Source organism: Dipteris shenzhenensis, chromosome 18 (assembly GCF_047967505.1).
Source record: "Dipteris shenzhenensis isolate YYH24624 ecotype China chromosome 18, Dip_SZ_1.0, whole genome shotgun sequence".
NCBI lineage: Eukaryota > Viridiplantae > Streptophyta > Polypodiopsida > Gleicheniales > Dipteridaceae > Dipteris > Dipteris shenzhenensis.
The window spans coordinates 54,661,399-54,733,487 of record NC_141613.1 but is presented as its reverse complement, the minus strand read 5'-3'; the positions used below and the strand labels follow the sequence as shown (position 1 = coordinate 54,733,487).

Here is a 72,089-nt window from a genome sequence, read left to right as displayed (position 1 = left end):
TCATGGCCCTCTCCTCATCTGATTTGGGACTATCTGCCTGACTCAGTTTCACATATGGAGGCAATGGAGTACTTACTTCCTTTCCCCCCTCCATATTGAAACACTGCAACACTTTTGTAACATACTCCTTCTATGAAAGCCAAAGGAGTTTCCTACTCCAATCACTCGTGATGCGCATACCAAGTATATGACATGCAGCTTGCAGGTCCCAAATCCTTCATGTCAAAGGCCTCATGCAACTTGGCCTTCAATGCATCAAGCTCATAAGTGTTCTTGCTAGCCAATAACATATCATCCACATAAAGTGCTAGGAGTATCAGGCTATTATCCTTAGCCATTTTAGTGTAGAGGCAGTTATCAATCTCACTTCTTCTGAAACCCTGGCATCAAATGAAAGCATCAAACTTGTGATACCATTCTCTAGGTGCTTGTTTAAGGCCAAAGAGACTCTTTTTCAGCTTGCATACCAAATGCTCTTTGCCCTTTTCTTCAAAGCCTTCTGGCTATACCATGTAAATTTCCTCATGCAAATCTCCATGCAAGAAAGTTGTCTCGATATCCATCTGCATAAGCTCCATATCCTCTGTTGCCAAAAGTCCAAGTACACATCTAAGTGTGGTCATCTTCACAACTGGAGAGAATATCTCATCAAAGTCCACACCCTTCTCTTGCTTGAACCCTTTAACAACCAAACGGGCCTTGTACTTAGGCACATCATCACTTGTGACCATCTTGTAGACTCATTTACATGGCAATGCTTTCTTTCCATGTGGCAAAGAAACCAAGTCCCAAGTCTTATTCTTTAAGAGTGAACTCACCTCTGATTGTATAGCATACTCCCACTTGCACTGATCCTCTCGCATCATAGCCTCTCTATAGCAAGAAAGCTCCCCGCAATCAGTAAGCATCACATAGTCTACCCCTGGAACAAATCTCTCAGGCAATCTAGACACTCTAGATGTTCTTCTCAAGGGCATTTTAGCTTGTTGTCTTGCCTGCATATCAGCCACATTTGGCTCATCATTGCCACCGATAGATGATCCTTCATTTGCCCTTGACCTGTGGGAGTACCTGGTGGCACCATTTTTTGCACATTCGTCAGTGCATGGATAGCTTGTTGTCTATCAACATATGCGGGTGGATTCACATCCCGGAAAGTGATTCTCTTCATTTCCACATCCCTCATGGGTGTCTTATGCATCTTCTTCTCATTGAAGACCACATCCTGGAACTTCCAAAGGTTTCTATAAGGTCTCTGCACATCAAGATGTAGTTAAAGACACCAAACGGAGCTTCTCCTTCCTCCCACAGAGCTATAGCAGCAGACTTTGGGCTCCAAGCTCGCACCCGCAGCTATCTGTAGTGAACAAAGCTATAGTAAACTAATAGCTGATCTAATCATAAAATCATCAACCAGAGGGATCGCTCGCCCGTGAAAAGCGTCGATTTTGAGCAAAAAAAATAGACTTCTTATTCTCCCTATGCTACTATGCTTGGCCACTAACCCACTAGAAGGATTTTGAAACTGAGATGCCCTTAGCTCGAAAGTAGCTAATCCGGCCTGAAGACTTCGTTCGCGGCTTCCTCACTATACGGTGTGGTTGTTTCAGTTTTATCCGTCTATTCGGGGGCCTTCATTTTTTGTGAAAAATTCTGAAATTTATTTTTCAAAAAGTTTCGGGCTCAGCTAGAACAGAGATCTCAACAACGGAAGCGGAACGGAAGAGGGTGAGAGAAAGGGAGAGCCAAAAGAGAGAGCCACACAAGACTTGGTGGGTGCAAAACACCCTAATCTTCTATGTCATCCATATAGAGTCCATATATATATGTGTTTGAGTATTGTACATAACTGGGGTTAAGGTACAGTGGCCTTTAACCCCCAAACTTTGCGGGTAAGACAATCCAAAATGAAGGCATAAACGCCTCTCTCACACAGTCAAAACTAACATTTTTTCAATGCTATCACTCAACATCAAAGGCTATGATGTGACCAAAACTATTTATGGTAAAGTAGTCGGTGGGCTTAAGCTCTAGAAGCATTGAACGGACACGTACAATGTTGTCATCATAGAGTGCTACGAATGGAACTTCTAGGCATAACACATCATCAACATGCGATCCTCTAATTTGTACTACAATATGCAAGCCATCTTCCATAAGAATTCCACCCTTCAAAGATGTTGTGCATACAACTGCATGTGGCGAATTACATGTGAGGCAAAAAGGCCTGGCTGGATCTCTGCTGATGTGACTTCCAGAGCATACAAAGCAAATGTAATCTACTAGTTGACCATTTAAAGCAGTGAAATGTAAAATACCATGCACCTGTCAAGAAAGTAATATGGATTAAGGTGTGAAGCAAAAGAATACAATGGCATTCACAAAAACAAATCAAATATTATCCTTCGACCATATCCTAGTCCAGAGACTTGGTTGATGAAGACTTTCTGTAGTTCCTCCCTTTAATTGCCTTCGGGAACATCTCCCAAGATTGTGAAGTCAAAGACACACAATGAATCACGAGCATGCATATATGAGATGTTTCTGAGTGTGCATGGCTATGCTATTGTCATGGAATTCTTGAATAAGCTGTGCTTGTACATTCCTACGCTCGTTCACAAGGGTTAACTACTCAAAGAAAATATATTAGCAAAGCAAAATGGCATTAATTTCTTTACGGGAGGAACATAGTAAGAAAGAACACACAAGTGCCAATGAAAAACTAGAAGTAGTTCAATGAACGTACGACTGCTCTATCTTCGTTCCAAGGTCCATCCGCAATAATAATTTGATCATTGGAGCCACCCTTTGAGTCAACCTTGATCACGACAAAGGCAATCGTCCCAACAACACTAGAAATATTACCTAAACCAGACTTTATAGTCGATGAAGCAGGCAAGGGAAATATAATGCAATAATTGTCTCTAGAAGAAATGCACTAGTACCCTCAAAAGGCTCCCCACGGATCACTGCAGTGGTGGCATTGATGTGTAGGGAGTAGCTTGTTGTCCCACCCTCCCTAATGGCCTTTGGTAGCATAGTCGCTCCCTCAATGCAATAGAAATAGTCAAGCTCTAAGTACTCTCTATATTGTTCCACAAATACATGAGGAACAACAAGAGTTATGGTATCACAGTTGTGGCGAGATCAGTTAGATCGGCACAAATGCATATGGGGTAATTTGGATTTTGTGCTCTAAATGTGCCATACTTAGCTAATATCTTGCACTCAAAAGCAAAATGATGTCGTATGAACTCAAATAGTAGGTCTATAAATAGTGTGGGAAGTGAGTTTCCTTCACCAACAAAGTTTTCACCCAAAGGCACAATGGGACCAACACTATATTGGCTACTATGTAGAGGAGGTGTATTGGATTAAAGCTAATGATACAATCAAGGTATCAATTGAAACTGAGAAAGTAGTGGACTTTGTAAAGTTCAACATTGGAAGCATTGTTACATTCATTGGTCGTCATAACAAAGGAAGACTGGGTGTCATCAAGCATCATGAGGAGCATAAGTGAAGTTTTGAATTAATTTTTGTACAAAAGGTAGGTGGAGAAGTGGGATCCATGAGGTCATACAAGTAGACCATCTACAATCTCCTCATCTACACAATACATATGCATCGTCTTTTTGTGGAATGCTATGTTGTGGGATGAATTGTTGGATTTTTCCAACATGCGAAAAGTTGGGTGAAGACAATTCTTGGGAGTACTATGGTAGATATATACAGTAAATGATAAGCCCTTTTTCTTGCAGCTACTACTAGTGGCACTACCCTAGCTCCATTGCCCCTCCATTGGGCCATATAAACTAGCCCATATGCCTCCCCATAGAGGTTATGTGCAGCCCCATTTGTTGGCAGCATCATCATAGTCCCCACATGGGTAGATCTGCACTAAAGGGTGTGTTTATATGTTTGCTACAAGAGCAATCACATAGTCAAGCTCCAAACAATGTGTTGCTCTTTCCTCTAAAAATGGCAAGTACATTGGAGCATGTCACACCACCAAAGACAACATACATGGCTTCAAAATTTGATGCTAATTCATTATCTTGAGAATGCAAGTTGCAAGCAGTAATGGGCATACCTATGTATTGAGGTTGGTAGGGAGTGTTGATATACTTATTGGCATTGCATACATTGTCTACTCAAATTCAGTTAAAACATTGTATTATTTGTTACTTGATATCTTCCTGATTGATACTTTTTGGGGTTATGTGGTAGTCGGCCACAATTTTAAAAAAATAAGAGAAGCATTTATTTCGACAGGGGGGATGATGCAGATGGATGCACAAAGATTGGTTTGCTAGGAGAGGTTGCAAGCTAAGATTTCTTTCCCTTTTTATATTCTTTATTATACGCATGTGTGTGTGTGTGTCTTTGTGTGTGTGTATAACTCATTTCTATTGAAGTACATTTTCTATTAAAATTGGAAACAAAGTACAATGAAGTCCTTAAATCAGCTAGCTCTCCCTGTGTAAGAGTTGTAACTCTTCTCTTTTTATGGAATGCTATGTTGTGGGATGAATTGTTGGATATATTTCCAATATGCAGAAAGTCGGGTGTGAAGACAATTCTTGGGAGTACTATGGTAGATATATACAGTAAATGGTAAGGCCTTTCTCTTGCAGCTACTGCTAGGTTCTACCCCAACTCCATTGCCCCTCCATTGGGCCACATAAACCAGTCCATATGCCTCCCCATAGAGGTTATGTGCAGCCCCATTTGTTGGCAACATCATCATAATCCCCACATGGCAAATGTTCCCTAAAGGGTGTGTTTATCTATTTGCTACAAGAGAAATCACATAGTCAAGCTCCAAATAATGTCTTGCTCTTTCCCCTAAAAATGGCAAGTACATTGGAGCATGTCACACCACCAAAGACAACATACATGGCTTCAAAATTTGCTACTAATTCATTATCTTGAAAGTGTTTAGTAGCATATACAAAGCTGACTATGCTAAACACAGTTTTGGTCAAACATAGGGTCTTTGGGTAAAGATACTTCATGTATGTGAGGACACTGGAGGATGGGAGAGTAGAGGGAGAGGTCGAATTCAAAGATGAAGAGGAGGAAACTCAGCAGAAAAAGCTTTTGCAAGTCAAAAGGCAATCTATTGTTGCCTCCATGCTCTACTCTTCTCTACCCCTCCTACTTCTAAGAAATGTTATTTGCTCTTGCCCCTCCAAGCCATGAACTTTTAGCTCCCCATGAGGTCCTCAAATATTCCTATGCCCCCAACTAGCCTCCTAGACCTATTCATCGGAACCCTTGATCATGTTCTCAGTGACTTTGCCTTTGATGTTGAAAACCTTTAATATAACAAATTCCAAAGGTTTAGGGTGTTTAGAGAAGGAATGTGAGGACCTTACTAAGGTTGAGGAGGGAATGAAGGTAGATAATATAGCATTCATGGGTCTATACAAGGTAGCAGTACTTATGTGCTAAGAAAATTAATCCACTCTATGTTTATTATTTTGTAGTACAGATTGTGAGTATGTTAGTTGCACAATTTAGAAATTGTAACACTTGCAAGATAGGGAAATTACATTGCCATTTAATCATCCACTGCAAGATAGGGAAATGAAATTGCCATTTACTCATCCACTATAGGGATGCATATTCGGTGTATTTTTTAGCATCTAATCATTAAATTCATATGTGTCCTTCAATTTGATATGCAATCAAACAATCGATTCAACACATATATTGGAGTACATCTCTATGCTGTGAGTTTAGTGCATTCTCTCTCTCTCTCTCTAGAGTTTTCAAACTATATCATAGTTGAGTTGTCTCAATTTCTAAATCCTCGAGTCTGATCCAATTAGACAATTGAGTGAATACATCCCTGAAAAGGATTTTGTATTTTGTTTTGGATGCAGTTGCAGAGATGACTTCTATCACTATTCCAAATGTTGAAGAGGCAACTTTTTAGTGTTAGGGAGTCATCCTTCCGTGAATGGCGAAGCCTTCGTGCATTGAAGCGAATTGCAAGGGCTCATACTTCTGTAGTTTTTGACATTGTGTTATTGACCTTTCGTGAGCCGCAAATCCTTCATGCGACAAAAGCAGTGAGGGCAGAGACTTCCACCCATGGAGCAAATCAAGCACCCAAGTTGCCTTCAAGACAAAATGCTATTGCTATTGCAAGGCATTTTAATCCCAACCGTGCGCATCGCTCTATTGTTATAACGAAACTACTTGGAAGGGGGGACCCGACTTCAAGCCTTGTGACCGAACGTGCAAGTAGGAGGTTATCAACTTTGAGGCAATACGATCTCTCTACTGAACATCGTTTGAAATCAATTCAAGACGTGTGAGAGTAATAAAGATCTAAGTGCCATGAACATGAGATACTTGACCTCTTTATGGACAAAAGTCCATTTGGATGGTGGTGCAGTAGCAGGAGACATGGGGGGATCCTCTGGAACCCTCATTGCAAGGATTGCTAAAATTGAGAGCAGTGTGAAGGATACCAATCAGTGCATGCAACAACTTCTGGGGAGATGTGGAGAAGGGTTAGTTGTGTGAGTAGACTACAAGTTAATAAGCTGAAAGAACAAGTTCATTGACTATCTACTGAGGTGTTAGCATTTAAAGTGGGTTTAAATAGGTTAACCACTTTGATGACCAGAATGAGTCGTAGACTAGAGCAGGTTGCAAGCCATGAAAATTGAGATACTTTGTATTGCTTTTTGTATAGGTTAACCACTTTGATGACCAAAATGAGTCGTAGACTAGAGTAGGTTGCAAGCCATGAAAATTGAGATACTCTGTATTGCTTTTTAAATAGGTTAACCACTTTGCAAGCTATGAAAATTGAGATACTCTGTATTGCTTTTTGTAAAGGATCCCAAAATCCTTCTATGAGGTTCTCATACTTTGGTCAATTTAAAGTTATTTAGCAAGGGAAGTTCATTTGTGTCCATGTTGCAAATGTCTTTATTTAGTTTTTGTTTGTTTGAATGATAATTTTAAGCTTCTCGGTGTCGTTTAAAGTAGATTTATGGTGTTGAAAGTTAGATTAATTTCATATTTGAATTATGGAGATGGATTGTTCCTTGCTATTTTTGTTTTGTTTACGAGTGGCCTGATCCATCTACGATGGGTTAGAGACCCGCTCTGCTGGGTCTCAATGTGGGATGTTAAAATGCCTTTGATTTGAAGACCCCCTCCACCATAGATATAGATGTGTGTGTGTGCATACATACAAAGAATGGGAGATAGAAATATGTATATAAACTCCATGGTATTCATATATGAAAACTATAGGTAGCTAATTATATTTTCTAAGAATTTCAAATTTTTATAGTGCTCCAAAAAATCTTTTAAAAACTCTTTTTGCCTCCTAAAAATCATCCTTTCGCCATGCGATACTCTTCTTTTCTTGGGACATGGAACTACCCTTTCCCCGACACATGGCAGGTTTAAAATAAGAAAAGATGTAAGATAGAAGAAAACTAAGAACATGCCCTAGAACTATTGAATGGTTTTCAATCCACGCAATGAAGTCTTATCCTTCAAACATCCTCATATAAGGAATGAGGATTTTATATAAGGAATGACAATTTAATTATTGTGAGAATATCATGCAACATTTTTAATATGTTTTTAAAAAAAGTGTTTTTTGACATATTTTACATAATTATATTTTTAATATTCTTGGATAATAATATTTTAAAAATGTTTTCAATGTGGAGAGAGAGAAAGAGAGAGAGAGAGAGAGAGAGAGAGAGAGAGAGAGATAGAGAGAGAGAGAGAGAGAGAGATTTAAGATGTTTTTAAGATTATAATTTTACATACTTTTCGATAGTCATTTTTACATATTTTAGTTAAATACTCATCATGCATGGAGGTGGGTTAATGGGTCATGCATTAGAGATTTAAGTAAAAGAGAGCATGGTCTTCTTATAGGTTATTCTTGAAACTCAACAAAAGGGATATTGAAGTTTTGGATTAACACGACAAACTTTCAACAATAAACTTTCAAGCACAAACTTTTCCTTGGTAGGGAGTTTAAGTTTTTGGCCCTCCCTATTTTGTTACATTTTTCACAGCAAAGTAGCATTTCTAACCCAATATTCGATTGTGTGTTTGTATGCATTCCAAGGAGCAATGTAGGGTCAAAGGAACAATAGAATTGAGATTAGGGAGAATGAATTTTTCTTTTACATTTGCACAATGTTTGGGTGGTGGTTAATGTACACGTTTGTAGGGTTAGATGATGGTGATTAGAGAAAAACCTATTATGCTAGGAAGAGAGAGAGGGAATGCTATTTCAAAGTACGTGTGTGGTAATGTTAGAACATTCACTTGGTTTAAGTACACAATTTAGGAAATTACACTTCCATTTATAAAAGCAATTAGAGAGCTTGAGACATTTTATGAAAAAGGAAGCACTTGAACTCTAGACATTGTATAAAGACTCACTCCTATCATACTTAAATAATAATAATTGGAGAGAATTTCTTTGATGGAGGGGGGGGGGGGAGAGAGAGAGAGAGAGAGAGAGAGAGAGAGAGAGAGAGAGAGAGAGAGATGAATATTTGCCATGACTCATTGCACAAAATAATTCATGTCTCCAATACATGATTCGTTGCATGCATGCTTTAAACTAATGCATATACAGTTCGATGGATTTTTCTTTTTTTGGTAGGTGCCCCATCCAGTAGTTGTTAGCTCACGAGGTGTGTAGACCACCACCACCTCCCGTGCGTTACTTTTGTTCACTCAGGTAGGTGATACTTTTTCCTTGCCATTTGGAAATTCTTTGATTCTTTTGCATATGGTCCAATGTATTTATGTTTCAACACAAAAAATAAAATAAAATCGTTCTCTTTTAAAATTTAACGGAGAATTGAATTCTTTTCTTTTCTGGGGCACATTGTGTAAAGCCGCAGAGGATGCCACATGTCGACACATCAAGTGACGTGTCAGGTGTGGGGGTCCCACTCTCTGTCCTATAGCCATGCTATAGCCTCTCTCTCTCCCAAGGAGTCCCAATAGGGATGGGAGAGAGGGGTTCAACCACCTTATTGTATGCAGGACCCATCAATCCCCCACATTGCCTATGGGATTAGTAAGCCACTATACATGTGTCACAAGCACCTCCATGAGCCCATATGTCATATTCTTACCATTAGCCACAAACCACAAAAGGGGGCACCAAAGGAGATTAGCCCATTTCCAACACTCCCCATGGGCTAAGCACCTTGAAAGGTGAGCCAACCAAACCAAAGGGCAACCCAACCACAAATCGTGGTACACAAAGCTGCACAGGGTAGGACAAATCAAAGTCCTCCCAAAGTGCCAAACACGTGTCACCACCAAATGTAGCCAGCCAGCCCCGTAAGTGCATGTGAGTTGCCACTGCCAAAATCATCGCACTGAAAATTGCACCGTGAATCAACTCTCCATGGAGACATCACTCTCAATGCCCATCATGTAGATCACGACCCTCTACACAACACTAGTCTACTAAATATTCCACCATGGGTCACCACTTCTCGAGGCGTGCACAGCCGTGAAGATCTGAAGCTACATCAATCACGTGAGAGCGGCCAAGCTACTTTGATACCATGTAAAGATGTAGATGATGCCATGTATCCACCAAGGGGAGCGTTGGGTGTGGAGGTCCCACTCCTCATTCGATACCCATGCTATAGCCTCTCTCTCTCCCAAAAAGTCTCGGGAGGGATGAGAGAGAGGGGTTCAACCACCTTATTATATGCAGGGCCCATCTAAGGGGTTCAACCACCTAAGGGGGTCCAATTTTTCATAGGATTGAATTACAACAAAGCAACCTCCACAATAATCTAGCCTATGAAGAATGAGCTTAGAATTGTGGCTTCCTAGGGGATAATTCCACAGTATAGGGTTAGGTTAAATCATATAATTTCATGAATTTTATTTGTTTATGTATCTCATAAACTAAGATTGATTATGTTGTCACTGGCGTTATCAAACATGTTAGGTAGATAAACTTGCATAAGACAACCAAAAGCATATTGCATATGTGATGTAGAGAGAGAGAGAGATAGAGAGAGAGAGAGATGGAGAATGAGATATATATAGTTGTGTTTGTAAACAAAAGATGGCAAAAGAAATAGAAGAGAGGTTACATTCACTAAGGTCTCATAGGAGAAGATTATTGGATTCAATGCGGATGGCCCATCATGTTCATGGTAGACAAAGAACACTGTTGAAAACACAAGGTACTAGGGTCATGTGGATTATCGAGGAATCTATGGGTGTAGAAGTTGGTTAATCCAAACTACAGAATTAGATGCATGGACATAGTGGTCTAGCATGCAATGTAGGAAATTCAAGGGGCCTCCATACAATAAATTTATTGCATTCAGCACATGAGGCACGTCGTAGAGTTGTTAGACAAAAAAAAATGTCTAGAAATCAGGGTGTTAGAAACATGAGAGTAACTATGGAGTACATGAGTACAGGGTTTAGGGATAGGGATAGGGATCATAACCAAGTTAGGAACACAATAGTGAAGAACAAAACATTATGGTCACTACAATTGGTAGCGTGGGAGAGTAGCTACATGCAAGAAGGGATTCTTTCCATTTGGGATTAGGAGAATATACATCCCTCCCTGATGTTCCATTGAATGTGCATCAATATGATTGTGGAAGAAATGTAATGGATACCTTAGCAATATGTAATGTGCATCAACATTCTGTCGGTCAAATAAATGTAATAGATACTCCAGTAATAAGTACACCTGCTCAAATAGCTCCAACCAGGGCCCCTAATCATTTGAGAGCACAAGAACATCTTGTTGGCAATAGGGATGTGGTTTTAGGTGTGGGGGGGAAGCCTCTCAATCTTGCATCGATTTCCATTAAGGAATGACATAGAGCACCCATCTTTATATTCACTGGTTTTCAGTGCTCCTGCTATTCATTCACTTGGATCCATGAATCATACATGCAATCTTTGCCATGCTCAACTGTGGAAACAAGAGACATGATTAAATATGCATCGGATTGTGGGGGAAGCATTGTTGCAAAGTTGGTCGTGTGTCGTTGTTGCCATTTGAAGGACCGCCCGAGATTTTGAAAGTTCTTCTACATGGAAATGATGCCAATAACAAACTATCTAAGAAGTCAATTAGGGCATATAACAATTTGATGGAATTTGTTTTATTGGGAGCCCTGGTTCGCTAGTAATGGGGGTATACCAAACTTTCATGTCCATGGCAGTGTGTACCACTAGGTTGGGAATTTGTTGCTTGATGAGGCTAGGCAAGAGATGCCATGTTTTGCACAATTGTATGTTTATGATACAGATCATGAACTGCAAAACCATTGAATGGGATGCTTGGTTTGGATCCAGGCGTTTTGGAGTTGCTGCAAAGGATGATGCATGAGTGCAATCCATATGCCCGTGCATTGATAATTGTGGGACAAGTGCTGAGAACAAATCCACATGCAAACTTGAGGATGGTCATTTGTGAGAGCCGTTCAGCCTCAAGGCAATACTTGGCTCCTACAGCTAGCGAGGTTGCTGCCATCATGCTAGGACAAGGGGATGACTTTGATGTCGGGCACTGGGACATTCAGATTTCAAGCCGTGATGGGGTTGTCACTAGAATATCTAATTTGCATCGATCATATATGCCACCCATGTATGTTCTTTTGTTTCCTCGAGGTGAGGATGGTTGGCATCTATACAGTGATGTTCCTAATCACATACCATTGCATGAGATACAGGGACAAAGATGTGTCACCTAGAGAGAGTACTACGCATACCGTTACGCATACCGTTTGCAAGTGAGATCTGATACAAATGCATGTCTTCTACATGGGGGGAGATTACTACAGCAATACATTGTTGATGCATGTAGTATCATAGAAGATTCCAAGATGGTATGGATACACAACAATCAAGCCTCTTTGTGTGCATAAGTCTATCAAGGATTGATGGACATGGTAAATGCGCAAGCACTATACTAGGTAATGTTGCAGGGTGTAGAGTTGTGCTCCCATCTTCTTTTATGAGAGGGTCTCGATATATGTGTCAGCTCTACTTGGATGCAATGGCGATTGTGAGAAAAAAGGGAATATCAGATTTATTTATCACATTCACCTGCAATCCAAAATGATCAAAAATATCTGAAGGGTTGTTGCTAGGACAAACTGCACAAGATCAGCTAGATTTGACAACTCGTGTTTTTTATGAAAAACATAAGGATATTATGCAATCGATCAAAAAGATAATTTGTTTGGGAAGGTATCTGGATACATATGTGTGATTGAGTTCCAAAAGAGAGGTCTTCCGCACTCCATATACTATTAATTTTAGAAGGTGCCTTTAAACCTGTGGAGATCAGTCACTATGATCGCTTGGTGTGTGCAGAGTTACCAGATAAAACATTGCTCCTAGAGTTGCATAAGATTATTGGACAATGCAATCTCCATGGCCCATGTGTTGCAATAAATATCTCTGCAGATTGCATGGTTGAAAGCAAATGCATTCGTCGCTATCCACATGCATTCTCTCAGTCTACTGTGGTTGGCAATGATGGGTATCCTATTTACATGCGTCACAATGATGGTAGGAAGATACGGGTGAAAGGGGTGCAGTAGATAATCGTTGGATCGTGCCATTTAATCCTTTAATGTCCCCTAAGTACAAGGCACACGTAAATGTGGAAATTTGCTCCACTATTACTGCAGTTAAGTATTTATACAAGTATGTATACAAGGGCCATGATAGGTCAATCATTAGGATGCAGCTAAATCATGTGGAAGGACAAGGGCAATTGCACGACCTAGTCAATGCTGGCATTAATGAGATCAGTAGTTACCTAGATGCACATTATGTGTCAGCATCAGAAGCATGTTGGCGGATTTATGAGTATGCCATGCATGATGAAAAAACAAACATGCAAAGGTTGCAGGTCCATCTTCCAATGTGCAATAACATCATATTTCGAGATGATGATGATTTGCAAAATGTAGTTGATTGAGAACAAAGTCAGAAGACTACTCTAACATAATGGTTCACTTACAATCAATTACAAAATGATGCAAGTGACTTGTTGTATGGTGACTTGCCATGCGAGTTGGTCTCGAACAAGAGTAGTAAGCAGTGGATTAGAAGAAAGAGAGGCAATAGCATTGGCCGAATGTACAATATTTCTTCATCAGCTGTTGTTGAGCTCTACTTCATGCATATGTTGCTTAATGTGTGTAGAGGTTGCAAGTGTTTTGATGACCTTCGTACTTTTGATAGGCAAGTCTATCCTACTTTCAAGGCAACATGCATAACTAGGGGTTTGTTGGAAAGTGATGACGAATGGTTTGTGTGTATGTAAGAGGCCGTGCTCTATCAAAATAGCGTCCAGTTGAGACACTTGTTTGCCACAATTTTTGTTTTCTGCAAGCCAATGTCTCCTAGTGTTTTGTGGGATAGATTTGCTGCTGATGAGTTTTCAGATGATTTTTTCCACGCATTGGAATTAAGTATGGGGAATTTAATTGGTCATCGTGCCTTGGCAAGAAAGAAGGCTATATTGCAGTTAGAGCTGCAGTTAGAGCACATTCTTCAACAACATGGGTGAAGGTTATTAGAGTTTGATGGAATGCCTATTGTTGATAGATCATCTCTATCAGAAGCTACAAATGGCTTATTCCAAGAAGAAAGAATGTTTGATGTTGTGAAAGAAGCACAAACTGGAAGTCAAATCATACAAATTCCTATTCCAAAAGAGTTTTAGTTTTATTTAAGTGAATTTAACCTAAAGTAGAATGGGTTCAACTTCCTTTCGACATGTGGAGAAGGCAATTTCCTATTTGATTGGCATTCAACATGACAATCAACAAGACACAAGGCCAAACATTGTCTGCTCCTGGCCCACGGTGGTGCCTCGGGCTCTCGAGTGGAGACGTGTGGCACTCCCGATGACGCCAGGCGCACCCATGCCTCCAACCCGATGCCGCTACACCCCCGTCCCACGATGATGCCCCGGGCTCCCGGGTCGGTGCTTCCCATCGCAAATGGAGGCTGCGGGTGCGCCCCAGTCGGATGCGATGCTACCGCATCCCCGACCATGCCCTGTGCACCCACACCTCCAACCCGACACCGTTGCGCCCCCATCCCACGGTGGTGCCTTGAGCTCCCGGGTCGGGTTGGGACACGTGGTGCTCCTCGACGACGCCAGGCGCACCCACGCCTCCAACCCGACGCCGCCACGCCCCCATCCCAGGATGGTGCCCTAGGCTCCCGGGTCGAGTCGGGATGCATGGCGCCCTTGAGCACCTGCGTCGCGCCCCGAACGCTGTCACACGTCACAGGTTCCCACGGTGGCACCTCGGGCTCTCGAGTTGGGTCAGGACACGTGGTGCCCCGAATGCTGCCACGCCCCTACACACCCACGCCTCCAACCTGACGCTGCCGCATCCCCGACCACACCCTACGCACCCACACCTCCAACCTAACGCCGTCGCACCCCCGTCCCACAGTGGTGCCTCGGGCTCCCGGGTCAGGACGCGTGGTGCTCCCCGATGACGCCAAGCGCACCCACGCCTCCAACCCGACGCCGCCGTGTCCCCATCCCATGGTGGCACCCTGGGCTCCCAGGTCGAGTCGGGTGGTGCCCCCGGGCACCCGCATCGTACCCCGAACGTTGTCGCACGCTCGGCCACGCACCGCGTCTCCAACCCGATGCTGTCATGCCCCCGACGTCCCCCCGTGCACCCACGCCTCCAACCCGATGTCGCCGCACCCCTGTCCCATGCCCACGCCTCCAATCAGTGGCGCCCCAAGCTCCCGGGTCGGGTCGGGATTGGCAAGAAAGAAGGCTATATTGCAGTTAGAGCACATTCTTCAAAAACATGGGTGAAGGTTATTAGAGTTTGATGGAATGCCTGTTGAGGTTTCCTTGCCTGTTTTCCAAATTGACAGGCTTCACATACCTTATGCATTTCTGCAACCTTGAACTTAGATCACTGTCTACTGGTTTGGTTACCATGCATGTGTGAGATTATAGCCTTTCTATCGAGGGCAAAATGGGGGCTATACGTACACCTTTGTCTGCATTATTCACAGCCCTTTGCGTCAGAGTAAGTACTCTAACGAATGAGTTAGGTTTTATCAACATATAGTTATAAAAGTTTCATGGCTCAATAACTATAGTCGTTAAATTTTCTTTTTGTTTGCAGATCCGATTGTTCGTAGTCCATGGTACTTTCATCGCCGACATGGATGTGGCGGACATGGAGCACATGGCTGCATGCTTTTTTTGTTCAGTTATGACTTTGTTCGCAGATGTGTATTTGGACATATTACATCCGAAAGTGGAGTCACATGTTCTAACATGAAATATCCACTAAGTGGGCAAACATGCTATTGTTTTCTTTTAGGTATGTTCTTGATTCAAGGTTGGTAATGAACCTTCACATCAATCGTCATTTGGGGGGATGAGAACACTTGGGATATTACGATGTCCTTGCTCATTGGCTGCATGGAGATGATGGACCGCAGACCATCACTATCTACTGGTTTGTGTTGAGAGTTCATGCTCAACATCATGTGATCATGTGTGCATAGCACCATCACGTGATCATATGTGCATAGCACTAACCTTATAGAGTGCTATAAAGGAAAGGGTTAGATCCCCTAACCCTAACCCTAAAAGGGTTTGTATATATTCTATTTTTTCAACTAAATCTAGTGTACAGTTAGTCATTTGTGGTGTGCTCTCTAGTTGTGCCCTCTCTCCTCATCTCCACTCTTCTCCTCTCCCCTCTTCATATTTTGTCATGGTATCAGAGCTCCCTTGCCTTCCGTTGAGACATTGAGATTCTTGAGAGTGTGAGAGAGATTGTGAGATTGAGAGCTTCTCGAGTGTTCTTGTGAGAGTTCACTTCCGTAGAGAAAAGTTTCCATTCATTGCATTGAGAGAAAATTTCCGTCAAACAATTCCGTCCATGTGAGAGAGAGAGATATGCTCCTTCATTTCATTGAGAGATTCATTTGACTCTCTATTCCGTTCATTCTTCCGTGAGAGTGAGTGGTTCTTCATATTGTGAGAGATCTTCGATTCACTTCTTGAGAGATCTTTTCTTTTCATTCTTTTCTGCACAGAGAGAGAGAGGTGTATTCTTCTTTACAGAAATCTGAGAGAAAGAGATTGACACTCAGTCTTCTTTTCTTTTGAGAGAATTCTCTCTATGAGAGAATAGAGAGAGCTCTCACTCGACTGCATCAATCCATGCAATAGCACCAACATGCTCCTTCTGCATCAATCGATGCTCACTTGCCTCCAAGGCTCCATAATTTGCAAGTGGCTTGCAGCAAAGACAGCAGCAATGGCTGCAACTTCATCTCCAAGCCAAGCTCTCCTACACACAGGCTTTTGCGCCTCTACAAGTGATAATGACGCATAGCCAGCTCCTTCGCCAATGAAGGCTCATATAGAAGCAGCCTATCTACTAGCTGACTCCTGCTTGCAAGCCCGGGCTCCAAGGCCCTACTCAGCATCTACGACCTCTATGAATCTCTAAGGCGAACCTCCAAGGCTTTCAAAGCTACGCAACCACCTCTGTTGTTTTGCATTACGATGCGCCATTTGGACCTGCAACCATCTCCAAAAGGAAAGCGCTCCTCAGCAACAGCGGGACCTCTCAAAACGGTGCAGACTCTTGTTGGTGCTAGCAACCACAACAGACAGCCCCACCATAGCATCTACAGCAACTCAATGCTCACGACCACACAGCAAGGCATCCGAAAATGAAGGTCTAGCCATCTGCCAATGTCAGCGACCCTCTACACCAAGCTTTCCTCCATTCCGAGCTCTTGAACAATCACCGCCATTAACAAGGCTCCAACTGCTCTTTAACACAGCACACAGCCAACGGGCTCGACGGAAGCCTCCATCGACAGCAACACGCCAGCGGTTCACCAAGAGACCCAACAGACTGCACGGCCGACCTCCTACGAACCTCCAACGAATTCACAACCTCCAAAGCCTTCAAGCTCTCGACACCAGACGGGCAGCTCCATCATCTCCTAGCAACGAACCAATGGAGAAGACAACAGAATCTTCCAGATTCTATCGGAATCTCAAAAGATTCTAGCTGCCAGTGCAATGACATGTGGCAAATAGGCCTTGACTTCGATTAGGTCAGTGGAACCTAGGTTTAGTCAGTGGTTAAATTTTTGACACGTGGCAATACCTTAACACTTGGGATTGCTCAAGGTCACCACACCCTAGAGCTTGGTCAAGGACCAGCCACATGGTAGACCTTATCTGCCACGTCACCAGTGCCAGCTCAGTAGGACACATCATCACTGATGCTTGCCACATCATCAATGCCACGTAAGCAGGCCACATCATCCTGACACATCACCATCGACTGCCACATCAGCACAGACACGTCATCCTACCACATCATCAGCCACGTATTCCGTGACACATCATCAGCCACGTCACCTATGCCACATCATCAAGGACACATCATCAGCCACATCACCTGTGCCACATCATCAGGGACACGTCATCAGTGCCACGTCAGCATTGCCACATCACCTTGCTGACATCATCTGTGCCACCTCAGCATTGCCACCTTAGCAGTCCAGTCAGCACTGACCCCTGCAGGCACAGTCCCTTGCCAAGCACACTGTGCACACACTGCATGTGCACACTCTTGCCACCTCAGCACAGAGCTTCACTGGCACACCTCTTGCTAGGCACAGTGCCACATCATCACTGCATGTGACTCATAGTGACACCATCATTGAGCACATTTGCACTCCTTTTGCCCCTCCACCTAGATCAAGTCATATCTCTTGATCCAGGAAGATTTTGAGGGCGCTCCAAAAAGGAAAGTCGCTCAGTTTTTCGTGCTCTACGCGCTCGTCACATCACACGCACATTTCGGCACAAGTTACACTCACATTTGAGCCTCGCCGACAAAACCACTTCCTTCATGCACATTTGCCTCTACATCGACGCATCTGACCCAGCACTTAAAAAGAACAAAAGAAAAGAAATTATTTGCTGTTCTTTCATCGATCGACGGTTGGTTTAGATCTAGATCAGAGTAGGCTAGATCGCCATAAAGGGGATGCTTTGAATTTCCCCAAGTTGCCAATCTAAGCCATGCCCGAAATTCCCGACTAGTACCTACTCGGAGTCAGTCCATACACTCACATCCGATTTCACATCATTACATTACCTGAAACCTTACGTTCATCAGTTCAGTGAGCAGATTTTAGAGTTCAGAGGCATTGCAGATTGATTCAATGGGTAGATAGCACTTGATTTCACACACACATGCCACCATTGTAAAGCCTATTCGGCTATCTCACGGCATTGTGCGCATCATTTTCAGCCTTGTAAAGCCTCTTGGCTATTCCCGGCATCATTGCCACAAGCCTTGTAACACAGATCAGATTTTATATACTGCAGTTCTACCTTCACCGACGGTACAGAGATTTCACTTGGCATCTTCAGTGTATTTGCAGTTGATTCATACAGAGTTTTTTAGGACACTTTTTGAGTACATTGTTTGCACCATGTCGACTAGCAACCTCAATCTGGAGGCATCTGCTAAGTTAGACAACTCCAATTACGGTACATGGAAATACCGAATGGAGATCATTCTTATGCTTCAGGACAAATGGGAGTTACGTCGATGGATCTATACCTAGACCATTGGCCGATCCAGCCACCAGTAGCTCTACTCCATCTGTTGTCATAGCACCAGCAACGGAATCTACATCAGGATCTACATCTACACAAACAGTTTCTGCACCAGTAGCAGATCCTGCCATTGCTTGAGCTCAAGCAGAATGGGATAAGAAAGACAAGTATGCCTATCACCTGATCAAGCAGAATGTGCAAGATGTCATGCTAGGACAGCTCAACACAGTTAAGACATCAAAAGAAGCATGGGATATGTTCGCAGCTCTCTACGAGTCCAAGAACACATCCAGGATTCTCACCCTGAGAAACCAGATCAACCAGAGTTTTCGCAACAGCAGTGAAACTAGTCATGCTTATGTACTCCACATCAAAGACTACAACAATCAACTTGCAGCAGCAGGAGAGACTATGAATCCCACAGAAATGGTTCAAGTAATCCTGAATGGACTAGGAGAAGGATATGAGAATCTAGTCCAGAGTATTGCCATCCAACGGCAAATTCCAACACTGGAAGAACTTCGGTCAGTTCTACTTGGTGAAGAACTCAGGACTCAGGCCATTCAAGCACGTAAAGGTCATTCTAATGATCAGGCATTCATAGCTTCAGACAGAAGCAGAGGCAAAGGTAGAAACAGAGGTAGATCATATCAGAAAAGTGGTCATCATCAACAAAGTCAAAATCAGCATCAGAATCAGCATCATCCTCAGCAACATCAGAATCAGCAAAGAGGAAATCATTCCAATCGAGGAAGATTTCAAGGACGAGGGAATGCATCCACCAATGTGTCAAGCATTCAGTGCAACTAGTGTCACAAGTTTGGACACTATGAAAGAGATTGCCGCAAGAAGCAATACGACCAAGGCGGTCAATCCAGCAGTAATTGAGGGAATTCCCAAGGAAGAGGAAATCATCGTGGTGGACATTCTAGTCACAGTCATTTTGCAAATGAACATGGCAATATGTTTCTTGCAAGTGAGGAATTGCATACAATGCACCTAGACAATGCACCTAGACACTGATTTCAATCCCAAAGAGGATTTCAGCTATCAAGTCGACCAAGTGGAACAGGATCCTTGGTACATCACCAGTGGTGCATCATCTCATATGACAAATCATCAGGAATGGTTCACAGAAATGAAGCCATTAGAAGGACAAAAGAATGTCATCTACACAGCAGACAATACACCGAATCCGGTTCAAGGGACAGGTGTTATCCCTATGAACAATTTCATTGGTACAAAAGGATTAGTCAAAGATGTGCTCTATGTTCCGAAGCTCAGCAAGAACCTTTTGTCAATAGGTCAAATGACGGAACACAACTACAAAGTCATCTTCGACGGTGATGAATGCACTATCAGAGACAAATCCAAAAGAGGTCAGCTAGTAGCAAAAGGTGTCAAGGAAGGACGCTTATACAGGATGCTAGCTACAGTACCAGACAAGCATGCCATGTCAGCTCAAATGCAACAGATGCCACTATCTGTAAAATGGCACAAGAGATATGGTCATGTCAACTTCAAGTACTTGTTAGATCTCAGGAATCAAAATATGGCAATTGGGATTCCAAAGCTACAGTTTCTTGGAAAAGTTTGCGAAGCATGCTGTTTCGGCAAACAAAAGCGAACCAACTTTGTTAGAAGTACCTCTCGTGCACGAGATATTCTTGATTTGATACATACAGATGTATGGGGTTATGCCCAAACCCGCAGCATCAATGGTTCACTTTATTACTTGACCTTCATCGACGACTACAGTAGATATTGTTGGGTCTACTTTCTGAAAGAGAAATTTGAAGTGTTTGCCAGATTTCAAGAATTCAAAGCCATGGTAGAAAACCAAACAGGCAGAAAGATCAAGGTCATGAGATCAGACAGAGGAGGTGAATACATGTCTTCAGCATTCATGAACTTTTGCAAAAATCACCGCATTCGAAGACAGTTCACATGTGCAGATACTCCTCAGCAGAATGCAAGAGCTGAAAGGAAGAATGGGACTTTAGCAGACAGTGCTAGAGCAATGCTTAGTGAAAAGCATCTTCCGAATCAGTATTGGGCAGAAGCAATAGCTATAGCTAACTACTTGCTTAATCGGCTTCCTACCGAACCGATACAAGGTATGACTCCTTATGAAGCATTCACTGGACACAAGCCACACATTGGGCATCTCCGCATATTTGGTTGCATAGCATATGCCCACATACATGATGATCATCGCAGGAAATTGGATGCCAAGTCACGCAAATGCATCGTGGTTGGCTACAGTGAAGAAAGCAAAGCATACAAATTGTATGATCCCATCAACCGCAAAGTCATTATCTCCAGAGATGTAATCTTTGATGAGGAATCAAAATGGAAACCTCACCTACACCGGAGATAGAAGCATCGACTTCACAGTCATCTACAGAACAAGTTGATGAAGAAGAGCAAGAATTGCCAGCAACACCCCAAGCAGCGCCACAGCAGCTCAGACGGTCTACTAGGGAAAGCAGACCTCCAGCCAAATTGACATGCTCAGAAAGGCAAAGCAATTCAGGTGGAAACCACCAACTATGCTCTATGACTACCATCATGGCTACAGAAGAGCCAGTGTACTTCGAAGACGCAGTAGACAAGTCAGAATGGCAAACTGCTATGAATGAAGAAATGGATGCTTTTGTATAAAAATCACACTTGGGAATTATGCGACCTTCCACCAGGAAAGAAGGCCATAGCAAACAAATGGGTATACAAAGTGAAGTACAATCCAGATGGCAGTATTCAGAGATACAAAGCCAGATTAGTTGCAAAAGGATTTGCACAACAATATGGTCAAGATTATGATGAGACTTATGCTCCAGTAGCAAAGATGGATTCCATACGGTTCTTGATATCACTAGCGACACTCAGTAAATGGAATGTGTATCAGCTCGATGTCAAGAATGCATTTCTCAATGGTTATCTAGACGAGGAAGTCTACATGCAACAACCAGCAGGTTATGTTGAACCAGGAAAAGAGAACAAGGTTTGCCATCTTAAGAAAAGTCTCTACAGCTTAAAGCAAGCACCCAGAAGTTGGTACAGCAGAATTGACCAATATTTTGCTGATCTGGGATACATGAAGTCCAATGCAGATCATACTCTCTACTACAAAGTTCAAGGGGAAGACATTACTATTGCACTTTTGTACGTAGATGATCTGATTGTGACGGGAAGCAAGGATAGCTTCATCAAAAAATTAAAACAAGACTTATCTGCAGAGTTCGACATGAAAGATCTTGGACTTATGCACTATTGTCTTGGAATTGAGTTCTGGAGAGATTCAGATAGCACATTCATGAGTCAGCTCAAGTATGTTGACAGTCTCCTGAAGAAGTTTCATATGGCAGATTGCAAGATTGCAGCCATTCCCATGGAACAGAGTTTGAAACTTACTAAAGATTCAGAAAAGCCTACAGTCAATGATAGATACTATAGGCAACTCATTGGATCTCTTATATATCTAACAATCACACGGCTAGATATTTGTTATGCAGTAAGCTCACTAGCACAGTTTATGGCAAGTCCAAAACAGTGTCACTGGAATGCAGCCAAAAGAGTCTTGAGATACATCAGAGGTACAAGACAGTTTGGGATAGAATACAGAGGAAGTCATCCACGGTTGCATGGATATTGTGACAGTGACTATGCTGGAGATCATGAGACCAGGAGATTGACACAGGGATATGCATTTTTCCTTGGTCAAGGTGCTATATCATGGTTGTCAAACAAACAACCAACTATTTCTTTGTCTTCAACTGAAGCAGAATATAGAGTACAGGTGCATGTGAGGCTATATGGCTCAGAAGACTATTGTCAGAAACAGATTACTTTGATGAGTCAAAGCCAACAACAATATACTGTGATAATCAATCGGCTCAAGCATTGGCCAAAAATCCAGTATATCACTCCAGGACAAAGCACATTGATGTCAGAGAGCACTTCATCAGAGAAAGAGTGTTAGTTGGTGACATCACACTGCAGCATTGTGATAGCAAAGAAAATGTTGCAGACATCTTTACCAAACCACTCGGTAAAGAGCTATTCGAGAAACATCGACTAGCTCTTGGTTTGATGCAGAGGAAGGACATTCCCATTAAAGGGGTGTGATGGAATGTAATGCTTAGTCCTTCTTCGATTCCCCAGAATCATCATCTTGAGAGAAGGCCTACTTCATGATGTTGATCTTGAGGGAAGGTGTTGAGTGTTCACGCTCAACATCATGTGATCATGTGTGCATAGCACCATCACGTGATCATATGTGCATAGCACTAACCTTATAGAGTGCTATAAAGGAAAGGGTTAGATCCCCTAACCCTAACCCTAAAAGGGTTTGTATATATTCTATTTTTTCAACTAAATCTAGTGTACAGTTAGTCATTTGTGGTGTGCTCTCTAGTTGTGCCCTCTCTCCTCATATCCACTCTTCTCCTCTCCCCTCTTCATATTTTGTCAGTTTGGTTACCATGCATGTGTGAGATTATAGCCTTTCTATCGAGGGCAAAATGGGGATTATACGTACACCTTTGTCCGCATTATTCACAGCCCTTTGCATCAGAGTAAGTACTCTAACGAATGAGTTAGCTTTTATCAACATATAGTTATAAAAGTTTCATGGCTCAATAACTATAGTCGTTAAAATTCCTTTTTATTTGATGTGGGTCCAGATCCGATTGTTTGTAGTCCGTGGTATGTTCATCGCCGCCGATACGGACATGGCGGACATGGAGCATATGGTCGCAGGCTTTTTTATTGTTCAGTTATGACTTTGTTCGCGGATGTGTATTTAGACCTATTACTCGGTTCTTGGTAGTGGATATTTCATGTTAGAACATGTGACTCCACTTTCGGATGTAATATTTTGAAGTACTCTATTATAGAGATTTTTTTGGTTAGAGCATCATGATTTGAAATAACTTATGTGCAAGACGAAGTAGAACAAGTGTTCCCCACTTGATTGGGTAATATGTTTACAGATGCAAAAGATGTCAAACGAAGCCAGTATTTTTATGTTGGATGACCTAAGCTACAACATAAGGTTGGAATCTTGAATGTAAAGCCCTGTGATACATGCTTTGGATGTCTTGGCAATAGTCTTTGATCATTGTCTTTGAGTTCTCTGCAAGTCTCTAGATCCTATCATACCCAACAATCATGTGTAAGTTGGTGGGAGATCAAGTGCCTTAATTTTCAAAGGAGGTTAATTTTGAGAGAGAGAGTTTGTAAGATATTTGTTTATATTTGAATATATAGTGTTTTGTGTGTGTGTGCGCTTTTAGAAGTTTGATTTAACGAAAGACAACTGAAAATTCTTGAATATTTGTGTGTGCGCGTAGGTATGTATGTGTTTTTCACAAATTTTCTTAAAATTCCTAACATTTGAAATTTATTAATAAAACCTTAAATTTTAATAAACTCAATCCATTATCGCAACCTTGACTTAGACGGGTCCCTCCATACAACCTTACACAAGCCTTACACCAACTCCTCCGTTCTCAAAGCAGGGCTGAGTGGATTCTCCACCTTGTTAATCATTTATAAAGGGCACTACTCTCTTGGGCTTCTGAGGCAGGCCTTTGAAGGGAATTGCAGTCTTCAAGTACGGGGACTGGGACTCCACTGTGATAGATTGTTTGAGATCGTCGGTCGTTGCGGCTGAGATTGATCACATCCAAGGAATTTGTGCGCGATTCAGTCCGAAATCGGTAGTTGTACGTAACTCAAATGTGTATTGGTAATGGAAAGTGACAGGGAGGTTGCACTGGCTGCTGCGCCTGCTTTGCAACCTAACTTTTCATCCGAATCCGTAACACAAGAACAGCTCGCTCAGCTGCAGGTTCTTTTCATTGCTTTCGTATTAACCATACAACTGAGGTTCCGAGTCCCATTCGTTTTGTCTAAATTTGCTCGAATTAACATGAATAATGCAGTACAGGTGTCGATATAAGAGAAGGGACCTCCCCAGCTATAAGGCCAAAATCGTCTACTTTAGCAATCCAGCCATGTTGTATCCATTTCAAACGACAAGAGGGCGGCTTTGTCTCGTGGAAATGCTCATTATTACATGCGGTTCTGTGCAGGCCCTGCGGCGCAGAAGATTACAATTGAAGCTCAACCAGACCAAAATGTTGTCCAGAAAGAAAGGTCTTACGCTCTGACTATTTTTGGCGGGTTGTCTGTTGTGTTGAATTTTTTGGGATGATACATCTTAGCTGGGGGTTTTTCAGCTCTCCAAGACCAAAGTAAGGTGGACGAACGCACGTCTACTAGGGTCAGCGGCGCTGCAACCAAAAATTGTCATTCAGCGGGTACAGACTTGGCTTGTAAACAGGTGAGTAATCCAAAACCGTCAACTTTTTTATAGCAAGCTTGTAATCCTTTATAGCCCTTTCCCCAGCCCATTCTCCCTTGATGGGAGCAGCCCTGAGGGGGCCCTTTTGGGTTCCTATCCTAGGTTGAGGCCTAAACCTACCTAGAACCGTAAGACGGAAACACTAACCTACTGTTCTCTACTGGGTACTAGTGATCAAGGGCTGACTTTCTGACTTAACTAAGGCTGAGTGACTGACCTACGTAGCTCATGCCTGACTGTCCCTGGATAAGGGCTCACAATGGGGTCAACACATCTGACAAAATATCCTATCATAGGAACTATTGGCACTTTGTCGATGAAGCAGCTGCCACCTTGCACCCAAGTGCTGGGATGCATGTGACTATCCTTCCTTCTTAACTTGGCGATAGGTGCATGGCCTCCAAGTAGTCCCCCTATATCTGTGGGAACTCTTGGAAGAAACTTTCGTCTAGCCACACGGCTTCATGGGGTCCTGGATCTTGAAATAATCGTGTAGGATTCGCGGATCCTGCGTCTTGACCCATGCTCCCATTTGTGAAGGAGAATTTGCTTCAGCTCAATGACTTCAGCATCGTCGATCACCTCAGGCTGCTGCTCATCAGAGAGATCGCCAAGTGCTGGCCCAATATATGGCTTTAACCATGCCACGTGAAAGACATTATGCATCGTCTAACTTTCTGGTAACCGCAGCTTCATAGAGACATCGTTGATCTTCTTAATGATGGGGAATGGTCCGAAACTTCTGAAGGATAACTTAGGGCATTGCTTGCCCACCTGTTTTAGCCTTTGCTTTATAATCCTCAGATAAACACAATCACGCTCTTTATAATTGACATCTCGTCGGGACTTACTGGCTTGGCGTGTATATGTTGATTGAGCTTTGGCGAGGCAGTCTTTGATTGACTCGGTGATCTCGGCCATGGATTTTGTAGTTTTGTTGGCTTCGAGGGATGGCGATATTATCTTGGTGAGGAGTGAAGAGAACCTCCTGCAGAAATCCGCTTCATACGAGGTACGCCCAATACTTGAAGAGTAGGTATCGTTCAATATGGCCTGTACTAATGGAAGGTACTGCCCCCACTTGGACAGCGAATCATGACAATACATTTTTAGTACATTAAAAGCCAATTTATTGTATCCATTTGATTGCCCGTTGGTTTGTGGATGAAATGCGCTAGACATCTGTAGCTTGGTATGTCCATAGCTTGGTGCCAAAGTTTTCAAACAGAGCCTGAGGTGGATTTGGAATCTCTGTCCGTGGTAATGGTCCGTGGCAATTCTCCAATTCGGTAATGATACCTGATAAATAAGCGGGGCTCGGGCTACGTCTTTTGCAGTGGCTGCTTGCTTGCACGGAATAAGCATAGAAAATTTACTAAATCGATCAACAATGGTTAGACATTGAGTATTTCGCGTACCTACAGATGCGGGAAAGTGGTCCCACAAAATCCATCGTGATGTCCTAGAAAGGACCTTCGGACCGGGCACAAGAGTCTGAGCAAACTGAGATTGAGTGCCAAACTCTGTAGAGTCCGCGTACTGTGTTTTTATAGAGTCAAGGTCCTTCCCTGTAATCTCTAGTACAGTGGCCTTTTCTATGGTCTCAATGGAGGCTTTCTTGTTGAGAGCGTCGGCGAGACGGGGTTGTTCTTGCCAGGGACGTACTCAATCATGGTCCCGCCTAGGTTGAGGCCTAGACCTACCAGAACCTTAAGACAGAACACGAACCTACTGTTCTCCAGTGGGTACAACTTGTGGCTATGTTGCACCATGAAGCTTTGTCTCCTACCAGCAAGTTGCTCCAAGTAAGATTGTCCACCAGTCTTAGCAACAATGTTTATGTTACTCCCAACAACATTGGATGTAGCAGTGATTGTGTATCAGTAGATGGCCTTTTATAGAGTCAAGCTCCCTCCATCATCATCATCCTGCAAATTGCGATGGTGTTAGTCTATGACTGATGCCTCAATGCTTGAACGGCAATCACAAAGAGATTCGTCTTGATTTCCAGCCCGTTAGAGTCAATCCTCAAATCGATGCTATGATTCATCACCTATGTTGTCAGCAAGGTTACTTGTCTTTTGGGTCTTACTTGAGTCTCTTGCCTTCTGGATCTTAGTTCGGGAACCTACAGGTTTACCTGTCATCCGAATTCCATCCAAGACTCCCGCCTTTCAAAACCTATCTGGGTTTGTAATTCATCTTCGCTCTGTTTGGTACTTGTTGATGTACACTTGCCACCTCCCTTCTCATCCCATCTCAAGGCTTGTTGATGTCCCTTTCCTCAACCCACACAGCCTCTCTTCTCCAGGGTTTAGTCACTCCCATGGTCCACACAGCCTCATAGATAGTAGAGTAAAGACTCTTAAGTAGGGACTCATTGCTCTAGTGTGTTCTACAATATCGTTCTAGTAATTGGTTTCAACTTCGAGCTTTTAGTTTCAAATTGAATCTCTTTGTGTATTCTTTAGCTCCATGTATGATGTACTTCAATCGTCAACTATGATAGAATCTACTTGATTGTCGATGGTACTTAACCATTGCACTCCTATATCATGGCTCTCCCTCTCAATCTCTATGCCTTTCCCTCCCTACTTCTATGGGGAAAAAAATAATAATTTACTAAGGGGATTTACCTTAAATTTTTTTCTATACGGCACAACATACCAGTACTTGTGCCGTATGTATGGGTACCTAACGTACGGTTGATCGTTGACATATTTCGAAGTTGCCTTGACCTTCATACCCCTCAGAACTAATGTATGGATACTCACCATATGGTTGACTGTTGGCAGATTTCGAAGTGTTGACCTTCATACCTCCTCAAAACTAATCTGGGACGCCAGCCTTCCTAGAGTTTTTAAATGTTTTCTTACACCAAAGGTGGTCTCCGAATCTCTTTCACCGATGCTTCTCTTTCTCAGGATCCCCATTTGATGGCAGCATAGATAGACACAAAGCCCATCTTGTTGCAAAAGGGTATGCCCAACAACAAGGCATTGACTTTGAGGAGACCTTTGCTCCCACTTCCAGGATTACTACTATTAGATGTGTCATTGCCATTGCAGCCCATCATCATTGGCAAGTGCACCAGCTTGACATCAAGACTGCCTTTCTTCATGGGGATGTGCAGGAAGAAGTTTATGTGACACAACCTCCTGGCTTTGAGGTTGTTGGCTCTAAAAACAAGGTATGCCGGCTGAGAAAAGCCCTTTATGGTTTGAAGCAGGCACCCCGGGCATGGTATGCTAAAATTCATGCACACTTACTGTCTCTTGGTTTTCAGAATAGCCCCTATATCCGTGGGAGTGGATCTGATTTTTTAGTGCTGATTTTATATGTGGATGACATGCTGATCATGGGCCCTAGTACCCAGCATATTGCAGCTTTCAAGGCTGATTTGCAGCAAGCTTTTGAAATGTCAGACATGGGACAGTTGCACTATTATTTGGGCATTCAATTTGCTCATGTTGAGGGGGGTATCATGATGTCACAGTCCAAGTATATTGGACAGCTCCTTGATCGTTTTCAGTTTGAAAATTGCAAGTCAATCTCTACTCCAGTGGACCGTGGCTTCAAATTTTCAGCTCATGATGGGAGCCCACCATGTGATATCACTCTTTACCAGCAGGCTGTTGGATGTCTCATTTACTTATGCCACACCAGACCTGACTTACAGTATGCAGTATCCCAGCTCAACAGGTTCATGCACATGCCCAGTCCACAGCATTGGCAAGCAGTGAAGAGAGTCTTCAGATATCTCAAAGGCACTTAGGATTTAGCCGTCTTCTATGGTGGTTAGGGTTCACTTACCATGCATGCTTACACGGTTAGTGACTAGGCAGGTTGTTCCGACACCGGAGTGTCACATACCGGCAATTGTTTTTTGCTTAGTAGTTCATGTATCTCTTGGCTCAGCAAAAAGCAACCAACAGTTGCCACATCCAGCTATGAGGCTGAGTATAGTGCATCCTTCCACTACTACAGTAGAGTGTGTCTGGCTTCGACAGTTACTTACAGATCTTGGTATTCGCTAGACATCCTCCACTATGGTCTACATTGACCGCCAGAGTGCTTTGGCCATTGCGTGTAATCCAGTGTTGCACATTGAATTTCACTATCATTATGTTCGAGAGCGGTTGTCAGCAGGAGACATAGAGTTGTCCTACCTACCCACAGAGGACAACATAGCAGATATGTTTACAAAGGCACTTCCTCGTCCCAAGTTCGAAGTCTTTTGACATGCTTTAAACTTGGTTCCCTTTGTTACATGATCTGGCATACCTTGTACATTCATTGGTGGCTATATCCTTTTGGATGAACATGTGCCACCATGACCAGAAAATACCAGGTATTCTGAGACGTTTCTAGAATACTTCAGCCCATACCATGGAGGGGGGTTTGTAGGCCATCTTCTCCCGGTCGTATTGATGCCCTTATGTACCATGTAGCTTTAGTTATTGGCACTTAGGTCACCTAGCACTTTTAGTGTCTTATGACACCTAGTACTAGTGGTACTACTAGGACACTAGGTCCTAGGGTTCTCTTTTATAGTACTTTGTACTTTCATTTTCCTTCTTCTAGTTGATGTGACGGCTTCCACTTCTTCATCAAGGGGACAAGATGATAAAGCAGTTCTTTCAGACCACTGGATCGCGATTGGCAGGATGCAGTTGCTGCGTTTACGGGATCTGCAGGGCATTATGCACACTAATCCACAGGAGATTCTAGAGCAGAGCAAATCACGGTTTTCTACAGGCAGCTCTTTTAGACGGAGAGGATGACTCCAGCTTGCCTTGTGGCCTGTGAGCTAGTTTGGGACCACGTTTTGACGGTAGTCTCGTGGGAGTTGTGCAGGAGTCTGGAGGAGCTTTCACGGAAGATGGCTTGACTCTGGCCTTCTTCTGGGAGATCATTTCCATCCCCTTCGGCCTAGCCTGCCAGGAGATCTTCGACACGGGCTCCCTTCCTCAATCCCTGAGCAAGGGGTGGATTTGTTTGATCCCTAAAGGTGGGAGATAGGTCCGACATTTGGCAGTGGAGACCAATCATCTTGCTTGATACCGCATACAAGATCCTCGCCAAGGTCTTGAGTTTGCGGTTACGGCCTCATCTCACTGACATCATCCATGACACGCAGACCAAGTTTGTTCAGGAGCGCAATATCCTGGACAACATTTTCACATTTTGGGAGGCAGTGGATTGGGCCAGGGAGGAGTCACAGCCTTTGGCAGTCCTTCTCTTGGATTTTAAGAAGGCTTACGACAGGGTGGAGTGGTCTTTCCTGGAGGATACTATGCAGAGGTTGGGTTTCTTGGACAGATTGATTAGAGGAGTTTCTATGCTTTATGCGGGGAGCTCTAGTCAGATGCTTGTCAGTGGACACACGGGCGAGGCCTTTCCTCTCTCGCTCAATCCGTTAGGGCTGTTCCCTCGCTTCCACTTCTCTTGTCTGTGGCAGAGGCTTTGGGCTACTACTTGAGACCGTAGGTGGTAGGCCTCACAGGGTTGAGACTCCCAATCAGAGAGGAGGAGGAGCTGCTAGACTCTAAGTTTGTAGATGACACAGCCTTGTACATAGAGGGCACCACAACGAGCTTGGACAGAGTTGGGGGAGCCCTGGCCATCTACTGTGAGGCCTCGGGTGTGCGGACAATTGGACAAAATCCATCTGTTTCTTCATAGGCTCTGAGGAGACACAGGAGATTGAGACTGGGGGAGTGACTTTGGCTTCCGTTGGATACCGTTGGGCCAGCCAACGAGACACCTCGGATGCCAAGTGGGTATTGATATCACAGCAGAGCAGTGGATTGCCCCGGTCCTCGAGAGTGTTAGGCACAAGCTTCTCTACTGGAGCTCGGCCCAAACTCTCCCTAGCGGGCCGTGCCCTAGTGGCTAACCAAGTCCTCCTTGCCACAGCCTGGTATATCGCCTCCTGCTGGTGCTTTCACAGAGGGTGCATTGGGCAACTCCAACATTTGGTTTGGAATTTCCTTTGGGCAGGATCGGACGGCACGAGGAATACTAGAGCTCGGGTCGCTCGGCAGACAATGATCATGTCGTAGGCATTGGGAGGCTTGGGTATCATTGATCCGGAGATGCAAAGGAGAGCCCTCTTGGGCCAGTTAGTTGTGCGCGGTCTTACCTTGGGCGCACAACCTTGGAAGCTCCTCTTACAGCGAGGGCTTCTCAGGAACACCGCATGCATTGGGGGGCAGTGGCAGCATTCACAGAGATGGATCTTCTGAGAGGCCCCCCTTACGGGGAAGGGTTCCCCCTTGATGAGGAGCCTCCATAGGGTCTGGCAAAGATTAGCAGGGGGCCTCATCTGCGCTCAGTCCCCGTTGCAGAGAGGAGTTCGAGTGTTAGCCTCTCATTTGGCACTCGGAGATCGTTCCAGGTTTTGGACACATCTATGGTCCAGTTTGCAGCCGAGTAAGATATCCTACTTCTTCTGGCTGGCCGCCCACGGAGGCTTGCCCATTGGCCCATGGTTGGAGCAGATGTAGGTAGAGGGGCAGTGCCATTGTTGCTCTGCTAGATTTTTGGAGAACCCTCACTGCCTCTGGAGCTGTCGTAGCGCAGGGAGGATTTGGATGGGAGCCCTCAGGATTATGACCCGCGTATGCAGAGCCTTCAGAGGGACTAACACTTGGGGGATGGTGGCTTGGTTGACTGAGGAAGGTCACGCATTCCAGATTGATGAGGTCTCTCCAGCTTACCGGATACAGGGTTAGAGCATTCAGAGGATAGAGCTCCATGTGGCAGTCCCCCCTGTCCTCATCCCCCTCCGGATGATAGCGTGTGGGAGATAGTAGCCAGCATCACGGCATGGAACGTTTGGGTTGCTCGCTGTAGTTTGGTGATGGGCGAGCATCCGGTTCCACCCTCGGCTACCTTGGTTGCCATCTGGCAGGATATCATCTACACCCTGCGTTCCATCTGGGAGCGTGGGACCCCGGGATCTAGGGCGACTGTTGCGAGATGCTCACGTTTCTGCAAGGCTTGGCCTGTAGGAGTTTTATAAACTTTTACTCTGTGAGGGATTCGCTGGCTGTATAGGATTTTATGACCAACTGATACTAATAGATGGAATTGTTATGTTACAAGAAATAGGGGATGGTGCAGAATTTGGGCCACCAAGAATTTGGGGCTGAGGAGATACAATTTCAGAACCGAAAAATACCTATGGTGCTGGTTGGATGGCATAGGCTTTCTCAATCAAGGGCCACATGGAATTCATTGTCTAGATATAAAGAGCATTCCCAAGTTCTACCATCGAGGACATAGATTCCTGAAGAGGGAAGTAATGTCACATTCTAGTTTGAATGTGCATTCTCTCATATGAAACGGTTGACAAAAGTCTTTAGAGGGACCGTAATGTGATTGTTGTAAGCCGGAACATGTATACTAGTGTACATATGGTAGGGAATTTGTGTACAAATACTATGCACTTTATGATGATGGAGATTGATAATAAAATTTACAATTTCTATAGGAAAGAAGAACTTAAATTACTAACTTGAACTCAAATTACTAACTCGATAATCGGGAAAGGAAAATTCTAAAGTTTGTGGAAGTTTTAGATTTCCAAGTGTTATGAACTGCATTTTTTTAATCTTAGGATTCAGAACCAAATCCCTTTCCACTGTGTATTGTTGTATATTAAGTAACTCTCCATATTTGGTATCTATTTTCTTCAAAATGAATATCAAAGTTTCTTTTATTACGGTTCTCATTGGGAACGTTTTTGCTTTGATGGTAGTTGGAAAAAATGACTTTGCCAGGAAAGAAACCACGCAAGCTGCATTGGGGGTATGTTCTCATTTTCGCTTACAACATTCTTTTGATGTGTCTGATTTTTGTTTTATAAGGGGTTTATTTATTGACGTCAAGGGAAATTTCAGTTTTTGTGTAGTAAAAGTATTTGAAAGATCATACACAAGTAGTAAATTTTATTGCAAAGATGTTAGATCTATGGTAAAAGAGTGGATCAGTATTTAGTATTATCCTCAAGTAAATAGTTTTGTCTTAATTTCTAGAAAAGCATATTGATACAAGATTTTTGTGAGAACGTAACATTCTTTTGGTAGCTCTTGGTAGAATGAGGTATACAACTCCTTTCGTCTGTATCCAATTGATATTTACATTTTAGTTTATATGATATGTTAACATATCAAGTTTCAGCTTTCAAGTAGAAATTCAGATATTTTGCAAAAAAGTGAGGTATCACCTCTTGATAGGTGCGACCTTAGTGTACTCGTTAGAATTCTGAAACCTCTCAGTGCTCCCTTGAGGGGAAGGGGAAAGATTGCTTTGCATAACATTGCGGAATATTGCTTAACTTCATAGATTTTGAAAGAATAGAAACTGAAATGTACAATATTGCTTGAGAATAGATGAGGAACACACGATTACGGAGCCAAGACGCCCGCCCTTCCCACGCCCCCCCCGGTGCCCCTGCCACGACCCCGTTTTCTTCTTCTTCTAGAAGAGGGGGTAGGGGCTGATTAGAGAAAGGGAGTAGAGTGCGTTGGAGAGAGAGAGAGAGAGAGAGAGAGAGAGAGAGAGATTAACGTCCTTGGAAGACCTCACGGGTCTATGGGACAAAATACACACACCAAAAAAGCTACAACATCAGTTAGAGACTGAGAGTCTGTGGGGGAGTACAACAACTCAGCCCCAGGTTATTATGATAGCATAACATAACTACGTTCAGGTATTATGTAAGAGCGATCTGAATAATATCATTTTAAGACTGAGAGTCTTTGGATTTAGGTTTGAAATCTCTTATGAGTGCTTGCCCATCTCGGTAGACTGCCCATTTACCTTCCTTCCTTGCTTCCTTCATTTTGATGAGTTCATTTGCCCGTTGTTTGAGTTGGGTCATAGTGAGCTCTTCAGATATCCAAATCCTAGTACCTTTCAGCTTGTTGGTTTGTCCAAGGATCTTGACCCTTGAGCTTTTTTCTTTGAAGTAAATCTGTGCATGGTTACCCTTTCGAGTGATGAAGCCTATGTCATTCTCATCCCAATCGATTTGTGGTATTGCCTTCTTGAGTTGAATGATCTTGCTCTCATCAATGTGTTCCTCTTCCTCTTCCATTCCAAAACAGCTAAGGAAGCTGTCTTGCAGTCCTCCAATGCGTAAAATCTTCTTGTTATTTACTATGGTTTGCTGCTAGCACTCTTACCTCAGTATAGAGATCACATTTGTCGATCTTGTTGTGTATTGCTGCTGTAATTTCCTGTCCCATGGATTTGAGCTGAGTGTCGACCATTTCTTGGACCTTGACTACGAGCTGTGGTGTCGGAGCCGCGGTGTTGCATTGCTGTAGGACTTCTTGTATTACCTCTTGTTTGCCTTCATTCTTCATTTCTGAAACTATCTTCTCCAAGAGGCATCGTGGAGCTTTGCATCTCTGAGTTCTTGCTGTAGGAAGTAAATCCATTCGTGTGGATCAAGCTTACTGTGAAATTTGTGATAAGTCAGAGCATAGGGGGAAGGCCTCGATGCCATGGCGGCGTAGGATGGCTTCTTGGTGGCTGGAGTCGATGGGAAAGGCTTGGTTTTCGGGAACTCCATATCGAAAAAGACCTGTGCAATCAGCGACCCCTTTATTTGAGCTAACACCTCAGACTGAGCCAAGGGCTCAGCTCAGCCTGAGGTTGGGTTAGCTGGCGAAAACCCCCCCTGTACGACGAGCTATGTAGTAAGCGGCGGTGGAGGGGGGCTAGTGGATGGAGACGCTAGCGGGTGGAGAGGCTAGGCTAGCAGGCGGCAGCGAAAAAAGAGCAGGCGGAGAGGGAGGCTGAGCACTTTTTGGTTTCGACCAATCCGAAGACTTTGTATAAATGGATGCTCAAGTATGTGTGGGTGTGTGGATTTGTATGTGTGAGAGCATACTTTTATACTATGGTCTACACCCACTGTTAGGCGCTGATGACATCAGTGGGGATGTCATAGTAGCTAGTCCTTGCTATGCGTGATGGAGTTTATGGTTTTTAATCTTATGAGTGACTCTCATGAGATTGAAACTACACTATGCTGTGTTTTTAGAGGATGAGTTTGGGAATGTTCCTGGATTCATCTAGTCTGCCGTATTAGCGGACATGCAAATTTCACCTTGTGAAGTTTTCGTCCAAGTTGCGGCCTGCTGGTATTGCGATAATTCTTTCTATCTTAAATGGTGCGTTGCCCTATCAGCTAGATTTAGATTTAGATGCTCGTTTGGGAGAGACTAAAATGAAATCGTTTAGACTTCATAAGCAGTTGTAGCTTGAATGAAGAGATTTGGACTACTTTTTGATTAGCCTTCTCCTTTAGTGCTAGCCTTCGTCATGGCTGAGTTTGCCCTTCACCTCCGGAGTGCTGACAGAAACTCAGTACGAAGACTTTGTATAAATGGATGCTCAAGTATGTGTGGGTGTGTGGATTTGTATGTGTGAGAGCATACTTTTATACTATGGTCTACACCCACTGTTGGGCGCCGATGACGTCAGTGGGGATGTCATAGTAGCTAGTCCCTGCTATGTGTGATGGAGTTTATGGTTTTTAATCTTATGAGTGACTCTCGTGAGATTGAAACTGCACTATGTTGTGTTTTTAGAGGATGAGTTTGGGAATGTTCCTGGATTCATCTAGGTATATGCTTCTGCCATATTAGCGGACATGCAAATTACACCTTGTGAAGTTTTTGTCCAAGTTGCGGCCTGTTGGTATTGCGATAATTCTTTCTATCTTAAATGGTGCGTTGCCCTATCAGCTAGATTTAGATTTAGATGCTCGTTTGGGAGAGACTAAAATGAAATCATTTAGACTTCACAAGAAGTTGTAGCTTGAATGAAGAGATTTGGACTACTTTTTGATTAGCCTTCTCCTTTAGTGCTAGCCTTCGTCATGGCTGAGTTTGCCCTTCAGCTCCGGAGTGCCGACAGAAACTCAGTACGAAGACTTTGTATAAATGGATGCTCAAGTATGTGTGGGTGTGTGGATTTGTATGTGTGAGAGCATACTTTTATACTATGGTCTACACCCACTGTTGGGCGCTGATGACGTCAGTGGGGATGTCATAGTAGCTAGTCCCTGCTATGCGTGATGGAGTTTATGGTTTTTAATCTTATGAGTGACTCTTGTGAGATTGAAATTGCACTATGTTGTGTTTTTAGAGGATGAGTTTGGGAATGTTGCTGGATTCATCTAGGTATAGGCGAGGCTGAGCGACGGAGGCTGAACGGGGGAGGCTGAGTGGAGCGGAGAGGCGAGGCTGAGCAGCGGAGAGAGAGAGAGAGAGAGAGAGAGAGAGAGAGTCATATTAACATCTGCGGGAGGCCGAGGCCTCACGGGCCTATGGGACAAGAAGCAAAATGTCAAGATGACTTACATCATCTGGATAAACCAGAGATTCGAGGAGTGCACATGGCATCTTAGCTGGATTATTATAACACACATTTACATACTAAATCTATAATTGTAAAAATGGCCTCCACAGTATCAGTTTAAGACAAAGAGTCTTTGGGTTTAGATTTGAATTCTCTAATCAAAGCTACTCCATCTCGGTATACAGCCCGTTTACCAGCTTTACATGCATCTTTAACTTTAGTAAGCTCAATATTCCTCTGTTGGGGTGCGTTTCTTGGATATCCAAATCCTTGTGCTGTCACCACAATGTAAATATCCTAAGTCAAAGTACAGTTGACCATTTATTTGATCATAATTAAAGAGTTTTATATGTGTTAATTACGGTCAAAGAGTTATTTTAATGGTCAAAGGATTGACTACGGTCAAAGATACTTGACTCTAGTCAAGTAAACCTGACTACGGTCAGAGAGTGTTGACTTCGGTCAACAAGACTTGGTATGCGCCAAGAGGGGTTAACCCCGGTTAACCAAGATGTGCCAACCTCGGTTGAAGAGACTTGGCTATAATTAAGGCGCCTTGACCTTGGGTCGAAGCTCTTTAATTATAATCAAGAGTGTTGACTCCGGTCAACCAGAGAAAATATATATATATTTATATATATATATATATATATATTTGTTTAGATGTGCACATGTGTTCAGTGGGGACGCCCACCGTGACTAGGATTAGTCCACCGTGTGTTATTTGCATGCAAAGCGCTAACAATTAATGGGTACCATGGTGGTGCGCTTTAATTAATTGTTGCAGGTACTAGGAAGGATTATTTTTCCTAAGCGAAATGGGAGCCTGACAAGCATCCAGGAAGCGGTTCGTGTGACCGAGAGCTTTGAAGACTTCAGAATGGCCCTTAGAGGCTTGTAATAGGTTTTAGTCTAGATTTTAGACAAGTGGCATGTTGCCAATTTGAATGGGGCTTGAAGCTCTTGTAAAAGAAGAATTCTTTTCATGTTTTACAGAGAGAGACTTACGAGACAGCTTGAAGCTGAACTTCTGTAATAGATTTTCTGAAATGAATAAAGACCTTGGGGGGGGTCCAGCCCGACAAATTGTCCTGGGCCCTAGTGTATGTCCAGAGAGAGGGAGTGAGGGAGAGCCTTTGGAGAGCTAATCTCCGTCGTAGAAATAAAGCCAAAGCTGTTTCGTCGACTACGGTTGTATTGGTATCAGAGCTTGGCTTCACAGTTTCTTTAAACTGTGACGATCCAAGAGACAAGGAGAGAAAGAAAGCATGGACCCACCGTGACCTTGTATTGGTACGGGGTAAGTGTGACGTGCAGGCGCAAGTATATCTAGGCAAAGGAGGTAGTCGCCAAAATTGACGAAAACTAGAAAGCCTGAGCGAATCTGGTTTTAGTAGTACAAGCAATCGACGCAAGCATTAGTTACGGGATTTTATACGGAGAACTCGTCGTGAGCAGAAGATTTTGTCCATCGCCTGGAGCTTCCGATGCTATGCGTCAAGTTGCAAGTATAGACTATCAGGAGATGTAGTTTCGCCACATATGGTCAGGCGTGGAGAAGGTGCGAAGGAGCAGATCCTGAAGACGGAGATTTTTGGCCGGACTTCGTATTCGTGCGACGCTGACGGACGTGCGCGACGAATTTCGATTCTGCCAGCCAAGGTTTAACCTTAGGCTGACGTGGCAACCAGCAGGGCAGATGATGTGGCACAGGTGTACATGTGGCATGCACAGAGCTGACGTGGCAGATACGTGTGGATGCTGACGTGGCAGCATGTGCAGGGTGATGACGTGGCAGTACACGTGGCATCCAGATCAGAGCTGACGTGGCACACTGACACGTGGCAGCCAGGCTGGCAGACCTGTGGTTAGTGTGACCTTGTTCAAGTTAACTGCAGTTAGCTGACCCTGGTTAGGGATTTGGTCAGAGGACAGCCTAACCAGACTGGACTGGTGCAGTTAACCAGTTTGGTTAAGTTAGTGGCCAAGTTACAGACTAACTAGTCTGTCAATGTAACCAGACCAGAACAGAACTGATCTGGTTAGTGTAACCAGCCCGTTACCTTATCCAGTTACTGTTCCAAAAATTTAAAAAAAAAAAAAAAGACAGTTGCAGAGACAGTTTTGGCTATCAATTTTTACTTGCCTGTCAGACTTTTACTGTCAGAAAAGTAGCAGAAAACCAGAGAAAAGCAGAGAAAACAGAGATTTGCAGAAAAAGGAGTATGCATGCCTTTGAGCAGTAAAAAGAGGGAAAAACAGATGCCTTTTGAAGCCATCTACAGCAGCCAGAAAAGGGCAATATAGTTGATAATGCTTTGGCAACTGTGTGGGTATATGCCTTGAACTGACAGCCAGTACTGGCATAGATTGTGAATGCAAAACACCTCTTGTTGAGGTACCTTTTTCTGTTGGAAAAGCAAAGGTAGTGTGCATTAGTTACTTGCACAGTGTGAGAAAATCTGCAGATCTCAGAATATGGATCAATCACCTATCCAGTGGGATTCTCAAGATAGGGATGTGCATCCAAGACAGAGGAATGTGCCACAAACTCAACAAGAATTTGAACAAATGGTACGCACTCGTATACAAGAGCTGGAAAATCTTAAAAGGGATCCCAGGGCTCAGCATTTGTTTCCAGCAGAAGCTATGCCTAATCCAGTATATGACGTGCCAATGCCAGAGGCACACTCTCGTGTACAGTCTGAGAGAGAGAGATCTCATAGATCTCATAGGAGACGGTCCCATAGTAAAAAGAGATCGAGGCGTCATCACCGATCTCCTAGTCCATCACCGTCTACCTCCAGTTCGACTTCTGTGTCTTCTTCTTTCTTATCAGATAAACCATCTAGGAAAAGAAGGAAACACGAGAAGTCTGGGAAGAGAAAGTCTTCCAAAGCGACAAAGAGGGAGGAAAATCTGTTAAGTTTATGACCTACAATGGACAGTATGGTCATACAGACAAAGCATTGCAGTTTATCAGACAGTTTGATGCTGCATTCGGTACTGAGAAATTTTCAGAATCCTCCAAGTTAAGAATGGTCAGCCTACACTTAACAGCAACGGCTAGTGCATGGTGGAGTGCACTGACCACAGATGGATCAGCCCCAAGAAAGTGGAAGGGCTTCAAGAAAGCCTTCTACCAGCAGTTCATGCCTAAACAGTTTAGAGACCATGTTCTTCAAGATTGGGACAGCTTGCACATGGATGCAGGAGATACAGTGGATGGGTACAACCAAAAGTTTTGGGATGCTTATTTGCAGGTTGCACCGTTCAAAAAGATCTCCAAAGGCACCCAGATGAGGAAGTACAGAGCAGGTCTCACTCCAAGAATTCAGGCAGTAGTGAATGCTTTGGGGGCAAAGAATATTCAAGATCTTATGCATTCAGCCTCAGTAGCGAGTCTTGTGCCGCTACAAGATCCATCTACAGTGCCATCCTTGCATGCAGGACGTGCTGATAAAAAGAAAACTAATTTTCAAAAATCAGAAAAGAAAGAGTCCCCTAAGGCTGAAAAGAAAGGGTTTCAGCCTCAGAAGCCGAGGGGTACTCAGTTCTCGAAGACCTATAAGGGCAAATCTCTATTTACCCCTGAACAGATAGCGGAATTCCGTAGAGATGGGAAATGCTTCAGGTGCGGTAAAGAGGGGCATGTGGCTGCCCAGTGCCCAGAAAAGCCTTCAACGTCGAAGGGAAAAGAGGCAGAGAAGCCACGAGGACCGCAAAAGCCAATGGCGGGGGGAATTCCTGATATACTAGGTCATGCTTTGAACCCAGAAGAACGAGAATTGCTGCTATCATGGGGCAAAGTTAGAGACCAGCAAGCGCTAATTTTATTTGATCCAGGGGCTACTGATAATTTCATATCAGAGGATCTAGCCCTGAGGCTGGGAATAAAGACGGAAGAGCTAGGCAGGGCTTTGGATGCCGATCAAATGTTTTGTGGGAATCCTGTGCCAGTTACTCCCTTGATAGGGAAGCTCCGTCTTCATATTCAGAGTTATGTGGATCAGGAAGACTTCTTCATTTCTCCACTGAAACATTATGATGTAGTTTTGGGGATGCCTTGGTTTCACCGCAAGGCAGTGAAGTTGACTCTTCCTGAAAGAGTGCTGGAATTTGTACATAGGGGGAAAAATCAGCGTGTAGTTGCCAGGAATAAAGGGGACACTATCCCCATTGTATCTGATGTTTCATGCGGTAAAGCAATAAAGTCTGCAATTTCTGCGTACATGGTTTTTGTAAAAGAAAAAGAGAATGATATGCATGCTGAAATGAATGATGCAGACAAAGATAGGTTTCAGTTTCTGGTAAACTTTAAAGATTGCTTTTCTGATGTTTTGCCAGGGGAGTTACCCCCAGAGAGACCAGAAGATCATCAGATAGAGTTAATGCCTGGTAGTGAGCCACCAAACAGACCCCCTTATAGAGTCAGTGCGACTCAGAGAGAGGAGATTATGGCTCAGGTACAGGACTTGCTGTCCAAAGGGTTGATTCAGCCCAGCTCGTCTCTTTTTTGTTAGTACAGAAGAAAGATGGTTCATTCCGTATGTGCGTCGATTATCGCGCACTGAACAAAATGACCATCAAGAATAGATTCCCTATTCCGCGTATTGATGATGTCCTGGATCAGTTAAATGGAGCTTCAGTTTTCAGCAGGGTAGACTTGAAGAGTGGCTACCACCAAGTGAGGATACAGCCTCAGGATGTGCACAAGACAGCATTCCGCACTACATTTGGGTTGTATGAATACTTAGTGATGCCTTTTGGGTTGACAAATGCTTCAGCCACATTCAATAGAATGATGGATCGCATCTTCCGGAAGTACAGGAATTTTACGGGTACTTTCTTTGATGATATCTTAGTTTTTTCTAAGACAGAGGAAGAGCACAGAGAACATCTTGCTATAGTGTTTCAAGAGCTGAGAAATCATCAGCTCTATGCAAACAGCAAGAAAAGTGAGTTCTTCTTGGAAGAAATCCACTATCTGGGGCATATAATATCCAAGAATGGGATACAAATGGATCCAGCGAAGATCCGTGCCATTCAGGAATGGCCAGAGCTGAAAACTGTGCATGAAGTTCGAAGCTTCTTAGGCTTGTGTTCTTACTACAGAAGGTTTATCAGACATTTTGCTGATATCGCAGCTCCATTACATGACCTCACTAAGAAAAATGCAGCCTTCACATGGGGATTATCACAGAAGAAAGCATTCAATACACTCAAGGAAAAGTTGACTACAGAGCCTATCCTGGTAGTTCCGGATCTGTATCAGTCTTTTGATGTAGATTGCGATGCTTGTGGAGAATGTGTTGGGGCTGCATTGCATCAGAATGGTCATGTAGTAGCCTATGAAAGCAGACGACTTCGGGATGCGGAAAGATATTTAGGAATCTATGAGAAAGAGTTATTGGCTGTAATTCATGCCATCCATACATGGAAACATTATCTTTTGGGTGCAGATTTTACTGTCAAAACAGATCACCAAAGTCTGAAATACTTTTTGACTCAGACCAAGCTTTCAGAGAAGCATATGAAATGGGCAAACATGCTGTCAATGTATCATTTTCAGATTGTCCATACCCCAGGAATTCGGAACAGAGTGGCAGATGCCTTGTCCCGAAGACCCCAGGTCAATAATGTGACTATTGCTTATCATCAGGACCTGGAAGGCATGAGGGAGCAATATGCTCATGATTCTGATTTTGGTGAAATTTTACAGCAGATGCAAGAAGGGCAATCCACCAGTCACTATTCCCTGAAAGATGGGTATTTAATGAAAGATGATTGCCTATGCATCACCCAGGAGATGAGGAAAAAGATTTTAGGGGAATGCCATGCACCTCCCTATGCTGGACATATAGGAATTACAGCAACCACTCTAGCACTAGAGAGGTATTTCTTTTGGCCAGGAATGCGGAAAGATATACATCAGTTTGTTACTGAATGCCTTACGTGTCAGAAAATGAAGTATGAAAGACAGAAGGCACCTGGCCTACTTATGCCTCTTCCCGTGCCTCAGGCACCATGGGAAAATATTACAATGGACTTTATTTTTGATTTGCCGAGATCAAAGTCAGGGAATGATGGGATTTGGACTATCATTGATAGATTCAGCAAGCAAGCTCATTTCATTCCGGTTCGCAAAACCATAAAGGCAGATCATATGGCTAAGCTGTTCATGGCACAGATCTTTAAACATCATGGTATGCCTAAGTCCATTGTTAGTGATCGAGATCCCAGAATGACCAGTCTATTCTGGAGAGCTTTATTTGATAACATGGGGACGAATCTGAATTTTTCTTCTTCTTTCCATCCCCAGACAGATGGTCAAAGTGAAGTAGCAAATTCTACCATTTTGGATATGCTGAAATGCTACGTGGGTGACCAAAGTTCAGACTGGGAAAAGTACCTACCGTTAGTAGAGTTTGCTTACAATAATACAGTACATAGCTCTACAGGGAAAGCCCCTTTTGAAGTCATATATGGGAAGGTGATTTTGCCACCTATACTAAGGACTAAGGATGAAATATTTGCAGCTGATCAGCTTGTAAGAGACCTCCAGACAGCTTACAGCCAAGTCCGGACAGCAATTGAAAGGTCTCAAGAGAAACATAAAAGAGCTGCAGATAAACATAGGAGACAGTTGGATCTCAAGGAAGGGGACTGGGTACTTTTAAGGTTTGAAAAAGCTAGGCTCCGCAAGTTTAAAGGCAAACAGAAAGTGTATGCAAAGTTATCTCCCAGATATTATGGCCCTTTCAGGGTTACAGAGAGAATAAATGAGGTTGCATACAGATTAGCATTGCCAGAGCATTGGAGGATTCACAATGCATTCCATGTGAGTCTTCTAAAGAAATTTCAGGGACCAGAGCCTACAGAACCAGTATCAGAAGATCCACCAGAAGTGGATGAGCTGGAGGAAGTCCTTCAGCCAGAGCAAATTGTGTACCATACTGTACGTAAAGGCCCTCAGGGTAAGGAATTTTGCAGGTATCTTGTAAAATTCAAGAATTATACGGCATTAGATGCCAAGTGGATGAACGAAGACATGTTATCCGATCATCCACAGCTTTTGGATGTTTACAAGGAAGCTTTTCAGTTGCGGTCAACTGAATAGAAGCCGAGGGGATGTCACCACAATGTAAATATCCTAAGTCAAAGTACAGTTGACCATTTATTTGATCATAATTAAAGAGTTTTATATGTGTTAATTACGGTCAAAGAGTTATTTTAATGGTCAAAGGATTGACTACGGTCAAAGATACTTGACTCTAGTCAAGTAAACCTGACTACGGTCAGAGAGTGTTGACTTCGGTCAACAAGACTTGGTATGCGCCAAGAGGGGTTAACCCCGGTTAACCAAGATGTGCCAACCTCGGTTGGAGAGACTTGGCTATAATTAAGGCGCCTTGACCTTGGGTCGAAGCTCTTTAATTATAATCAAGAGTGTTGACTCCGGTCAACCAGAGAAAATATATATATATATATTTATATATATATATATATTTGTTTAGATGTGCACATGTGTTCAGTGGGGACGCCCACCGTGACTAGGATTAGTCCACCGTGTGTTATTTGCATGCAAAGCGCTAACAATTAATGGGTACCATGGTGGTGCGCTTTAATTAATTGTTGCAAGTACTAGGAAGGATTATTTTTCCTAAGCGAAATGGGAGCCTGACAAGCATCCAGGAAGCGGTTCGTGTGACCGAGAGCTTTGAAGACTCCAGAATGGCCCTTAGAGGCTTGTAATAGGTTTTAGTCTAGATTTTAGACAAGTGGCATGTTGCCAATTTGAATGGGGCTTGAAGCTCTTGTAAAAGAAGAATTCTTTTCATGTTTTACAGAGAGAGACTTACGAGACAGCTTGAAGCTGAACTTCTGTAATAGATTTTCTGAAATGAATAAAGACCTTGGGGGGGGTCCAGCCCGACAAATTGTCCTGGGCCCTAGTGTATGTCCAGAGAGAGGGAGTGAGGGAGAGCCTTTGGAGAGCTAATCTCCGTCGTAGAAATAAAGCCAAAGCTGTTTCGTCAACTACGGTTGTATGTGCCCTTCAGCTTGTTTGTCTGTCGTAGAATCTGAGTTCTTTCCGCCTTCTCATTAAAACACACATGTACCTGCATTCCATTCTGAGAGACACAGCTGATATCATTTTCATCCAACTCTACTTGTGGTATTTCTTTCTTGAGGCATGTAATCTTTTCATCCTCTGTGTTTCCCCCTTCGTCATGAAAGCAATCTTTGGGCAGCCCTCCGATGCGTAGTATCTTCTTATTATGCACTCTGGCCTGCTGCTCTTTTACTTTTGTGTAGAGGCTTCTTTATTGAGTTTGCTAATGGCAACAGTGATCATCTCTTCCTTGGCTAAGCTTACCTGAGTGTTGATCATTTCCTTGACCTTGGAAACAAGTATTGGTGCTGGTGGAGATGTGTTGCATTGCTCCAGAACTTCTGCAATAATTTCCTACTCGTCTTTGCTCTCCATCTCGTTCAGCTCTTTCTACTAAGAGCTGCAACTAGAAGCCTGATCTCTCTAACTTCTTGTTCCAGATGATAAATGTGTTCGTGAGGGTCTGATCTGATCCTTCGCTTGTAGGTCAGAGCATAGTGTTGCTGCAATAGTGGAATACGAGGTCTTGTTGGCTGGAGTAGAGGCAAATAGCTTTGTTTTGGGTAAATCCATATTGGCCTTCCTAAACTTGGAGGCCCTCTGTTGAATCTAACCCCCAGAGTTGGGCCAAGGGCTCAGCCCAACCGGGGGTGGCCTAAAAGATACGCCTGCCTGCAACCCTCCTGTTTGTTGATGCTGGTGCCCGAAATAAACTGTGTTGCGTGTACGGACTGTATGGTGGGATGTGTACGAACTGTACGACAAGCTGTGTACGGCGTTGTACGGCAGACTGTGTATGGAAATTTAGATGTCACCATTTGGGACTTCTCTTAAGAAAATAAAGAGTAATCTCTATTAGAATTGACTTCGGTGTCAAAGAATGGTGAAGTTGGTTAACCAAGAATAAGTTTTATTGTTTTTACTTTTGCTTTGCATTGGTAAAAAGAGAATTGTGGGGACACTCACAATAGTCCAAGAACTAGAATCCATGCAAAAGTGTTGGTTTTTGTTTGTGGCAATGCGTAGGACCAAGTGGAGTGCAAAAAGGCCCTAGAGTTAAGGGAAAAGTGCAAAAAGCAGGTCCTACAAGGCAAAAACCACCAAGATGTGGGCGCGTACTTTATGGAGGACTCCACAAGGCCAAATCAACAAGAATTCCATCGCAATTTCCAAGAAAAGCCCCCTAAAGCTGATTTTAGGGAAAGCTTAGCTTTCTAAGAAAAGTATGCTTAATTTAGTCTTAGGAAAAAGCTAAAAGCTAGTCCGCTCCCCTCACCCGCTCCCTCTACCCCCCTCCCCTCACCCGCTCCCTCTACCCTGCTCCCCTCACCTGCTCCTTGCCTCAGCCCTCCCTCTACCCCGCTCCCTCCCCCCCGCCTCTACACCCCTCTCCTCTACCCGCTCCCTACCCCCACCTCTACCCCCTTCTCTCCTCTCCCGCTCAGCCCGCCCCCTCCCCTCCCAGCCCGCTCCCCCTTCCTTGCTCCCCCGCTCCTTGCCTCAGCCCTCCCTCTACCCCGCTCCCTACCCCCCGCCTCTACCCGCCTCCCCTCTACCCACTTCCTTCCCCCCGCCTCTACCTCTCGCTTCTACCTCCCTTCCCTCTTCTACCCTCTCCTCTACCCCGCTCCCTCCCCCCCGCTTCAGCCCTTTCCTCTACCCCCTCTCCTCTCCCTGGTTCCCTATCCCTCCGCCTCAGCCCTCTCCTCTACCCCCCTCCTCTTCTTCCTGTCTCGCCCCTCTTCCTTCTCCCGCAGCATTTTTTTGGAGCGGACCGGAGCCTCAAAAGTGTCCGAGTCGGCCTCCTCACCTCGATTGGCGATGGATATTCCGTCAGCCAATCCTACTCCACCTCCACTGGCCGCGAAAACTATTACTTTTTCTAAAGACGAGTTGCAACAGCTCAAGAAGGACGTAGGGATTGAATGCTCTACCACGTTGCTTGCACACATCTTCGGGTCTCACCCTTCCAGATCTCAAGCCAGAGACTGGATGCTTGCGGCTCTCCCCCAGACCTCACTCCACGATTATTAGATGTTCGTCTTCTGGGACGAGGTTTTTTCTAGGTTGTTTTTGACACTCCAGAGGCTACGAGCACAGTGCTCAAAGCTGAGTTTTTACGTCTGGGACACAAGATCTTCTTTGACGCCTTTGATATTGGTTTTGACCCAGTGGAGGTAGATAAGGAAATCTTTTCACTCTTCATCAGATTTCCCAGGCTTCCCCAGGTTGACCATCGACTTCTTTTTGTTATTGGGGATTCGCCTTTATATGTCTTCTGAGGCTGAAACCCTTTCTTCTCAACCTTGGGATACTCTTTCTTTTCTGATTTTGAAAAATCAGGTTTCTTCCTTTCAGTACCTTCTGCTTGCAAGGATGGCACTGTGGCTGGATCTTGTATCTGCACGAGATTGGCTACTGAAGCTGAATGCATAATGTCTTGGATGTTCTTTGCCCTCAGAGCATTCACCACTGCGTCATCCATAATCTCTCACGCCACGTCAGCCTTGCAAATTTGCCATGTCATCTTTCCTGTTTGGCGAACGTCACGTGAAGGATTCACTTCGCGGGAAGGTGTCTCATTGTGTAGTGATCTCCGTCGCCAAAAATCCATCAGACGCACTATTCTCTAGTAGAGGCGTATTTACTCCATTCTCTGGTAAAGATGCGTCAGGTCCGTCTCAAACAGCAAAGCTTAACGGAGGTTCCTGTCGACCAGCGTAGCTCTCCGTCCAAAAATCTTTGCATACGCAGATGGTTCTGTTGGCCTACAAGCACCGTTCGCCTCAAGACATCTTTAAGTATTCCGTCCGGTGACAAGCGCCATCACGACTTCTTGACTCACGGGTGTGGCGCCGTTTGGTATTTGTTAAGAGGTAGATAGGGACAGAGGCCTGAGCGTGGCTGTTTCCACAGAGCAGAAGACTTGGATAAAACTTGAAATAGACCAACGCTCCTCCGATTAAACGTCAACAGAACCAGGCGGAAATTTCATCGTCTCCTGGCTCTTGCTTCCGCTTGAATACGGTAATCTGAAGTCCAGCATAGGACACTTCCTTTCGTCACACGCGAGGGATGAGGTCATTACTTCTTTGGGCCGTCATTGTTTGAGAAAGCCGTGAATCTGGCTCTGATACCAATGAAACCTCGAAGGTAAATTACTGCAAAAACACACTTTAAAGCTCTCCCTCTCTCGCTCTCTCTACAGATACACTAGGGCCCAGGACAATGGTCGGGCTGGACCTCCCCGACGGTTTTTATTCATGAGAGAATTTGAGTACACAGTTCAGCGTAGAGCTGCTTGTAAAAATCCAAAACGTGAATCAAGTGTTACAAGAACTTCAAGCTCATTCTAAAATGGCAACATGCCACCTGTCTAAAATCTAGACTAAGTCCTATTACATGCCTCTGAGGGCAATTTCTGGGATCTTCGTAGCAGTTGGTCACGCGGGTGGCCTCCGAAATGCTTGCTATGCTCCAAATTGCTTGGGTCTTTAGCTCCTCATAGTACTTGTAACAATTAATTAAAATGCACCACCATGGCACCCATTAATTGTTAGCGCTTTACATGCAAAAATAATAAACTGTGGACTAATCCTAGTCACGGTGGGCGTCCCCACTAAACACGTGCACACATAACAAATATATAAATATATTTATTCTCTGGTTGACCGAAGTCAACGCTCTTGATCATGATTAAGGGCCTTTGACCAAGGGTTGAGACGCCTTAATCATAGTCAAGTCTCTCCAACCAAAGTTGGCACATCTTGGTTAACCGCAGTTAACCTTCTTGGTATAAACCAAGTCTTCTTGACCGAAGTCAAGTATCTTTCACCGTAGTCAATTCTTTGACCAATAGAAGAACTCTTTTGACTATAATTAACCTAGATGGAAAATTCTTTAATTATGATCAAATAAATGGTCAGCTGTACTTTGACTTAGGATATTTACATTGTGGTGACAGCAAGCTGCAAATTCAGGCAAAAAATGACAGCCATGCTCTGCAAAGGTGAATGCCAAATGGGCTGCTCAAACACTGAGCCAAAAGCAAAAGTGTGTCCCCAAGTTTGCCTACAGATAGACGAACTACAAATCTGCAAATGTCTATGCAACAAGCCTGCAAAATGACTGCCTTAAATGTCTGCAAAAATCTGCTCCAATGTACCTGGAATCAAGTCCCCAATGCACAAAGCCCGAATTTCTTGCAAGGCAATCTGAGAGCAAAAGAGTGCAATTTTGCCCAAGTTTTGGAGAGGGCAAATGTGCCAAAAGGGGCAAATTTAAGAACAGCCCAATTCCAAAGTGAACACAATTGACCATATCTGCAAATGTTGCCCGCCAAGTTGGAAACACGAGATTGGAGCTGAGCAATGAATGCAGACTGCAAAACTGCAACTAAAATGGCAAACCAGTCGGAATGATAGATTCGTACAATTGTATGGATGTTCATGCAGTTGTACGTGAGAGGGAAGGAAAGAGGGAGAAGTACAACAGAGAGAGAGTGAGAGAGGGGTGACACTAAAGATGCGGGTGTGAAGTGATGAGCCACACCACAAACTCTTAAGTTTTATTAGGATTAGGTTTTTTCACCCTATGACTGTCTTAAGACAGTCATAGGTGTCATATCTTTAATAAAGGGGTGGCAATGTGCCTTTACCCCAACAACCTCCCACCTAAAGGCCAATGTGCCTAAAGGGGAGAAAAGAATAAAAATCACAGCAATATACAGTTACTGTATACAAGACCATAAAATAAGAATGGTCTCATCCTAATCCCATGATGTGGCGATGTGCAAACCGCTTTGTAGGCAAGCTCTTAGTGAGCAAATCTGCAGGATTATCATCAGTATGCACCTTCACAAGCTCAAGTCGCTTGTCTTCCAGTACCTCCCTGATGAAATGATATTTCACATCTATGTGCTTGGTCTTTTGATGAAAGACCGGATTCTTTGCCAACATGATAGCACTCTGACTATCACAATGCAAAACTGGCATATCTCCTGTAATGCCCAAATCTCCCACCAGCCGAGTAAGCCATATTGCTTCCTTGCAAGCCTCAGTGGCTGCAACATATTCAGCTTCAGTAGTTGACAGTGCAACACATTTCTGCAACCGAGACACCCATGATATAGCACCTCTTGCAAATGTGAAAATATAACCGGTAGTAGACTTCCGGTTATCTGCATTCCCTGCATAGTCTGAATCTGTAAAACCATGCACCAATGCATCCTGCCTACCATAGCATATGCACAAGTCTTTGGTACCCTTGAGATACCTCAAGACACCTTTCACTGCTTCCCAGTGCCGCTTGCCTGGATTTGCCATATACCTGCTGATGACTCGCACCGCAAAAGCAATATCCGGACGAGTGGCAACCATGGCATACATCAAAGAACCAACTGCAGATGCATACGGAACCTTGGTCATTTCAGCCTTATCATCATCTGATCTGGGGCTGTCCTTACTGCTGAGTTTTAAATGTGGAGGCAACGGGGTACTAATAGACTTCCCCCCCTCCATTTTAAACCTCTGCAGTACTTTGTCAATGTACTCCTTCTGTGACAGAAACAAAAGTCCCTTGGACCTGTCACGAGTAATCCGCATGCCAAGAATATGATTTGCATTACCCAAGTCTTTCATGTCAAAAGACTTATGCAGTTGTTTCTTCAAAGTACTAATCTCCTGTTGAGATTTACTGGCAATCAGCATGCCATCCACATATAGAATGAGTAGCATCAAACTGCCATCCTTTGCCCGTTTGGTGTAAAAGCAATGATCGGTCTCACACCTATGATACCCTTGGGACTGCATGAAGGCATCAAACTTCTTGTACCATTCTCTTGGCGCCTGCTTGAGTCCATACAAGCTCCTCTTGAGCTTACACACAAGCTGCTCTTTCCCTTTAACAGCATATCCCTCTGGCTGACTCATATAGATCTCATCATGGAGATCTCCGTGAAGAAAAGCAGTCTTCACATCGATCTGACATAAATCCATGTCCTCATGAGCAACAAGAGCTAACACTGCTCTCAAAGTAGGCATCTTGACTACAGGGGAAAAGATCTCATCAAAGTCAATGCCCTTCTCCTGCTTAAATCCCTTGGCAACCAATCTGGCCTTATACCTTGGTAAAGCATTTGAATCCACTTTGACTTTGTAAACCCACTTGCATGGCAAAACCTTTCTGCCTGCAGGTAGCTGCACCAAATCCCATGTATCATTTTGAAGTAGGGAGTCCATTTCAGATTGCATGGCTTTCTCCCACTTCCTTTTCTCTGTTCTTCCCATAGCTTCCTTGAAGCTGGAAGGCTCACCACAATCTGTCAGCATAATAAAATCAGTCACATTGTTGGCTCCTGGAACAAACCTGTCAGGAGGCCGTTGTACACGGGTGCTCCTCCTAACAAAATGTTCCAGATTAGGCTGCTGTCTAGCCTGTTCGTCATGCTTGACGGGTGGCTGTACCACCATATCTGGCTGTTCTACAGCTCCATTTGCTGGCATATCCAGTGGTGCATCATTGGCAAAATTATCTGGCTGATTTTCAGCCTGTATACCCTCTTGAACAGGGTTATCTACAGCAGCTTGCTGCTGCATATTAATGGGCATTCTTTGCTGTCCGACATCATCATAAACAACCCTCCTGTATTCCACAGGTTGCACGGGTTCTTTGTGTACACTATCCTCTTTAAAGATGACATCATTGCTGCGTATAATCTTCCGTTTAACGGGATCCCATAACCTGTACCCCATTTCACCTTCGTCACCATAACCCATAAAGATGCATCTGGAAGACTTTGGCTCCAGTTTGGTGCGCAGTTCTTTGCGTATATGAGCAAAGCACTCGCAGCCAAACACACGCAAGTGCTTATATGAGGGTGGCTTGCCAGACCACACCTCTTCTGGCACTTTCAACTCCAAAGCCTTGTTAGGCGACCTGTTGATTATGTGAACTGCTGTTTGCACGGCTTCTGCCCAAAAGCCATGGGGCAATGCAGCATAAGACAACATACATCGAACCTTCTCCTGAATAGTTCGATTCATCCGCTCACTTACACCATTTTGAGATGCATTATGAGGGGCTGTGAGTTCCTGTTTAATGCCCTTAGCTTCGCAAAACTGCACAAAAGCATTTGACACATACTCACCCCCATTATCGGATCTGAGGCATTTCAGCCTGCGACCTGTCCGATTCTCAACCTGAGCGACAAACTTCTTGAAAGCATCTAAGTCCTCGCTCTTATGCTTCAAGAAATAGACCCACACTTTGCGTGTGGCATCATCAATAAAAGTAATGAAATACTTTGCACCCCCTAGTGATAACTGTGGCATCTCACATAAATCAGTGTGCACTAGATCAAGCGGTGCTCTATTTTGGGAAGTTCTCCTCTTATGAGGAGTCATAGAATGCTTGCCAAATATGCAATGATCACAAGTAGGCAAATCTGAAAATGAAAAAGACGGCAGATAACCCAAACGTGACAGTTTATTGAATGCTTTTATTGTGGCAAGAAGGGACATGTGAAGTCTAAGTGCTTCAAGTTTATACGGGATCAGAAAGCCAAGAAGGCTGAGGCAAAGGATGCAGGCAGTGGAAGCAAAGGCAAAGGCAAGGCCAAGGTAGATGACTTGGATGCAGTGAATGTTGCAGCAAAGGACAGTGACAGTGACAGACATGATGTTCTATGCTCTTCTGCTGTAATTGCACATACTTTGGTTATTGATGGCCATGACATGCACACCTGGCTCTTGGATTCAGGTGCTTCTTTTCATGTTACTCCTCATAGGGAGTGGTTTACTTCCTATACAGGTACTCATGGAGTTGTTCACCTTGGGAACAACTATGCATGTCAGATTGCAGGGATTGGCAGTATACAGATAGTATTCCCTGATGGATGCATGTTTATGCTTGATGGTGTTCGCCATGTGCCGCAAATCAAGAAAAATCTCATTAGCACTGGCTTGTTGGATGACAGTGGTTACCACACCACATTTGGGGATTCCAAATGGGTGATTACTGATGGCCAGGTTGTAGTGGCTGAGGGTTATAAGAGTGATACCTTGTACCCTCTTTATGTTTCCAGTGTAGGTAATCATGTTGTTGCCATAACCGAGCTGCCAAAGGTTTCATTGTGGCATAGCCGGTTGGGACACATGTCCGTTAAAGGACCACGGGACTGACTGCGGGATTTGGACTTACTAGCAGATCTCCCCTTCTGCTGAGTCCTGCCTCTTTCCTGTACTTGCAAAGCATTTGAAGACTTGCTGCCCGCATTATTCTTCCTGCTCATCTCCTCCATGAGGAGAGAGCTCTCTACATCAGCATATATAAGAGTGACATTTGAATTAGACAGGGTGGTCTTGAAAGTGTCCCAACTCTCAGGGAGGGTACACAACAAGAAAGTAGCCTTGAACTCCTCATCAAGGTTCAACCCCTGTGCAATCAGCTGTGTAAAGATGGCATTGAACTCACTCAAGTGTGAGGTCATAGCTGTACCTTCCTTCATGCGAAGATCAACCAGCTTCTTCAACCAGTACACCTTATTGGCTGAACTCTTTTGGGCATACAACTCTGCTAGCCTCTGCCATACGCCATAAGAGGTCTTTTCAGCCTGAACATTATACACAAGAGAATCACTGAGAGTAAGCATGATAGCAGCCCTCGCGGACAAATCTAGCTCCTCCCACTCATCATCTGACATCCCAGATGGCTTGACACCCTTCACCCTTATGGGCTTAGAAATCTTCTTAAGCAGAAGTACATTCAAACACTGTTCTGCCCATAATGCATAATTGTGTGCCCCTTCCAACTTCTTTATGTTCAAAATTGATGATTCACTTCCCCCTGATGCCATATCAGATAAGGAAAGTACCTGACTCCCTGTAAGTCAAAAAAAGACTGAATACAGAAAAACCTGCTCTATCAAGAGCCAGGAGCACTCACAATAGCGCTGTTTTTACTGTCAAAAAATCTGCAACAAAACAGAAAAAATTTCCCTCCAGTTACTGTACCTTCTGACACACTGTACCGTGCTCAAATAGGCATAAAACAGTAATTTCAGAATGCTGCAGCTGTTCCACAAGTGCTTTAACAGTGCATCATCAGCTGACGAAGCACAAAACACTGCTGTCCTGATCACTTCTCCCACCTCAGATGAGGTATTGCACTGATTTTATATGCATGAACCACTTGTCATACACTGTTTTGTTCACTGAAAAAGAAGCTCCAGACTCTTCAGCCTGTCACAAACCTGCAACAGAAAATGGGAGAAATCCCAAGAATCACCCTTCTGCCAAGGGGATAAAAGGCATCTGAAGGTCTCAAACAGTAACCCAAGTGCTCTAAAGCAAAATCTGGGCAAAAGCCCCTTGATTTGTCACCTGTACCAAGTGAAAAACACCTCAACACTGAGGTAGCATACAAAATGCAGCGCTCTCCTGGCACTTTCACCTGACAATGCAATGCATAAACAGCCCTGTGTACTTAATAACAACACAGATCCCAACGTACAAACACTGAAGAGAAAATCTTTTGAGCACTGTCAACGATGGACAGTTAGGGACCGAGTAAACTCGATGCGCCCTGGCCAAGCGTGGCTCAATTGAGATTTTCCAAGGTGTCGTACACAAAATGTGACCTGCAGAAATGTCACTGAATACACTGCGGAAACAAGACCAATGTGGGCTCCCTGGCTCCACACTGCCTCAAGGCATACACTGCATAAGCTTCCAGGCAAAAGCCCTTTGAAAATGTCACCCAAAAGCTGAGATTTGCACTCAGCAAAAGCATACAAAATCCTCTGCAAAATCAAGGCATTACCTTCCCGAAACAAGATAACTGTGCAACCACCACACACTGTGGTACTAGTCACCTGGAGACGAGGGACAAGAGTGTACTTGCTGTACCTCAAAAGAACACAGTTTGAAGGACTGAACAGCCGGGAATGCTCTCTCTTTGCCTTCTTTCCTCAAAGAAAAAGTGCTGTACTTGCTGTACTTGTGTACTGGCAGCACTGTACTTGCTGTATCTGTGTACGTGTGCAGGGTACGGAATCCCAGAACTGAGAGAGAAATTTTTTTTTTTCGAAATGCCCTTCTCTGATGTTGCTCCCTGACGAAAGGCTCTGACGCAGGTTTCTGTACGTACGGCGGCGTCCGTACAGTACGGACGCCTGTACGGAGTCCGTACGGCGGTACGGACGGCCGTACGTCCGTACACGCGCCGCCCTATTCGAGGCCCTGAGGCTGTAGCAGCTAGCTGCTGCTGTTGCAGCTGCTGGCGCTGCTCGGCGCCGCCCTGCTGCAGCCCGCGCTGTGCCCTGCGCTGCCGCTGCAGCTGTCCCGCGCCGCCCTGCCTTGACGCAGGCTGCTGGCGCTGTTCCGCGTCGCCCTGCTCTGCTCGCAGACCCGCTGCAGCCCGCGCTATTGCCCGCTGTCGCTGTCCCGCGCTGCAGCCCTAGCTGTTTGCGCAATGCCAAGGGCACAAGTCCCGAAGGAGGTAGAGGGAGAGGTAGACAGGGGTAGGGAGGAAGTAAGGCTGGCTCTGATACCAGTTGAGAGGGAAGGAAAGAGGGAGAAGTACAACAGAGAGAGAGTGAGAGAGGGGTGACACTAAAGATGCGGGTGTGAAGTGATGAGCCACACCACAAACTCTTAAGTTTTATTAGGATTAGGTTTTTTCACCCTATGACTGTCTTAAGACAGTCATAGGTGTCATATCTTTAATAAAGGGGTGGCAATGTGCCTTTACCCCAACAGTACGAATGGCTTTGTATGGACTACTGCCGGTCACAATAGGTTGCATGAGCAATTGTGCTTATGTATGGACGGTTTGGAGTACGGAAATGCAAGGGACTGTAGGTGAAAAGTGCATGGGACTGTAGGCTCTAGAAATGGTGATAGCTTTGGGAGCTGAAACCTAACAGAAGATGAAGACGCCTGTGCGCAATTGAACTCCCAGCTTGTGCGCGACTAAACTCCCAGCCTATGCACAATTGAAAAGGGGACTCCAAGTTGGCGAGAACTGTAGTAGAGGTCGGCTTGAAGCAATGACAATGGGTACAATAGCAATGGTGACTTTATCATTCATTCCCGATCACGGACTATTGCTTGTACGACTAGAAGCCGCTCCCACCCATATTTCATTGTGCATCGGGTTGGCTCTGGTCTTCGCTCGGAGCGTTTGTTTTCTTGAGAGGAACTTGGCTTGAGCAGTGAGCATAGAGGGATAGGAAAGTAGGAGCAAGAGATTCTGCTCTAATACCACTGTTGGATGCGGGGAGCAATGGAAGTAAGATGTAAGGAGGAGACAACAAGCTGAAGGATCTGAAGTGTACTTGGAAATGGATACTGAGAAAGTACAAACGATGGCCTATATAGGGCCCAAAGCCATACCAGGGCTAAGTGGCAACAAAACCTCGTCCATGTCTAAGGCACCCTGATCATTCCCATGCACGATTCGATTCACAACATGCGCCCTAGCGGGGAAGGTGTCTCAAAACAAATCTCACCTCATAAGAGAGCAAGTTTTGGGATATTTGACGACATACGAGGCACATCGGGTCTCACACCATCTTACATGTCGTAAGAGAGAGATTTCCTCACATAGGCTTGATGAGGCGTTCTCTCTTTCCCCATCATTGCATGGGGAAAAAGGGGAAGCCATCCATCCCCATCATGGACATGACGATCTGGAACACATACACCGCATTGCTCTATGACACACCAGACCAGCCACTACCTAATATGTCGTGCCCACCACATCCACCCTATTTACCACATGGAATGTTAGGGCTGTACTGTGCAAACTCCACAATACAAGAACCCAAGACCATGAGGGATTACAAACATAGCAATTCGCACATGGGTAGAGGCCTAGGCTCCAATCCTAGCATAGATGTTCAATCATGCCATATGCCACAGCTCCCTCCCCTTCTAGGAGTAAGCACCGGTACACATAGCAAGGGACCTCGTGGATGATGGGAACTACTGCACTCTCACGATTGGCCACACACTTGCCAAGATCTACGGATATGTAGCACTTTCACAGAGACCCATGGGCAACCGGCTTTGGGACAAGTTGGGTTCTAGGAGACAATTGTTACTCTAAGATCAGATCTTCAACTCTACGGGCCAACATTAAGGAGGTGAGATCGAGATATGAGAAATTGCTTTGTAGACTTTGGAAAGGCTTTTGATACAATTCCACGATCTCGTATGATTAGGAGACTTCAGGAGATGTAGATTCCAGAAGTCATGATCTAGATAGGGTTGAGTCTTTATGAGTTAGTTAGAGGGAGAGTACGAACCGGGGATGTCCTATTTGTGATGCCCCCTCTCACCGACACACAGTATTCTCATGGGTAGACACTTGCAATGTTACATAGGTAAACCTCTAGCACAGAGCTTGGGATCTACATTGATAAAATCATGAGCTTCATCGATCGCTTTGGAGGTGAGGGATCATTGCTTGCCGTCTTGATGATACAGATACTGTTATATGTAGATGATATCTTCACGTATCCTCCTCAGCTAGCACGCTTACCAATAGTGACACCTAGAGGCCTAGAAGTATTTTGCAGGGAGAGAGACTTGATTATCAACCTTTGAAAGACCAAGGTTATGATTTTCAACACCTCATGGGCAGTATCGCATCGACATAGTTTTACATATCGAGGGGAGTTGGTGAAGATCGTGTAGACCTACACTTAACTAGGGATAGCTTTCACAGGCCAAAGACTCCCATTCTTAAAAGTGATGTAATGCAGGATGATTATCTTTTATAGTAGATCATAGCTAACCTATAATAACTTCAGAGATGTTATATACACTCCCAAGAGGCTCAGCCTATAACTGATGTTGGTGTTTATCTCAGACTTTGTCTCATAGGCCCAGAAGGCCTCTTAAGGATGCCAATATATATTTCTGTTGTGTGTGTGTCCCCCCCCCCCCCCCCCCCCCCCCGCGTTTCTCTCCCACCCCTTTCTCTCTCTCTTTGAGACCTACCAGGATACACACAGATATACTTACCCCACTCTCTCAGGCAGTTTCAGGTCCCTTCACACAGACTTCATATCGAGAGCGGCAGAGTAGAGCGCCTACCCAGGGAGAGGCGCATATGCACATGATGTGACATGCAGGAGGTTGAGACAGAGGAGCACTTCATCTTCAGGTGTCCTGTTTACTATGAGATCCGAGGGCGTTTCTACTGCCTCTTCAGAGATAGCTATGGGGTTTTGGCCCGATTACTCTCCTACCCAAACTAGAGGTGTTTGGCAAGCTTCATTCATGAGGTACTCAGACAGTGTGAGAGGATACTTCGAGCATGGAGACAGGAGCAGACTTCTTCCTTGGCTGATCCCTATCAGAGCTCTATCATGGTTTTTTTTGCCAGATCACATGGACCCCCACAAGATGAGGCCTCGACATGACTGGGACCTAGAGCCAGTGACCCGTCAACTCAGACAGAGGGTTGACATGCAGATTACACTTGGGGATATCCCCTCCATGTTTAGAGTCGGAGCCCCGACCAACAGGGGTTACTGTAGCCCTTGTTAGGTGCAGAGCTATGACAGGAGACGTGCCAGGGCCGCACGCATAAGTGGCCGACAACACTATCGCCGATTTCATGCCTCCATTGCCTCATCCCCCCTGATGTCCTATGATGAGGATTGATATATAGTCGACCACTGACATGACTATGTTGTACTTAGTACTTAGTACTACCATTCTGCATTTTCAGCATTTTGCATTGGTGTGGATGCTCGTTTAGTAGCTCCACCACCACAACTCTCTATATGTGCTATGTGGGAAGTTTTTGTTCTAAATTTTAGGAATTCAAGCAACAATCGCGCTTTTGCAAAGCACGCTTCTATATACATTCATTCCCACTCGCAATAATGCACCTTGCCATAACAAAGAAATTGGTCCCTAGGCTGACCTAAATCGCCTTTTGGCTTCTATCGCATTTTCTTGGCTATTGGCTCCAATAGATCTATATTTGAAGAGCGAGATGCAGAGCCTCGTGCTCGTCTCTTCCCTCAATGCATCTATGAGATTATAGCCTGGTCCTCTTGGCTTCAGGCTCCGGTAGTGTTTTTCTTCCATTTCGCTATCACCCAAGGACGAAGTGCTCTCTCTGTTTTTTGCATGATTCAAAGGCTTGTTCATCATCTTAACCTTGGTGATGAAAATTCTTCTGACTTTCTCATTCCGGTAATAAGAGTCCATTCAGCCTTGTAATATCGATATCCTTGAGCTTGTGTTGTAGCTTGCGATGAACATTTTGAAGTTTGGATTCAAGTTTGTTGATGGTGAGTGGGATCAAGTCCTTGTCTTCTACTTCTCCAATGAATGCAAGTTGTGTATGGCTGCTTTTAGGTAGGCTAAAAGAAATCACCTTCCTTCTGAATTCCTTTGTTCATCTTCAGACGAGTAGAGTTGGTTTTCCTGGCACAAAAGTTGGGAGGTGCTGGAAACTGCGTACTTACGCTCAAAGTATGTTCCATGCATCCTTTGATTTCTGTTTTGATGAATTTGAAGCGTACCTAGTTAGAACTAGGTGACCACATCTGTGGTTGTGTTAGGTGTTTTTTATGCTTTCTACTGGCATGGGATTTCTCCCTTTTCATACTTGGCATGGGAGCCTTTAAACTTTGGCAAAATTGAAGAATTTCTGCATCAGGTCAACACTCAGTCGTATAGCCCTGATTTCATTAGATATGTCAGTGTGCTTAGGTTTTGGCTGGTAGCTTGTCATGGAAGATGTGCCACAGTGTCCAATTGCTTTCACTTTGCATGCTTGTTAGAACTTATCGACTGCGATTTCAATAGAGAATCGAGAGGAGAGCAGGAGAATTAATGAGAAGGAAATGGATAGTGAGTAACTGCAAGAGGAAGGGGGCAATTTGTGTGGGAGATTTAATGAATGCAAGAATTGAAGAAGTGAGCATGCGGCGGGGGGGGGGGGGGGGGAAATGTGTGTAACGACCAGAAGGGCTAAGGGAGGAGGGCCTTATGGTGTTGCACGTGTCAAGTAAGAGAAATCATAAAGAAAGTCTTGCTCATGTTCTATGAGAGACTAGTGGCAGACTGAATAAAGTTTCAAAATTTAGGTGCCCTTCTCTAGAAAGACATAAAGACTGATTCTGTTGATAAGTGATAGTAATCTAGCAAGATGGTTCATCTATAAAGGGGCACATACAATAGTTGACATTCTCTATATAAAAGACCTGCACCTACGTAAGGGAAGAGATGTCATAGCATGCAATCCATACAGGGCAAAGTCAAAATCAAATCTTTCTGAATGGACTCCTATGCTTTGTTGAGAGTGGGATCTTTGAGGCTTTCGTTCATATCTGGATTATCATGTCAGCTTTTCTCTTCTGTTTTCCCCATGTACCAGGACATTGCTGGGGAACATGTTTAGGCACTCATGTGAACTGCCTTAAGTTTACATAAAGCATGTTAAATATTCTTTGAATTCCAGGTTCACTTAACTCCATTTTGCAGACTTGATACAAAGGAAAGATGGGAGCGCAAGGGAAACATGTAGTAGGTCTATGTGCTCTTTCTAATGGCTCAACTCAGATGATGACTAAAGAAATTTTGCGCAGCTGTGCAATCCTTTGCAAATAGTTTTTTTCTTTTGAACATTTGAAGATTTTCGAGTATATGTGTTCTAAAAGACGATTCCTGTAGCATATTTCTGCAATAGTTTAGCCAAGTTATTGGAATAAGAAATTTACCAAGTTATTTGAATGAAAAATTTACAGTGAATATTCGTCACACCATATGGGGGAGGCCTATACAGCAGACTTTGTGATAGGGGTAGGATGAGAATTCGTTCTGTTGATCTTATAAATTTACGTGCTGAAGAGCTGCTTATTCTGCCATCTCTATTTCTTAATTCAAAGATACTGCAATACATTAAAGAAATGACTTAAATCATGTGTGTATAGGTACTCTCTCATATAGGAACTGGTCTTGGTTTGATTTCAGGAGTGCTAGATGGCTGTAATTGTGCTGCCTGCACTTGAATCTGTATTTCTGAATTAGGTGCTGAAGCTGGTTTCCAAAGAACAACACAAATGATTTTTTTTTTAATGATACAATTTTTAACTATTATGACTTGTGCTGACACATGAGGTGCTTTGGGTTATATGTTAGGCCCTTGTGATTTAATCTGAGAGGGCATCTCTCTTTTACATGAATGGGTCTTCTAGCAAACCTTGTAATGCTTTTTCATATTTATCTATAAAGGATGTGGATATTGCATCTTGGGTTCAAGAAAAATTTCAAGGTTGGTTTGCTAAAGCATGATGTTCGTGGGAACCTTACTCAATAGGGAAGTTTATGAAAGTTTTAAACGAGAATATGTAGAGTTCTTTCCTTTTTACAGCCCCATAGAGTTGGTCAAGCTGAAGTCTAGGATTGGAATGCTTACAAAGTTTAATCATGGATGTATCCCCGTGAATACCAATGGTCTGATTAAAGTTTTGTCCTAACTTCTAAGGCTGAAGTACCAAGCTATCATCCTTTGAAGCATTGATGTATGCATTAGTGTTAATTTTATACCAATTTCATTAGTAATTAATAAGTTAACTTGAGAATGTCAACTTGTGTCTCAAAGTGCTTTTCAGCCTCAATCTTTTCAAACGAATGGAACCCAAGTAAATGGAAATGGAAGGCCAAGCTTTCAAAAATTCTTGAAAGTACAAATCAATAGGATAGGGACAAAAGTTATTGCGTCAAACAGTGAGGTAGGTAATGTAGGCAACTTTGCTCTCGCAAAAAACAGCTATTACACAATGAGGGCATCTTGATGGTAACAAAAAAACAAGCAATCAAAAGTCTAAAGTGAATTTTCCAATCGTCGCGTCATCTTTGTTTACAAGGACTTGGAATTCTAACTCTTTCCATCTTTCTCAACTTAGGAAGAAGGGACCTATTAGGGGGACCAATATACCTTTACGTCTTCTCTTCCAATGCATCTCCCCCTCACCTTGAAACTTCTCCCTTTGCATAAGTTGTGTTACAACATCCATCTTCTTTCCTTTATCCCCTCTCCATTTTCATAGCTTGGCGCAAGCACGTTCATACATCACATATATCCTCCCTAGATTGGATTGAATCTTTAGGGTTGCAGCACAAGCTTTACAAGATTGGAAGCCCCCTATGAGGTAAGGTTGGCAATGCATCTGAACGGTGCTCAATCCACTTGTCTCCATGCTATGCCACGTCTTGTTTGTTGCTTATATACATAATGACGAATTTAATCCACCCAAATTTTAGTACTTGAAAATGTTTGCTTTTGTGTGTTTCTTTTGTATGTTTGCTTGATTCACTTGCTATAGTTTCATATCTTCCTTTTAAGTGTTGTCTTCAAAATTCTATGTAGATGATGGGTATTGAAAGAATATTCTATGCCCTTCGACCGTCTAAACTATGTACTCAAGTGGAGAGCAATATACTCTCCCTAAGTCTCTTTACTTCTAAATTTCCATGAGGTTCTCTATGGGATTCTCCTCAAGACTTGCTAAAGACTCTGTGCAAACAATATCTTGTGGAAGGTGGAGGTGACATCTATGAGTAGAGTCATGACCTTTAAAGAACCCTAGGGATTTGGTGTAATGTGCCCTTTCTTAGTATGGTATTTTTGAGGCTTGGTCATTGCCCTTTGTTGTTGTTGAGTAGTAGTGTCCTTGCTTTAAGCTTCAAAATGTTTCCTCTTTAAACACAATAGCAATGGATACTCCACCAATTAATGGGGATTTAAAGATCTGCAAACCCATAAGCTCCTCATTCAATAAAATGTTACAATTATCTACATGCCAAGATCGTGCACGACAAGACTATAAAACAAGAAAGGATCTACCAAGCATAGAAAAAGCTTGCGAAGTTATGCAAGAAGCTTGTAGTTCACAAATTTCTACCGATGTTGTGCAAGTTGGGCGAAACAAGCCCCTTGAACTACATGAGCAAATAACTAAAACAATTTGCCGGATGCTAGGCTACTCGGGATGCACAAAGGGAACAAGGAGTTGCAAGCTCAAAACCTCTTGTTTTCATGATTGAGCTTTGTGATTGATTACATTTATTTACATCAATATTCGATGCCATTTTAACCATTGGCCCATTCACCATGAAGAGCCAAAAGCTTTTCACTATATCGAGAGTGAATCACATTTTTTATGAAGAGGCCTTTTGATATAGAACCCTACATTTCTAACAAAATGTCAACCCATCTAAGACAATGATAACTCCTTTGATATCTCCACATGACGACATGGGACCATCTCTTCCTAGGTCCCTCATCTTGACCCCCACTTGCTTGCTTTTAGTTTCATCAACGGCGTAGATTTTTGTTACATCCTTGGCCAACCATGGGTTGCCAACCTTAGAGGTAGGGGACCATGAGGCACTCAACCTTGTTGTGGAAGGCCTAAGGGCTAAGGTTTGGAAATTCGTGTTTTGGTTAGAGGTCTAAGGGGTAAAAAGCATTCATGTGATATATGTAGTTGTTACCTAGTCTATATATTGGCATGAGGGGTTGGGCTATGGGCATCCATGGATAAGTATAAGGATGGCTTCAAATGGTGTTTCATGCAGTTTAGATCCTAGTATTTGGTAAAGGTGAAGGTGATTGGGGTTCTTGACTTGGAGAGGCATTCGTTTTAATGGTATTAGAGCTAGGCTTTCCCAAGAAAATATGGGAGATTCCTACCCGAATGTTTGTTTCAAGTAGAATGCAGGATCTATAAGGAAAACAACATTACTTTCTTACCAAGAAATAGATTGTTTCTTATCATTGTGATATTCATAAGGATGTAAAGTCTCACTCGGCAAGCCATCGTACATGTTCAATTATGAATCCCCATGGAGTAGGTAGTCAGATCACACGTCAAGATACATATGATGAGGGAGTGGATAGTGTAGGCAAGAAGCCCATGATAGAGCACTGTTTGCTATCTGGATGAGATGTCCGTCGTGCCCTCCTAGTAGCTATCTGATGCTTGATGAGCGCCACGGTAACCCTCGTTGGTCATACCCTAGGTCAAAAAATGGAAGAGATGTCAGTGAGTGTGAACTACGCGTTTGTCCTTTGTTAGGTGTGCCACATCTCAATCTCGAGGTCCTTGCCTCTCCTGCTATCTCTGGCCTCACTCCTATCTTCGTGATCTAATGAGACACTCCTTGTGTCAGGCCGCCTCATGAACGAAAGCGGCCAAGCATCTCTGGTTAGGGTATGAGAGGAGTCTGGAGAGGCTCTCGAACCCACCTCTGAAAAGGCAATGGTATTGTCCACGAATCTTGTAGTAGACTGGGCAACGGATGGCGAAGTGCTCCTCTGATTCCACCTCATATCGATCACAGTGTGTGCAGATACAACTCTCTATGGGGATCCCATCAACTCGTCTACTCTTCATATGGAGTCGTGCGATGACACGTGGAACTATCCAATGGCAATCCTGAGTGAGTGTGGTAGGTGAATCTGGATATACCCTAGTGGGATGATGAATCCCTCAGAAATGTGCAGGAAATGGTGTCTTTGTGTAATAAGCACTCTTTCTTCTTGAGTGATATCATCCATAGCTATTAGGCTATGAGTGCCCATTGGGTAAGGAGATGTGTCTCCAAATAGTCTCTCTTTTCTTGAATAAGTAGAAGACACGTCCTTTACTCCATGGATTTTGAAAAAACTTTAGAATCATGAAACGTTCTTGTTGTTTTTCATCTTGGATTATCAACTCTTCAAAAGTTGATTTTGAATCTGCACCATCTTGATGAGTGAGATTTTTATCTACGTGATTCAAGTGCCATAGTTTGCACCAATCTTCTATTGCTAGCAGACCCAGTAGCAATAGAGGAGATTCGGGGTCATTTTTAAAAGTATCTAAGTCAAGCTCTTGAACTTTCTTATGAAACTCTAGGTCTGATATGATGATTAAGAACACCTGGGCAGCTGGGGAAGGGACAGTAAATGTGTATCATACCCCAAGATATCAAATCCACATGTCAACGATAACACTACAACCATGTGTATTTGTTTTAGTTTAATGATTGTTTATGATTTTTTTTAAAAATCATTTGAGTCTTACTAACCAGTAGAGGATACCATTATGAAGTCAATAAGCTTTGTGTGTGTTTACAAGACATATGAAAACCAATTCTCTACATTGTTGAACTTTAATTCAACCTATTGGTACACCATTGAACTTTAATTCAACCTATTGATACAATACAAATCAAATTCTATGAATTACTTTGTATTATAATACAATGCTTCAAATTGTCATGTGGTATTGAATCGAATGGTAAATTTGTTTTTCTAGTACTGCCTATAGAAATTCCGAAAAATCTAAATATCATCGAAATAATGTTGCTTTGAACTTTGTAAAATTTATCATATTTATTTGAAGGAGAGATACTAACCTACCACCATCCAACATAACATTTTGTTAGAACAATACATGTTACACTGGGAGGAAGGTTTAGAATGCATCTCCCTAGTTGTTATAGATGTCCAACTAAGTACAACAAAATTCCCAATCGGCGATGTTTTGTCTATTGTATGTCTATTTGGTTTTTTGTCTTTGTCATGTGTATTGAAATTGCTACTAAGTAAAAGACATTCTATGAGTCTCCAAATGTACCTTATCTAGTGCCATTTTGTTGTTTTTATTAAGGTTTAAGTTTGTTGTTGCATGTAATCTCGTCACTAGATATCATGGATTTTCTAGTGTGATCACCCATATTTTGTTTAATAGGACTTTGAATGCTCAAAGCATTCGTAGCACATGTTTTAATCATGGATTAGGTATATAATCTTTCTTTTTTTTGGCCGATCAAAGAAAGCATGTCACTCTTTAAAAACATCGAAGAAAAATTATATATAATTAACTATATATGTTTGTGTGTGTACATAAAATTTTATCTTTCTATAAAAATATCTCACTATACAAATCATGAAAAATATATACATAAATTAAGCAATATTTATGTATAGGAATGATAGACATTTTATATTAACACTAATCCCAAAACAAGAGGCAATATTAATATAGCAAGAAATCAATAATAATAATACCGAAGCACTAGGTACCTCTTGTGAAGAAATAATTTTACCTCTCTAATTATATATATATATATACACACACACACACACACTTACACACTTCAATAACTATAGCTGAGTATACTTATCTCTATTTATTATTTATGAAGCCATTATTTCATGCACTTTAATACGACAAAAAATCTAGATTAATAAGCTTAACCCAAAAATACATATATACATATAAGTAAAGGAGGAGGGGCTTCGAATGACATATATTCTAGCTAACAACAAAAGAAAAAGCTATAAAAAGAAGGAAAAATGCACCACCAACCTTGTAAAGCTCAAAACGAAGGACGAAATCAACAAAATAAGAACAAAAAAAATAAAAATAAAAGAAGAAGCACCAAACGTGTTGCTTAGGTGAGATCTGTCAGTAACCACATTGAGGTAGCATCGAGCCACCAAGTGCTCTATGAAGAAGCCGACTATGAACAAAACGGTGGAAAGCCTTAGGAGTAGCTGAGGATCCACTTGTACCATCGAGTAAACTCCTCAAAGGAAACTAGTGTTCCAATCAAGACAAGGAAGGTCAAAAGTAGTGTGGAAGGCAGGCCAGTGTAGAGAATGATGGCAAGAGGCTCTATGCATGAGGGGTAAGGAGCTAGGAATAAAGAGACCTTAAGGATGCTAGAGTGAAGGTCACTAATCAAGTCTTGCAGGAGGACGTCTACTAAAGCTAGATTTCTTATGTAAAGCAACAAGAGCTAGCACAGAACGGGCATGAGTACATGTCAACACAAAGGACATCATGCCATGAAGACAAGGATCTGAGGCATGCAAACCTCTTGCTAGTAAGAAGAACTACAAGTAGTAGCTACAAGAAAAACAATCGATCGAAACAAGTGAACATATAAGACGAAAGCCCTGCTAGAATACAGAGCCTGGACAAGAGCAACCAAATCAACAAAGCCAAGATGGGCAGAAGAGCCAAAGATTTACATGAAGGCATGGTACTAAAGAGGAATGCGTGATAGCTGACTAATAACTCACTAGCTGAAATCATTAAACAATCCCAACTGCTTCTAAGCTACTAGAATCAAAAAATCTAGAAGGAACGTATTAGTCCATCTATTTGAAAACAATATCAATACAAAGAACTTAAGGAAAATTTACCCATTACAACCCCTCATAAGAACCAAATTTAGCACATTGAAAAAATAACATACATCTATCAAGGTAGCCAACAAGATTCATTACCTATTAATCAACAAGTCCACCTTAAACCAACACAATAGTATTTTATACTAAGAAACTACTAGACCATCATTTCTATGACTAAACCAAAAGCCTGAAATAAGCATAAGATGAAGACTAATAGTTACGAGCATCCAAAACTCATTCATCAATTAAGACTAATGCATATCTATAATAAAATTGCTAGAATCCTACTCTTAGAAAGCCCAGGAAATCAAATACCTCGAAGGTAAGATTTAGTACCTCCAACCAAAACCACATACCACCATCTAATGAAATGCCTCTAAAAATATCAAAAAAATCAACAAGCAAACCCCGAAGAATGAAACGTGAAAGCAATTGTAACTCTTCACTCCCATAGAGAATTTCCACTCAACATAATAACCCCAAAAAGGAATCAGCATTAGAGATCCCCATTTTATTAAAAACCACCAAAACAACTATCACAGGAGCATAGAATGTCATAGTATGTTTGTGGAATACAAAAATTGTTCATAACAGATGTCATGTGAATTTTATTCATTGTTCATGTAGTAAGCATAAAAGCTCATTGCACTTTGCAAAATTTCATAGGGTGGATTCTGGTCCTTCACACCCCATGACACACACTCGGTCATGGTCTTTTGTAGTTGCATTGCAATCTCCACATTTTTTTTGCATACCATTTTGAAGTTAGCATAGTATCCTGGTATGTCTTTTCTTGTTTGATTTAGGCTTGTGTGTGTGTGTGTATGTGTGTGTGTGTGAAGACTCAACAAAACCCTATTTCATAGTGAAATGAAAACAATTTTGGTAATAGAAACAAAAGTGAAAACTGCTATGAGACATTTAAAAAAGGAGCAATTAGTGAAAATTAGGAAATTAGGATAAAATAAAAGAAATTAGGAAAAAAAGGGGGGGAAAAGAAGAAAAGAAAAACTTAGGAACAAATAGGGAGAGAGAGGATAAAGATAGGGAGAGAAGAAGTTTGAGAAAAATGTTGGGAGAAAAATATTTATATTTAAAATAGGTTTTAGATTAGGAAAAAAAGGGCGGGGGGGGGGGACTTGAGAAAGGATGTGAGGGAAATTAGAACAAAGATAGGGGAAGGGTAGAGAGTGTGGCAGGAAGTTTCATTTAAAGAGAGAGAGAGAGGGGAGAGCTAGTTAAAAAAGTTTTACCAAAGGGGTAACAAGGGAAAGAATGTAGTTGCATGGAAAAAAGGAAGAAAAGGATTGTGTGTGTGTGTGTGTGTGTGTGTGAGAGAGAGAGAGAGAGAGAGAGAGAGAGAGAGAGAGAGAGTTGAAAATTGTTTGTATGGAATTTATTATTTCTTTTCCTTAAGTTTTTTTCTTTTTTTTTTGCATTGTAAAAAACAAACCCTCATTGGTACTTTAGAGATTTCATTAAAATCAATTTTAGAGCGCATGATGTACAACCTCAAATTCATAGTGTGTAAATGTGTTTGTATTGGATTTTCTATTTCTTTTCCTAAAGTTACTTTTTTGTTTTCATAGTAGAAAACAAACCCTTTCATTGGTACTTTAGGGATTTTATTAGAGCACATGACGTATAACTGCGAACTCATAGGGGGTAAATGTGAGGCTAAACACTCATAACAGATACGTGCTGTCTATTTAGGGTTTCTATGCAAACTACTGTGTATTGTGCTATAATGTTTATCTAGGGCTTGTTAGTTTTTTGGATGTCTATTTCATAGATAACATTAGTGCCCATCTTGACTACAATAATGGCATTTAAAAATTATAAATGCCTTTGCATGATAAGATTACTCTAGAAATAGAAGTAGATATAAGCTGGCAATTCACCTTCTTGAGCTATAAACATGAACATCTGAGCAATTCCATGTTTTTAAGTCTTATAGGTAGTCATGAAAAAGTTTCTTTGTTATTTACATTGTTAAACCTATGAATGGAAATCAATGGAGTGATGGAGGAGTGAATTCAGATTGCATCACGAATTTTAACAAACTAGTATGTAATTTTATTTTTCATTCACTTCTTGAGAATCCTTGAATATTAGTAGACATCCATTTAAGAGTATGGCATTCAAAGCGACCTTTTTTTCTTAGATTTTGTTTGTCATTTACTTATTTGATGTAGGTAAAAGCATGATTAGCTATAGCCAATCGTGGAACTAAATATATAAAAGACACACTTCATAATAAAATTTTAGTAAAAATGAGTTACTTATGTTACAAATTCCATGCACTAGCCTTAAATATTAAGTTGGCACATAAACTATTTGAGTTAACCCAAATTGTAGTTTATTCCCTTGGTTTTACAACATGCCCTAAAAAGTGTTTGCAATGAAAATGGATAAAACACCTAATCATTAGTTAGTCCACCTTTCAAATTGTTTATCATGCCTTTTATAGGCACTCTCTATATATATTTTTACAAGTTTATGCTTTGCATAATTCACATGTCAATATTTCTAGGTACTTTGCACTGTAGGAGAAAAAATGTTATAAAAGTGTTGTGTTTATATTGAGTGACAAAGAAAATTGTAATGAAGTTCATATTGTGTACAAACAAAATAATCCTTTATAAAGGCTTGGAGGCTCTTTAATGAGATTATTGGTCCTTTCTTCCTTATACATGATGAGAGAGTAAAATTTATTGTTTGCATGACCACAATTATATATTGCTTGCACGAACCCAACTACATCATGTAGGATTCAAGAAGGTTGACAATATGTAGTGGTAGGGAAAAAGCTCTATTGTGTATTTTTAGGAAAGCATGTGCTATTGATGGGTTGAAAAAAGGGATAAAAAGAATCGAAGAATCTTGATTTCAACATCTAGGAAATCCTGCCGAATGCCCTCAATAATCAATAAAAACATATATAGATCTTAGGGTGGAAACAAGCTATATAAGAAGACAATGCTAGGTCTATGTCAAAGAGTACTCTTCCTGTGTTGGGAGAACATTAGAGTGATAAGGACAATAAATATTTTAATTGATTGCATTTTTTGAATCCATTTTATGAGATGCTTTTTTCTCATTAGGTATCTCTTTCAACTTATGATTTCGTAATGTGCACCCTTAGTGCTATAAATATTGTGGGATAAGACGTGGTTCACCTATGCATTCGAGCCTTTTTATAATTTAGACATGTATCTAACAAGTGACCTTCCAATATGTGTCTAACAAGTGAGCTTCTAATATGTATCTAACAAGTGACCTTCCAATATGTATCTAACAAGTGACCTTCCAATATGTATCTAACAAGTGACCTTCCAATATATATTTAGACATGTATGTAACAAGTGACCTTCCAATATATCTTGTATAAAGTAGAACTATCCTTAACGCAATGATGCATGCCATCAAAAAATGAATATATCATAATTTGGTAGATGCGCTTGAAATGTATATTCATATCACTATTGCATGACTTACCTTTTCTCTAAATATTTTCAAATAGATCCATTTGTGAATTAGTGAACCTTACTTTCAATTAGGATAAAGTTAACATCAAGGCTTGAAATGACTAATTCTTGTGTGCTTATTCGCTATGCAGTGCTACCTCAATTGTTAAGCAGTCATAGTTTTGTGGATCATCTAAGGGGACATTTTCCTTGAGGCCAAAATTTGGATTAGATAAATTGCAACCTTGGTCCTTGTGCTCTTTATTGTAATTAGCAATGCATGACCAGTCAGTCGTTCCTAGGATTGAGCTTTTCACGTTAATGATATCAAATAACGTTGTTCTAACTCATTCTTTTATATCCTTCCTTTGGTGTGAAGTACATATAGTTTTATTTTGCACATAATACATAAATTTAGAACAATTTTGTAGTATTTTTTAAAAAGGGGATAGAAGAGTAGGAAAATTTTAAAGACGAGACGTGACATCAAATCCATTAGACCATTCCTAAAAATATTAGCGGTAGTACTTTAATATTCGTGATGGGAAAATGAAGCACAACAAATTTATGAATAAGGTGTTGCTTGCATGAGCTTTTGATTCCAATGATATAAAGAGATGGTCTACAATCATATGAATGTTGGTGTTATTGTCTATCAATTTTGCATTCACCATGGTTGTTTCTTTTAGTTTCCTAGTGCTTGCTTGCCATCAAGAACATGCACAAAACATAGCAGACTAGCTAAAATCATAGAATATAGGAATGTGTTGTAAAAATAGAACTATACATATAGAATTCACAAATAGAAAGCTTCTACCCTTTCAAAGAAAGGCAAAAAAGTAAAAGTTTAAAAATTAAGAAAGTGAAAAAAGTAAAAAAGTTGAAAAATAGAAAAAAGGAAACCCATACTTGATGTATGGGGAGAGGTGGCACACCTCCTCCTTGATTATTTATAACATGAGAGAGCATGCCCCTCTCTCATTAGCTTTTATTTTCAATTATGTTTTCAAATCAGCTTTTAGTTTAATTTTTTGTTCTACTTTATTAGTTTAGTTGCAAAAAGTTTAGCTTTTATGAGTTGCTCGCAAGCTTTTGTTCTAGATAATGGTCATATTTGATGGGACACCTACATGGTGACGAGAACACGTGAAAGAAATAAAAATTTATAAATATTTGTTAATTACATTAGATAAAAAATTTCATGGACACTCATAGTCTCCATCGCAACAGATTCTACTCTCCAGTTGCCATAAAATTTAGAGGTAGGGAGAGAGGATTGTTATGGCAATGGGAAATGGAGGTACACACCTAGTACACATAGGCAAATGGAGGAAGAATAAAGAAGGAAAAGTATTGATGACAATGATGAAATAGAAGGGAGTCACCGAAAAATCATCCCACCTACAACAAGTGGGAAAGCATGGCAAAAAAGCACACTACAAAGGAGCACTAAAGTGCTTCTCCCGTGTCACCGCTCAGCCCTACTAGGCAATTCCCTTGCCATGGGACTAGAAGAAATTGTCCAATCCATCCTTTGCCAAGTGAGTGTGGTGAGGGGAGTCAAGCCCCCCTTTGGGACCCAATAACTTGCTAAGGCCAAGTGCATCAATCCTATGCATTCAAGGAGAGTGTGAGATGAATGGGGAAAAGATCATTGAGTGAAAATCGAAAGACAAAGATCAGCAGAGAAAGAGATTATATGCACAAAGGAGAGAGGTTGAAGTCAAGAAGCTCCTTAAGCACCATGGTTGTGGGAAACTACAGAAAGCTTGTCGGAAGAACATGACAAAACTCTTGTGAGGAAAGTACTTTCTTGCAAGAGGGAAATTTGATATAAAGAGGTCTAGATTTTCATATTTG

At 42.7% G+C, this 72,089-nt stretch overlaps 1 protein-coding gene across 3 annotated transcripts; it reads left to right on the top strand.

The window, feature by feature from the left end:
• Nucleotides 1–24,145: 24,145 nt before the first annotated feature.
• On the top strand, nucleotides 24,146–60,701 carry LOC147891436 (uncharacterized). 3 transcript variants are annotated; one of them, XM_087389958.1, is made up of 6 exons: nucleotides 24,146–24,530; nucleotides 24,775–24,838; nucleotides 24,922–25,025; nucleotides 32,812–32,861; nucleotides 60,317–60,371; nucleotides 60,543–60,701. In XM_087389958.1, exons 1-6 carry the CDS (start codon nucleotides 24,432–24,434, stop codon nucleotides 60,549–60,551), a joined length of 381 nt encoding a protein of 126 aa, XP_087246084.1. In that variant the 5' UTR covers nucleotides 24,146–24,431; the 3' UTR covers nucleotides 60,552–60,701. The 3 variants fall into 3 exon arrangements, with proteins under 3 accessions (XP_087246084.1, XP_087246086.1, XP_087246085.1); XM_087389960.1 differs by lacking the exon at nucleotides 60,543–60,701 and having other exon boundaries at nucleotides 60,031–60,443; XM_087389959.1 differs by lacking the exon at nucleotides 60,543–60,701 and having other exon boundaries at nucleotides 60,054–60,435.
• Nucleotides 60,702–72,089: the final 11,388 nt, after the last annotated feature.

Excerpts from the sequence above, each read along its gene's own strand:
- LOC147891436 (XM_087389958.1), top strand. The coding sequence starts at position 24,432 with ATGGAAAGTGACAGGGAGGTTGCACTGGCTGCTGCGCCTGCTTTGCAA. Across the intron at positions 24,531-24,774 it reads AACAGCTCGCTCAGCTGCAG|GCCCTGCGGCGCAGAAGATT; the intron begins GTTCTTTTCATT and ends GGTTCTGTGCAG. Across the intron at positions 25,026-32,811 it reads CAGACTTGGCTTGTAAACAG|TTGGAAAAAATGACTTTGCC; the intron begins GTGAGTAATCCA and ends CTTTGATGGTAG.